Source organism: Aquarana catesbeiana, linkage group LG02, assembly GCF_042186555.1.
Source record: "Aquarana catesbeiana isolate 2022-GZ linkage group LG02, ASM4218655v1, whole genome shotgun sequence".
Classification (NCBI taxonomy): domain Eukaryota; kingdom Metazoa; phylum Chordata; class Amphibia; order Anura; family Ranidae; genus Aquarana; species Aquarana catesbeiana.
The window spans coordinates 100,354,231-100,426,319 of record NC_133325.1 but is presented as its reverse complement, the minus strand read 5'-3'; positions in this window follow the sequence as shown (position 1 = coordinate 100,426,319).

Sequence of the window (72,089 nt, the reverse complement as noted above, 5' to 3'; positions counted from 1 at the left end):
TCATCTCTTTCCCCTACTCATCTCCATAACCCCTCCTTCGGGAAAATAAACAGGTATTTTTTTGAACAGATACAGTATAGCAAAAACACTTTCAATAGTAAATTTAACAGACCAAAACAGTGTAAATAATAAGAGTTCATTGTTAGTGTTTACATACAATTTAATTTAAGCACGCCCTGATACTTGTTCTAGCAATGTGTTTCCCTCAAAAAGACATCCACAGTGTCACAACATACTCCTCATTCTCTATCCTTGTGGTTTCAACTGCAGCAACATTTTTCTATGGGTTCAAACCACTGACGGCACAAACTAACACCACCCCCCCGCGTGCATGGGAGATGGGCAACAGCCATCACCCAGCACCCCTCACCCCCGCGGGAGATAGAAGGCAGATGCCTTACCTTATGGAGGCAGGGAGAAGGAGGAGCCAGGGCCGCTCTGACCAATTCTGCCAGGGAGCACACAGAGGAGTAGATTTACAAAAGACAAATAGACTGTGCACTTTGCAAAGTGCAATTGCACTCTGCAAGTGCAGTTGCTCCAAAGCTTAGTAAATGAGCAGGAGCCCTGCTGACTTCCATCATCCAATCATGTGCAAGCAAAAATACCTTTTTTTTTTTTTTCCTTGCACGTGATTGAATATGCTTTGCAAAGGGAATCTTTACCTCATTTACCAATCTCTGGAGCAACTGCACTTGCAGAGTGCAATTGCACTTTGCAAAGTGCACAATCTATTTGCCTTTAAGAAATCAACCCCAGAGAGACATGCTCCTCCCGTCCACACAGGAACAGAAAGTGTGTCCTGAGACGCGATTGGCCAGGGAGACTACTTGGCCAATAGGGGTTTCCTGATTGTTTGGGAGGAGAATAAGGGAGAAAATAGCAAATTTTAATTTGCTATTGTCACACAAGTGGGTGTGCTCGAGGCCCACCCTTTTTTGAAGCCTATTAGAGGCTCTTATCATATGCTTAAAAAAATAAAAACTCCCATTGGAATCCATGCATCCGGCGCCCCGCATGTAGATTAGGAGGCCGGATGCATGGATGGGGGGGCGACACCCCTGCACCCCTAATGGATGGGCTGCCACTGGTTCAAACCACATTCCTTTATCACCCATATTTAGTAACCTTGGAAATCTGTAAATTCAATCAAGTAGCTTGTTTCATAGGCTTATTTTATACATCAATGAAAGAAACAATTTCATCTGTACCGAAGAGGTATTTTATAGAGGAAGTAAACTTCCTGTACTGACTTTTACCTATAGGTAAGCCTATAATAAGGCTTACCTATAGGTAGTGTAAATATTTCCTAAACGTGCTCCGTTCAGGAGATATTTACACTACATGCAGCCAGTGACATCACGGGCGCACGCACTCTGAAGGATGGCCACCTGTGCCATTCCTTATGAGTCCTGCGCCGTAAAAAAGGCGGCTCCCACACATATGCACGGGAGTGGCGTCATCGCGGCTCTGGCCAATCACAGAGCCGGAGCTCACGAACCTGGAAGCAAGATGAGTGAAAATGGAAGCGGCTGCAGCACTGACATTGCGGCGCTGGAACAGCTTTGTTTTAAGGTAAGTTTCACATAATGTGCTAGTTTGCGATGCATACTAGCACATTATGACTTTACCTTGCAGGAAGAAAAAACATCCAGACAACCGCTTTAAATGATGTATTTCATAATTCATAAGAATAGTAAGAATGTTATGCCAATATATTTTCCCCTACTTAAAAATTAAAACACAGAAAGACAAAATGATTTATTGTTTCTCATTGTTTGGACATAAGGACAAGTTCTGGGATGAGTATTCAGGAAATTGTTGTTCCATTGTATGGGGAATTATAACATGGTCATTTTTCTTTACGTTGCTGGATGTCATTTCCATGGGTAAATGAAAAGGAATGCAGCGCTCTCACCAAGGGAGTCTCCTGAGTATAGAAGTCCACAATAGGGTGCTCAGATTGTTAGGCAACAGTCAAAATAGGAAAAGCCGGCAACTCCATGTCCATATCCAAATGTAAACGTTTATTGGTACAGGTAAAAAGATACAAGGGTTGACGCATTTCGGCACACTGCCTTGGTCACAGCAACATGGGTATAAAAAAACAAAGGCAAAGCTGTGCACAGTTTAAAGTCAAAGATCAGTTTTTAACAAGGAGTGTAGTAACTTGATAATTTATTAATGCCTTATGAAGCTCTCATAGAAGATTGCTATTAATAAACCTTACAGTATCATTAAACCCAGACTGTGAAAATCTCCCATTACAGTTATATAACAGAGTGTGCATACTCACAAAGCCACTAAAGCATTCATTTTGCATATAGTGAAATATTCAGGGTTGATCCTGGTGTTCACTGTCCCTCCTATATTCTCTGCATCCCCATTGCAGCCTGAGATTGCATAGACCAGCTGCTGTCATCTACTGAGCATGCTCCAGTTTCAATTCCCTTTTAAGCTCATTATTTCCTCCTTTTTCTTATCTATGCAGCCCATGTGACTATAGATTCACACATGTCAGCATAAACACAGTGGTAAATGATACTCCCTTAACTCCTTACTCCTCCATGTCTTCCTACTGCTAAACACTATGGGGGCAGGATATAGTGTGCTGATTGATTACATTCAGAAAGAAATTCACAAAAAAAAATTTAGTTTAACCACTTGCCGCCCGCCATATAACAAAATGACGGCGGCAAAGTGGTTTCATTATCCTGACCGGACGTCATATGACGTGATCAGGATAATGAGCTGCTGCGCGTCCCCGAGGGCACGCATCGCAATGACCGTAGTTGTTGTGTGTCAGTCTGACACCCCGCAACACCAATCTAGGTAAAGAGTCTCTGACGGAGACTCTTTACCACGTGATCAGCTGTGTCCAATCACGGCTGATCGTGATGTAAATAGGAAGAGACGATGATCGGCTTTTCCTCAGTCGCGTCTGATAGACGCGAGTAGAGGAGAGCCGATCGGCTGCTCTCCTGACAGGGGGGGTCTGTGCTGATTGTTTATCAGCACAGCCCCCCTCGGATCCCGCCCAGGACCACCAGGGAAGCCGCCCAGGACCACCAGGATGGCCACCACACTGGACCACCAGATATGCCCCCTAGACCCCCAGGGAAATACCAATATGTGCCCAGGCAGCTGCCAATCAGTGCCCACTCCAATGCCTACCACTGCCAGTGCCACCAGGGATGCCTATCAGTGCCTCATATCAGTGCCGCTTATCAGTGCCACGTATCAGTGCCCAGCAGTGCCGCCTATCAGGGCCCAGCAGTGCCGCCTATCAGTGCCGCCTATCAGTGCCACCCTACCAGTGCCCAGCAGTGCTGCCTTTCAGTGCCCATCAGTGTCGCCTATCAGTGCCCATCAGTGCCAACCAGTGCCACCCATGAGTGCCCATCAGTGCCGCCTATCAATGCCCATCAGTGCTGCATATCAGTGCCACCCATCAGTGCCGCCTACCAGTGCCCATCAGTGCCACATATCAGTGACCATCGTCAGTGCCCGCTCATTGGTGCCACCTCATCGGTGCCGCCATATCAGTACCTGTCAGTGCCGCCTTATCAGTGCCCATCAGTGAAAGAGAAAACTTACTTATTTGCAAATTTTTTTAACAGAAACAAAAGAAAAACTTTTATTTTTTTTCTAAATTTTCGGTCTTTTTTTATTTGTTTAGCAAAAAATAAAAACCGCAGAGGTGATCAAATACCACCAAAAAAAAGTTCTATTTGTGGGAACAAAATGATAAAAATTTAGTTTGGGTACAGTGTTGTCATTCATTCATCGCGCAATTGTCATTCAAACTGCGACAGCACTGAAAGCTGAAAATTGGTCTGGGCAGTAAGTGCCCTGTATTGAAGTGGTTAAATATGAATCAGTATTAAATATATCAAATGTAATTTCTAATATTTGTAGAGTAAAAAATGAGTCTTGGATCCAGATGCCATCTGAACAAAATGAAAGCTAGTGTCAATCATCTTTGACTCCACTTCAACCTACATCATATTAATACACAAAAATACACATTTGATGTTCAATAAAGACTTATAGGGAGCTGTTGACATTTAGAATTTAATTTGAAATGCTCAGGCTGTGCAGACACAGACTCACGCTGTAGAGAGCATACATCAGTAGACTAATAGAAGCCCCTCCTAGGGATCTTTCCCTGCAGATGACAAAGAACAGGGAAAGATTATGGGACCATATAACAACGCTGCAAGAGTTAGAGTACTTACATGATGTATTTTTTAAAAATACAGTGGCATGATATATATGATTTAGGTAAATGAATTATGGCAATTAACACTTCTCTGCTTAGTATCAATTTAACCTTCCAGCTCAAGCTAATCAACTCAAGCTAATCTCCAAACATTCTAACTTCTTTACAGCCCCCCTTTAGTGTAACCCACAGATGTAAATACCTTCAGTCCTGCTCCTGAGATACCCTAAAAATACCTTCAGCCCTGCCATGCAGCCATTGCTTGAAAATAGTCCCAGCCAGCCCATGTCTGCATATATTCTTATGGTTTGTCTATACAAACCATAAATCTTGAATGGCTTTTTCAAGAGTATGGACTAAGCAATAAGAATGAATTAGGGCCTAATCTTAACTTATTTAGCGAAAAGGTTGTACAGAACCAGGCAAGGTCACACAGTGAAGATTTCAGCATGGTTGAGGGTAAGGGGGCGACTGTAAAGGGCAACTTCACTAAATGTGAACCTGCCCTATGGCTCTAGCTCAGACCTTCCCAAAGCTCACCCTGATCTCACAAATAATTTTTAAATGTTGATGCAACCACAGACATTCTATGGGAATTAAAAAAAAAAAAACTATATCTGGAAACTATGGAGTCTGGTTTAGTCTGGTACATTTTTCCAGGGCGGTCTGACATTCCAAAAACAGGTTAGCCAAGTTGCATTTAACTGGAACAGATATTTTTGACTGAGGCTCAAAATGTACATTTTTGTTTTTGTGTAAGATAAGAAAAGTAGATTGTAAGAACCACTGTGACAAAGACTATTGTAAAAATTAAAGCGTATAATGAAAGTCCTGTCCTAACGTATATTACACATGTGCACAATCCTAAACGCAACAGGGTTGATTTACTAAAACTGGAGAGTGCAAAATCTGGCACAGCTGTGCATAGAAGCCAATCAGTTTCCAAGCTGAATTGAACAAGCTGAAGGCAGAAGCTGATTAACTACCATGAAAAGCTACACCAGATTTTGCACTCATTCATTTTAGTAAATTACCCCAATGATCTTAATAATGGTTGCATAAAACAAGAGAATTGAAGCAGATCAGAGAGGGCCACTTTGGGTGGCAATGTAATACATAAGTATAGATTTCTCCTAAATCCACTCTTTCATACTGCAGTGCCCAGTAATGATATGTATGCAATCTATTATTTTGATTAAATCCTGAATGTATATTTTTTAAACTGGCATTCCACGCATTTTCTATCTGGACTTATACAGTGGTAATGAAAGAATTACAGAACATATAAACCCTATTGCATAAAACTGCATAATATTTAGGAAAACTTTCACAACTTTAAAGTATACATATTAATAGCATGGTATAAAAACGCAGCAAGACCCATAATTAAGAAAGTAGAATTTTAAATTCAACCACTGCCTGCAATGCTGAAGATCAGTCAAATCTTATCAGCAAAGGATAACTGTCTATTCCCCGTTCTTGACTTTGCATTTAAAGCTCTTCTCCACTTAATGAAAGTACAGCAATGCAAAGGCTGAAAATGAATGGAAATAGAAATGACAAGCCTTACATTAAAGACTACTGGGTCTAAATGTTTATACAAATTCCTTCTTATGAACATGTTTTTCTTGCATCAATTTGCATGCTATTAAATTAATCAAATGTTTCTTGGCTTTCAATTCTAACTTTTCAACTAATTTGAAGAAGAAAGCAAGACCTACATGGCTTCATGGATTTCACATCAACTGTCACAAAAAATGTAAAATACACCTCTAAGCGCAGCCACAGGAGACCTAGTTTTTACAAGGGATGCACTGATCTTAGCACCCGCTGTGATAAACGATGCATACAGCAGTTATAAGCAAGGGACCACTAGTGTCTCCTAGCATCAGACACATTTACTACTACATAGTTGTACAATGCACCACTCACTGTGAAGACTTAAAGTGAAATACTTAATACATACATAGAAAGCTCCAATAAACATGGTCATATGCCATTAAATAGGTAAACTAAAGTGTATCCAAAGCCAAAACATCTTTTTTTGGATGTATTCTGTCATCATGTTACCCCATTTGCCTTTTGACTGCATCCTGCTTTGATACACAAGACTGGAAGGTTTAGCTGTGGTTGGATTCCACCTGATCACTGATATACCATATCCATAACCCCATCCTCAGGCAAAATCAACAGGTAATTTTTGCACTTATTGAACAGATATAAAGATAATTGAATAGTGAATTTAACAGACCAAATGAGAGCAAACAATACGAGTTCATTGTTAGGGTTTAAATACAATTTACTTTAAGCACACCAAGACACTTGTTCTAGTAATGTGTCTCCCCCAAAAAAGACACCTATAGTGTCACAAATTACTGCTCCTCATTCTCTGTCCTCTGGGTTCAACCAGATCAACATTTTTCTATGGGTTTAAACCACATTCCTTTATCTACACAGCCAGTTTCTACCCAGTCTGTCAAAAAACCTAATTATTTAGCTGTGTTCAGGCCAAAACCAATTGCCTGATCAATAGATACATTTCAGATCCCAAGGCTCCAGTCTGTGTTAACTCATTTGGTCCTGTATTCCTACTTCTCTGGTTGGTTGCTGCCTTTGGCTTGTATTTGGCAATTCACATTTCAAAAGGCATATTATAATCCATCTCGTGCGAGGAGTCACTGTCAGTTCTGCTGGTACTCTGCTGCCACACATCTGGGTCTAGGAAGTCGACTAGGAGAGATGGACGAGAACACTTGTGGACAGCAGTGCTTGGCATGATGACATCACCAGGTGGATGGACATTTGTTCCCATTTATTTGATCCTTGGATGGACTTTGCTCATAATACTGAGAATATTACAGGACTTTTTACTCTTAAAATGATCACTACCTTGCGCCTGGTTAGTTGTCATCAGCCCTTCTAAGGGCTCTCTAATGTGCATATGGCACAGAGGATCCATGTGAAGGTGCAGTTTTAAAACCCACCACTGCTACCAAAAATGGAGAAATGCCTAAACCCATACAGAGTTTTGATAGCTCACAGGTCAACATCTAAGTGCCAGCAGGTTAACAATGATAACCACTGGGGCAGTTAACCCAACAACTAACCTTTTACATGCACAAGCAGTAGCTGCAACCATGTGTTTATTGGAAACACAGCAGCTATTGTAACAATTCTGACTTATAAGAAATATCTGTGACAATCACTGTGACATCAGACAGGAAGTTATCAAATATTAAAATATTTTACCCTTCTTCAAGGAGGCAAAGATTCTTCAATTAATGATTAGAGCATTTAGAGAATGAACTTTAAAAAAAAATTTAATGAAAAGAAAAATAGAAGAATGAAAACATATTTCCTAGATTGTAAGCTCTAAGGAGCAGGGCCCTCTGATTCCTACTGTATCAAATTGTATTGTATTTGTACTGTCTACCCTCAAGTTGTAAAGCGCTACGTAAACTGTTGGCGCTATATAAATACTGTATAATAATAATAATAATAATAATATTTCGAAACAGACAATAAATAACAACAAAATAAACAAGATTAAAAGTTAAAAGTACTTAAAAAAATTCTGGATTTTGTTTCCGGTGCTGAGTCCAGTTTGCTTCACAGTAGTCAGTAATCTGGAGTATCGTTGTCTCTTGTGCTCATTAATGACCCTCAGCATTCATGCATAGTTTTAATGGGAAATTGAAAACTGTCAGCTGACAATTGAAACAGCTTTAGAGCTTCTAGGCAGTCTTTCTCATCCTTTTTACCCCGAAGGAACCCTTGAAATAATTTTCACGTCCCCTGCTAACATTAGTCCATTGGGGGTCATTAAGAAAATACCCCATGCATTGGTGGTCAGTGGGAAGAACATCCCTATTGGTGTGGTGGTTAGAATGCCACCCTTACATACAGCTTTAGAGATAATTGGTTTCATGCTACTGGCTCTGCTAAGCAGTGATGGACCTGGATCTATGTAGGCATTATTAAATGGAAGGTCAATTAGCCACAGCTCAAAGAGCCCCTAGCAATCTCTGGAGAAACCCTAGGGTGCCCAGATCCCTTGCTGCTCTCAAGGGTGTGCACTGCTGAAGTGTTTGATTATGCACTCTTTTAATGTCACTTTTCTAATTATATCAATATTTCCAGATGCCATGTTTTACTGTCCAAGAGCCAACAATTTATTGCAAAAAATAAAAATCAGGATTTGATAGACATCAGACATGGGGGTTATTTACTAAAGGAAAATCCACTTTGCACTGAAAGTGCACTTGGAAGTAAAGTCGCTGTAGATCCAAGGGGGACATGTAAGGAAAATAAAAAACAGCATTTTAGCTTGCACATGATTGGATGATAAAATCAGCTGAAGGGTCTGGTATAGATTTTGAGGGGGACCCCACGCCATTTTTTAAAAAAATTTTGACTGGGTTCCCCCTTAATATCCATACCAGACCTGAAGGGCCTGGTATGAAATTTAGGGGGACCCCCCACGTCATTTTTTTTTTTAAATTTTGGTTTGGGGTTCCCCTGTGGGGAATTCCCATGGCGTTTTTGGCAATGAACTTGTAAAAGCCCCCCACTGTCTATCCTGAATCCTCATCTCCTGTGCCCTGCAGCTGCTGCAGCAAACGGGAGGGGGTGAAGAAGAGCCGTCAGTGCTGCGGGGGCACACAGGGGAATTAGAAAATTAGAATGGGGGTGAAAATTAGAATGGTGAGGGGAAGAGGGCACTGGGTGTAGACAATGTGATTTGATTTTCCTGTAGCACTGCCAGAGGGAAGAGGAGGAGAAGCCAGCTGCACTTAGGGGGATCGGAGCCGGGGGATTAGTGAAGCCCAAAGCCGGAACAAGTTCTGGCTCTGGGATTTAGCCTGGATGTGCTGGATGCTGGGATTTCAATGAAATTTTGGGATGGTCCTGCCCATTCTGGAACAGTTAGGAGGTATGCAGTACCCAGCAGGTAAAGATAAGTTACTGAAAAGTAAGATGTGACTCATTGGACTAGAGCTTTAAACTCCCTGGTGTTCTCTCTGGAGCCGCAAATTAACACACAGATCTGAAGCCAGACATAATCCAATAATGTAAGCAATGCTACTGCGGGTTGAATGAAGTCCATCACCTGTAACTGTGCATGATGACAGCACTGCAGCTCAGTTCAGGAGAGAGGAACAGAGGACCGGAGGCCACTAGAGTGTGTGTGCAGCAGTGGAGCATGGATCCAAAGTCAGATTTACTGTAGAGAACCAGGGAGCCGCGGCTGTGGGCTTGTATAGTGTGCAGACCGGGAGAGAGAGCAGGAGAGGTGCGGGGAGCGGCAGTGGAAGAGAGGCTGACAGAGTAAAGAGAAGTGACCGCCGTCCAAGTGCAGGTGGAGTAGCAGGATTTACTCACAGCTCATGGGTGCCCTCCATCAACCTGGTTTAACTGGCAGTACTGCACGTGGAATCTCCTTCCCGGGCGGGAGACTGTTGACGGCAGGAAGCCGGAGTTGGGAGGCAGAGCTGGGAGGTCCTGTTCATCCTTGTGTCTGTGCCTGCAAAGCACGTCATCAGTTGCTAGGATGCCGGCGGTCATAGTAACCGATGAGAGAAGGAAAATTTGAAGGGGGGGTAGACGGAGGCGGGGAGCGCACTGAGAGCATTTATTGCATCCAGTTAGAATACGCCCACTGAGTTGACCTAGTTGTCTGAACTTATGCCGGGATCTGCGGGACAGCCTTGAAATCTCGGGACAGTCCCGTGGAATCCGGGGCGGTTGGGAGGTATGGCAATAGGTGTCCCAAGTAATTGCAGCCAATCTGCTAGCAGTACACCACCATCTGATTTTAGCAAGCATATTTACCTGCCCCAGTTGCTAAACCGTAAAAAGGAATTTGGTCCCAGTCATCCACATGCTCAGCGTCTAAATGCTAGCTTGGCCAAATTGCTAGCACTGCAACTGCTGCCTTTTCAGCTGGTAGACTCTGGTCCCTTTCGTGAATTTGTGGAATGTGCTGTACCTCAGTGGCAGGTTCCAAAACACCATTTTTTTATGGAAGGCCATTCTGGCTCTCTACCGGCATGTGGAAGGCAATGTTTTGGCCTCGTTGGACAGGGTGGTCAGCAGTAAGGTGCATTATACCGCTGACTCATGGTCCAGCAGGCACACTGGGTAACTCTGCCGGCAGCTGGGAAGGATGCAGGACAGGGTTCAGTATTGTTGGAGTGGTGATTCTGCCACAGCTCTCTCCTCCACCCCCTCATCTTCTTCTTCCTCTATGGCCTCTTCTGCAGATTTGTCCTCTGAACCAGCGGTGCTCCGTAAGCATTCAAGGGGCTACGCAAGCGACAGGTAAAAAAGATGCCAAGATGCCAAACATCAGGCAAAAAGATGCCATGCAGTGCTTGAGTTGGTCTGCTTAGGGGACAGGAGCCACACTGGGGCAGAGATTCTGTCAGCTCTGCAGGGGGCAGGTTTAGAGGTGGTTGACGCCACACCAGCTTCAGCCAGGAATGGTTGTATGTGACAATGGCACCAACCTTCTTGCCCTCCAACAGGGACACTTGACCCATGTTCCATGTTTGGCACACGTCTTGAATTTGGTGGTGCAGCGGTTCTTGAGCATGTACCCAGGCTTACAGGATCTCCTGAGGCAGGCCATAAAAGTCTGTGGTCATTTCCGCCGGTCATACAATGCCAGTGCTCAGCTGGCAGACATTCAAAGGGAATGTCTGCCCACCAACTGCCTCATTTGTGACATGCCCACCAGGTGGAACTCAACGTTGGCAATGCTGCAGGGGCTGCACACGCAGCAGTGGGTCATCAATGAGTACCTGTGCGAGTATGGCACCAGGACAGGGTCAGGGGACTTTGGCTTCTTTTTGCCGTGCCAGTGGCTACTGATCAAGGATGCATGCACTGTCCTGTCACCATTTGAGGAGGCCACAGGGATGGTGAGCAGCGACAATGCATGCATCAGTGACACTGTCCCTCTAGTCTTCCTGTTGGAGGACACGCTTCGTGGAATAATGGACAGGGCACTTGAGGCAGAACAGCGGGAGGAAGAGGAGGACTTCATTACCTCTTAAGGACCCCTTTATCCAGATAGCATTCCTGCAGGCCCGCCAAACACACAGGAAGAAGAGGAGGAGGATTGTGCCCATGGACATGAAGGATAACACTCAGCAGAAGTCTTCAAGGAATGGTTGGGGAAACCCAAGGAGTTGTACATGGCTGGGAGGAGGTTGTCACGGATCATGTGATCCTTATTGACCCAGAGGACTCAGAATCAAATGCCTCTGCAAACTTACGCTGCATGGCCTCCCTGATTCTGCAAAGCCTGTGAAAGGACCCTAGGATTCATGGTATTAAGGAGAGGGATCATTACTGGCTGGCAACCCTTCTTGATCCACCTTACAAGGGTAAGGTTGCTGAACTCATCCTGCCTTCGCAGAGGGAGCAGAGGATGAAACATCTTCAGGAGGCCTTGAAGAAAGTTTTGTGCAATGCATTTCCAGACCCTGGGAGGTTACAATTTCCTAGTGCTGGACAACGTGTTGCTGAGGCTTCGTTCAGTCAGAGGAAGAGCGGTGGAGAAGGTGGCCAGCTGACCGAACTATTTTTCAGTCCTCAGCGCCAAGGTCTGATCGGGTCAAGCAACCATCGCCAGCGTCTGCATTACATGGTGCAGGAATATCTAGGAGCAAGAGCAGACTTGGAGACCTTTCCAGCAGAGCATCCACTGGGTTACTGGGTCTTAACCACTTCAGCCCCGGAAGGATTTACCCCCTTCCTGACCAGAGCACTTTTTACAATTTGGCACTGCGTTGCTTTGGCAATTGCGTGATCATGCAATGCTGTACCCAAACAAAATTTACGTTCTTTTGTTCCCACAAATAGAGCTTTCTTTTGATGCTATTTAATCACCTCTGCGGTTTTTATTTTTTGCGCTATAAATGGAAAAAGACCAAAAATTTTGAAAAAAAAACAATATTTTCTACTTTTTGTTATAAAAAAATACAATAAACTAAATTTTAGTCATAAATTTAGTCCAAAATGTATCCAGCAACATGTCTTTGGTAAAAAAAAATGTCAATAAGTGTACATTTATTGGTTTGCGCAAAAGTTATAGCGTCTACAAACTAGGGTACATTTTCTGGAATTTACACAGCTTTTAGTTTATGGCTGGTGCTAAAATGGCAGGGCAGTACAAACCCCCCCAAATGACCCCATTTTGGAAAGTAGACACCCCAAGGAAATTGCTGAGAGGCATGTTGATTAATTTTTTCTGTCCCAAGTGATTGAATAATGACAAAAAAAAAAAATTACAAAAAGTTGTCACTAAATGATATATTGCTCTCACTGGCCATGGGCATATGTGGAATTTCACCCCAAAATACATTTAGCTGCTTCTCCTGAGTATGTGGATACCACGTGTGTGGGACTTTTCGGGAGCCTAGCTGCGTGCGGGGCCCAGAAAACCAAGCACCGCCTTCAGGATTTCTAAGGGCGTAAATTTTGGATTTCACTCCTCACTACCTAACACAGTTTCCAAGGCCATAAAATGCCAAGATGGCACAAACCCCCCAAATGACCCCATTTTGGAAAGTAGATACCCCAAGCTATTTGCTGAGAGGCATGGTGAGTATTTTGCAGCTCTCATTTGTTTTTGAAAATGAAGAAAGAAAAGAAAAATGTATTTTTTTTCTTTTTTCAATTTTCAAAACTTTGTGACAAAATGTGAGGTCTGCAAAATACTCACCATACCTCTCAGCAAATAGCTTGGGGTGTTTACTTTCCAAAATTGGGTCATTTGGGGGGGGTTGTGCCATCTGGGCATTCCATGGTTTCCGAAACTGTGACAGGCAGTGAGGAGAGAAATAAAAAATTTACACCCTTAGAAACCCTGAAGGCGGTGCTTGGTTTTTGGGGTCCCGTATGCGGTTAAGCTCCCAAAAAGTCTCACACATGTAGTATCCCCGTACTCAGGAGAAGCAACAGAATGTATTTTGGGGTGTAATTTCACATATTCCCATGGCATGTTTGAGCAATATATCATTTAGTGACAACTTTGTGCAAAAAAAAAAAAAATTGTCTTTTTCCCGCAACTTGTGTCACAATATAAAATATTCCAAGGACTCGACATGCCTCTTAGCAAATATCTTGGGGTGTCTACTTTCCGAAATGGGGTCATTTGGGGGGGTTTTGGAATTTTATTCACAACATTTAGAAGCTTATGTCACACATCACCCACTCTTCTAACCACTTGAAGACAAAGCCCATTTTTTTGCAAGAAAATTACTTTGAAAATTACTTTGAACCCCCAAACATTATATATTTTTTTAAAGCAAAGGCCCTACAGATTAAAATTGTTTCATTTTTTTTTTCACACAGTATTTGTGCAGCGATTTTTCAAACGCATTTTTTGGGGAAAAACACGATTTTTTTAATTTTAATGCACTAAAACACACTATATTGCCCAAATGTTTGATGAAATAAAAAAGATGATCTTAGGCCGAGTACATGGATACCAAACATGACATACTTTAAAAATGCGCACAAACGTGCAGTGGCGACAAACTACATACAATTTTAAAAGCTTTTAAATGCCTTTTTATTGTTATATCAGGGAATGTAAATATCCCCTATGATAGCAATAGGTAGTGACAGGTACTCTTTTTTGAAAAAAATGGGGTCTGTTAGACCCTATATCTCTCCTCTGCCCTCAAAGCATCTGACCACACCAAGATAAGTGTGATAAAATACTTTCCCAATTTCCCAATTGTGCTGTTTACATCCGGCGAAATCTAAGTCATGAAATGCTCGTAACTTCCGGTTTCTTAGGCCATAGAGATGATTGGAGCCATTCTGATCTCTGATCAGCTCTATGGTCAACTGGCAGAATCACCAGCTGCATTCTTAGGTTCCCTGTTGGGACAGGAGAGCCAGAGAAAAACATGGAAGACGGTGGGAGGGCGGGGGACATTCCCTCCCACTGCTTGTAAAAGCAGTCTAGAGGCTAATTAGCCACTAGGATTGCTTTTACATGAAAGCCGACCGCTGGCTGAAAAGAATGATACCAAGATGATACCTAAACCTGCAGGCATCATTCTGGTATAACCACGCAAAGTCCAGCAACATACCAGTACGTTGCTGGTCCTTGTGGGGCATATATTGTAATCTTTTTTTTTCATGCAGCCTGTGGGCTGAACAAAAAAGAGAGATTGATTGGTGGGTATGCCCACCATTAGAATACCTCCCTTCATCCACCCACTTCTAATGATGGGCATACATGCACCATTTATATATGCCGAAGCATGGGGGCAACCGCCCCAAAAGTTAGGAGCAAATCGTTCCTCCGCCCCTGCTGCCCCCATGCTTCGGCATGTATCACCTCCGCTGGAGTCACGGCTTTACATATCGTGGGAGCAAACGCTGTTGCTGTCAAGTTAAATAAATCCGCGCTGCAGCTGAATGGCGTACCTGAAAACAAAAAAAATGGTTAACAATAAAACACAGTAAAGTATAAAAAATTGCATACCTGTAAAGCAAACATGATAAAACATAATAACAATAAAACATTGCAGAATAGAATACAGTAAAAAAGAGCAGAACAATAGAGAGAGAATAGAGAGAGAGAGAACAATAAAACGACAACTATTTTTGTTTTTTATTTCATATATTTTTTGGTGTTTTTTTTTTTTTTGTTACACTTTTTTTTATAACTGTAACTTTTATAACTGTAACCGGTTCCAGCTTCGGGTCTCTCAAAATGCGATGGCATCTTGGGAGACCCTGTGAAAGTGTGCCTAGTCTGTGCAATGCTGTACCCTACGCTAATACTCAACTAGTGTATGGTAGCGTTCAAAACATTCACCAATGCAAAGACCAGGATTGTCAGGGACAATAATAGCGGGTGTCACGCCTATATCCGCGCTTGCTGCAGACACAACATCTTTTTTGGGGGGGGTTCGTTGGGTAGGGGTACTCGGGAGGACATAAAGAAAATGCTTCTCATGCAGCCGACTGCATTTGGTTGGGGATGTGAATGGAGGAAGTCTGGGTGCTGCAGAAGTGGTAGGTTCCCAATAAGAATTGGCGAATGCAGCAGGAAGGGCATTATGGGCACGAAGGGCCTGTGTTTGTCTTCTTCATGGTGGCAGCGGGACACTACTTGTGCTTGCCACCTCACCAGCTTGAACTGCACTTATGGGACTCGCCACGTCACCAAGTGTTACTGCAGTGCTGGTTTGACTATGACCGGGGTGTAATAGGCCGCTGGTGCTTGCCAGTTCACCAAAACGCTACCAAAAAAAATGTTAGCGATTGCAGGGATCAGGCCTGACTCTGCGAACGCTGCAGTTATGCGTTTAGTGTTTTGTAAGTGACAGTGATCGATCGATACTGCACTTGGGTGGGCTGGGCTGGGCCGGGCAGAGGGGCAAAATGCAGGTGCTAACAGGTATCTGGGCTGATCCCACTAACACTGCGTTTTTGGGAACCCTAAACTGCTGGGGACGCTAGTACAGATCTGATCGGATAAGATATTGATTCGTTCAGATACTATACCACTAAGGGAGGTGTACGGTGCATGCGTGGGTGTTAGTGGTACTGGCGCTAACCTGACACTGCCTGGGGCGACGCAGAGCCTATCTGACCCTAAAACCTAACTTATATCACCGCCGGGCGATCAGGGGGCTAAACCTTTATTAGGTCCTGACACTATAAAAAATAAACTAACTAACCAGCATCACCCGTACCAGTTATACGGTGATCACTGGTGAAAGGGTTAACTAGGGGGCAATCAAGGGGTTAAAACCTTTATTAGGTAGTATATGGGGGTCCCTGACGCTATAAAAAGCTGATGGCGAACCTATATATTTACCTCCCTAACTAGCATCACCAGTGACACTAATACAGCGATCAGAAAAACGATCGCTTAGTGACACTGGCGACGGGGGGTGATCAAGGGGTTAAAATTTTATTAGGGGGGTTAGGGGGGTACCCTAGACCTAAAGGGGGCTAACCCTAACTGCCCTACCACACTAACTGTCACAAAATGACACCAATGCAGTAATCACAAAAAAAAGAATCTCATTCGTGGGGAGCGATCATGAGGGGGTGGCCACGAATGAGTGGTCTCCCCCTCAGCCTTTACGCTCCCCTAACGAAGCCGCCCGCGGGAGGCAGATCACGTACCAGGTACGTGATTTTGCCTGCCTGCGCCATTCTGCCGCAGTATATCTGCGTTAGGCGGTCGGCAAGTGGTTAAGGATGGACCACTGGCCAGAACTTGCTCAATATGCAATTGAGCTACTGGCCTGTCCTGCATCCAGTGTTCTTTCTGAATGCACAGTCAGTGCTGCTGGAGGGTTTGTAACGGATCATACAGTGCGCCTGTCCACAGACTCCGTTGATAGGCTCACATTCATAAAAATGAATCAGTCTTGGATCAGCAGCTATCAAGCACCTGATGTTGATGTAACTGCTTGAATTTTCTATGGATGTGGGATCTCTTGAAGACTGCCTATGCTGTCCTCAATATTGATGATGTTAGCTTCCAACAATATTTTTGGTTTAGGGCACCACCACTACCACCCAAGGCCCAATTTTTCTGCCCCTGTTTAAAAGGGGCATGTAATTACAATTTTTGATATAATATTTCAATGCAGGGCCTGTTCTTGCGCCCAACAAGAGTTTCTGTGACGGTTTACAGTATTGTGGCACCACCACCACTGCCACCCAAGGCCTCATTTTTCTGCCCCTGTTTAACAAAGGCATGTAATTACATTTTTTGTTATAATATTTCAACGCAGGGCCATTCCTGCGCCCAACAAGAGTAACTGTGAGGGCTTACAGTGTTGTGGCACCACCACCCAAGGCCCAATTTTTCTGCCCCTGTTTAACAGGGGCATATAATTATAATTTTTGTTATAGTATTTCACAGCAGGGCCCGTTCCTGCACTCACCAAGAGTAACTGTGAGGGCCTACAGTGGTCTGGTTCCACCAACACCTAAGGCCCAATTTTATGCAGAGTATATAGGGCAGGCCGTATAGTATATATACTGCTGTTCAAAGTATATAGTGCCTGGGGGCCGGGGGGACCCCCATGCCATTTAAAAAAAAAAATTGGGTGCCCCTTAATATCCATACCAGACCCAACGGGCCTGGTAATGGACTGGGGGGGGGGACCCATGACGTTTTTTTCAATGATTTTCATCTATATTGCTGGGACCTGACAATACATTACAGCCACGGGTAGTTTTAAATAACATTTTTTCCTTTAGAAATGTCATTTTGCTGTGGTATTGTTCTAAAAATGCGCTACTTTACAAGCATACTAAGACACCCCCCCAGGCATGATATTTACAGGAATATTTCATTTTTATTGTTTCGCTTTACGCATTATTAAAATCACTGCTCCCGAAAAAACGTCCATTTTTTAAACTTTTTTTTGCATTGATACATGTCCCCTGAGGCAGGACCTGGGTCCCCAAACACTTTTATGCCAATAACTTGCAAAAAGCCTTTAAAATTAGCACTTTGATTTTTCACGTTTGTGTCCCATAGACTTTAATGGTGTTCGCGCGTTCGAAGAAATGTTTTGCCTGTTTGCATGTTCTGCTACGAACAGAACTGGGGGGTGTTCGGCTCATCCCTAGTTGTGATTTATGATGGCCTGCTTTGTATCTAGAGCTGACTGTTCAATCTGATAATTGTGTTGCTGACTTATGCAATTTGGAGAAATGAGGGTGGACTGTGTTTATTTTGGCTCCCCATTCTCCTTAGTTTTGAGTCATTTGGACCTCAATAATGTCACCTTACACTATACATTACTGTCCGTGACAGCATAAAGTATAGAGGGGTTACAACTTCTTTTCTATATCTTATTTTCTAAACACTGCTCTATATATGCATCAGTAAGGTAGTGAGGAAACTTTATAACATCTTTTATTTAAGAAAAAAATATATATATTGACCTGAGGAAGAAGAAATGGTAAAAACCCAGATTGGGATATTTATGCAATGCTAGTTTTATAATTTGTATATGTGTTTATAATATATTGCCAGTATAGTCAAAAATGCCTCTTGAGAGTATTTAAAAGGAATGTAGGAATAGAGGGGCTGACTTCCATATGAACACCATTTCTACATAAACTGAAAAGGAGTGTAAGAGCTGCAAGGTTTTGCTATCCATGGAAGGAACTTGGAGAAAGGTAAACATATACTTTGTTAACAAACTTCCAACAACAAAACCGTATAAACGATAATGTAGTGTGGGACAAGGTAGCAATAAGAAGGGAATTGTTTTGCAAGGAATATTAATCATCATGAATCAATGAAATTGCTGTAAACTGCAATATTTAAAGCAGACCTTCATCTAGAAAAATGTACTTTATCCCTTGTTCCTGTTTTTTGGGGGGATTTTTTTAGCTTTTTTTGGGTTTCACTCCACTCTGCCCCTCTGTCTCCATTCTCGTCCAGGCAAGAATGACATCAGCCATGCCATTGGAGCATAAGCTGAGGCTTCAAGCAGCGCTGGAGGGAGCACCTGGCACCAAATCATCAGGTGGTCAAGTGCAAGATCCAGGAAGAGACAGCCTGCTCCCAATTATGCAAAAGAGAAGATGGGGGATTGGGACCAGGCATGGGGCAAGAGTGCGGGTCTAGAAGAACAACATTGGCAAAATCTGGCAACCCTGGGTTTACCATTTTTTACCTCCTGGTTTTGATGAGTCTCTCCTCGAACCCTGAACCAGCACCTATTATTAAAGCTCAGACCTGCGTTGTCCGGGAGCTGATGTCAGCCTCCTCTTTCTCTTCCTCTTCCTTCTCTCTTTTCCACATTCTTTCTTTTTTTTTTTTTTTTTTGATTTATTGTTGTAATTTCATGTCTCATCCCACTGGAACACGATGTCTCATCCCAATGGAAAACAATATAGTAAGACATTATTTCACTATATGCATTGTTCACCAGTGCTGGCCACAACCAGTTCTTTCAGTTACTGATTTCAATGTAACTGTTTTTCTTTTGTTGTAAGCTTGAAACATCTAGTGCCTCTATTTTTTTGTTATGTAACCTGCATACGCATTGTGCAAGATCCGCACTGACGATTTTATTGGAGTACTCCATTATGGAGGAAACTCTATGTTCTTTGTTATAACTTTAATAAAACGATTGTAAAGAAGAACAACATTGGATTCACTGAGTATGTAAGTTTGATAATTGTGGCTAACCCAGCACAGAAGGTAAGAGAGAGTTGAAAAAAAAGTTACCACGTGGGGGGTGAATTTCCTCCTTAATATCATCTGTACAAATTGTCTTTTTGGGGAGGACATCATTTACCTATAGTGCACACTTTCTTTCTATGCGTTTCATTTACTAACATTTCCCCATGGGATTTCATATATGAATTCCATTATCAGCGTGGCTATGCAGCAGCTTATTTGAGGATGATGTATGCTAACGTAGTGCGATTGGGGTCATTACCCTTAACTTAACATTGTTCCATCATTTGTTGGTAGGCAATAAATCAATAGGCTTCCAGGTATATAAATGGAGCATGGTGTGTTCTATATTTAGAGTGTTACAATATTGGTTGAGTAAACCAAACCTTCTCACACTTGCGGCATTTAGCTTCCCTAATATTGCTTATTATCAGCACTTTATACAAATGATTTCTAATAGTTAAATTAGGTCTATATAGTGTCTGCTACTTTTGATATCTCTCTCATTGCACTAATAGGATTCTCTCCATAAAGGTTCATTGTAGTCACGATTTACTTTAGATGTTGATTTAGTTGCACCAATAAAGACACATGCCCATAGAGTTCCACCAATAGAAAAAAAATAATTAAAAAACAGCATTCACAAATCCCTAAACCCATAGTTGATCCAGAGGAATGCAACAAACCTTATAAAGCATGGTCATATTTGCTCCAACATGGAAAAAAATTCCTTCCTCTTCCCCTAGGCAATCGGATATTCCCTGAATCAACAGTCTACATTGTTATTACCTATACAAATTCTATGCATTTAGAAATACATCCAGCCCTTTTAATTCAAGCTACAGTCTAGGCTAGAGTTCGGTCCTGTGGAAGTTTATTTTTAACATTTTTACTGCTCTTACCAGAACATGGTGCAGGAAACCTGTGTTCTGTGCAAGCTTCCAGCACCGCGTTCACCGCGTTCAAAACGCACTGTACTGTGATCTGCAGCAGATGTCAATGCAATGCTATGCTATGCAGATGTCAATGCAACACCCCAAACCCAGGTCGCAAACACACTGCGTTTGCAGGCACCGGGCCGCATGGTACAGAAGTACCATGCAATCCAGTTGCTATGCATTTTGTAAAGTACTGCATGCACTACTTGTGTTGTGGTCTGCTGTGATTGCATCCCATTCAAATTAATGGGCTGAAATTGCACTGCACCCGGATCGCATGCGAATCGCACAGGAACACATAGCGTGTTCCTGTGCAATTCACGGTGTTAAACCAGCCCTTATTGAAGAAGAAGCCTTTCTGTATGTGTGGAGGTTAAACCTTTTTTTCTTTCAGGCACAATTGCACTTCTCACTCTATCCTCCAGGTCTAAAAATTCCTGCAAAATCGCTTTTTGCAAAATGAACATGGATTTTGTGTTTGCCATATGGCTTGAACCCAGGTTGCAACCAGTGGGGACTTCCAAGACTACAGTAATAATATTTGATAAATACAAACAAGACATGGTTTTATGGGTTAGGGTTTGTGTTTCAATAAATTATGAGATAAATGCCATATGGTTATTATTAAAGTGGCAACCATTCTTTGTTGGAGATTTTTTTGTATGGGGCTTCAAAAATATTTGGTATCACCATCAGAATTAAGAAGAAGAAATGGTGATATCACTGTCAAACTGAAATGTGTTCTAAGGGTTCTTGCACTTGGCACTGTTGAATGAACATAAAGTATTCCTGGCAGAAAAAAAACATGAGGATAGGCTGTATAGCACATGAGCATATTTGCACATACGCGTACACATGTTTAAAAATCCTTTTAACTTTTTTTAAACAAGGGAGTGTGGAATACATGTGTCTATGCATGTACTACTGACCATCAATGCAGATTTTTTTTTTTACTGATCTATATGCAGCTCAAGCTTGCACTCCTGTGTGAACAGGCCCATTAAAAACAACAGGCTGCATTTAGATCAGTAAAAAAGAATGCCTAAAAACATGACGTTTGTTAGGCATTGGGTAAAACCAAAATATACTCTCTTATAAGAAGATAGTATTAACAGCGCTGTTAATACTATCTTCTTATAAGAGAGTATATTTTGATTTTACCCGTGTATTTCCTTTTTATAACAGCAGCTTATATTTTATATTTATGTATATATAGCGGATTCATTTCCATTCTTTTCTTGTTATCCTTTGAGTGCTAGGACTGGAGTTGTTTATCAACCCTGGTATTTGTCTATCTGTTTGTTAGGCATCCATGTGCCACAACCCAATATCAGTTTAAAAACTCTTGGTAGCTTCAGTCTGCAGCAGTTACAATGGCAGTTATCACATTGCTAATCTGTTGTTGCTGCCAGTGAAGCAGTAACAGTTAAATGTTCTGTAATGTTGAAGATGTTTGATCTATTTTATCCTAAATCCAGTGATCTGGTACATGAAAAGATGTACCTCCATCCCTAAAACTGTAATCCAAAAAACATTGTAAATGTCCATGGGTGTTTGCCCTTGGTCATTTACAATGTTTTTTGGATTTGATCTCTCATCCATCCATCATCTCATCTCTTATTCAAGCCACTTCTTCAGTTCTACTGAGTGTCAATCAGAATGGAATGTGTCAAGGCAGATTATTAATTGTCAAAGAACATGATGGGAGTTGTGAAAGTTTGTGAAACCACCTTGTCCTAACACATAATCAAATTACCTTTATGCTATTAAGTCAGGGACAGGTATCTGTTAAAGTGTCATAATGGCTGTTATCTGTCATACCAATGTATCTTATACATTACTGTAGGTTGCCATTGCCCAACTCCCACAACTGATGCTAGATATCAGGGTATAGCACAACTCTGCAGCATCACAGGCTGAAACTTGACTGTACTGAAATTAAAACTTTGTATGAATTGGATAATGGCAACCTGCAGCACCTGAAGAAAGCCTTGTTTGTGGTACGCATTACTTATTATAACCAGTTCCCTTTAACCATTAACCAAGAACTTGAATCAATGTAACAATGCATGTACTATACCCATGGACGCTCAAAATCACTGTAGTGTGCACCCCTAATACAGTGATCTCCACTAGCTTCCAGGCCTCAAGCCAATCAGCTGTCCTGCTGCACTATGAACAGAGGAGGTCAACTGTTGAGTACCATTAGGAGAATGCTTTGCATTTTCCAAATGGATGCAAAGCATTCAGTGCCATCTTAAGAGCATTATAGGCCCCCGGGCAATACAGTGCACTGGGGCCCTGTCTGCACAATCACGCATGAGAGTAAAAATGTAAATTATCAATAAGGCTATATTTATTGGTACTTCCAACATAATCAGTGCTTAAACATTAACACAACATTTGGACAATATAACACGAGCTTTGCTCTAAAGGTTTTTTTCACCAACACATAAAGTTTCTTTTTCCTCACCTTTCTTACACTTCCTCGAACTAGTGGCAACTCTAAGATTGATATATAAGGGGGGACACATAAAATATTACAGTGAAAACTTGGGGGGGGGGGGGCGGGCACTAATAACTTTCACCACTAAATCATACAACTAAAAAAATAAATATATATAAATGTACACTCTGGTGCTGCTGGTGCTGCCTGGTGGGTATTAATGCTGGCATGGATACTGCTGGTGCTGGTGGGTATTAATGCTGGTGTGGGTACTGCTGGTGCTGGTGGGTACAGTGCAGACCCCCCCTACAATACAGAGCCCCCTCTACAACATTGACCCCCTCCTACAGTGCAGACCCCCCTACAGTGCAGACCCCCCTACAGTGCAGACCCCCCCTACAGTGCAGACCCCCACTACAATACAGATCCCCTCTATAATACAGACCCCCCTACAGTGCAGACCCCCCCACAGTACAGACCCCCCTACAGTGCAGACCCCCCTTACAATACAGATCAGACCCCCCTCTACAATACAGACCCCCCTACAGTGCAGACCCCCCTACAGTGCAGACCTGCCCTACAGTGCAGACCCCCCCCTACAATACAGACCCCCCCTTCAGACCCATAATGTAACTCAGTCCTCAGATGATCAGGCAGGACATGCGCAGCACTGGTCGGGTCCCCTCCCCATGTGTAAACATAAAGGAGGAGGGGGAGGCGGCTTCACCTCTGCTCGGCTGTGTGAGACAGTCGAGCAGAGACTGATCGCGGCCATGAGAGAAGGGGATTTTTGCGGCCGGGTCCCGGGTGTGCCGATGGGTGTCATTCGGGTGCAGCTCGCACCCTCCCCTCCTGCAAAGCCACTGCAGCTCGCCTCAGGCTCTCTGTGTGCCTGTCACCGCCCGCTATCTCCTCTAGTCCGTGCTGCTGCCTTAACCCGTCTGCTATCTCCGCTAGTCCACTTAAGCCGCGTAGGGGGGGCGCCAGCCTGACACCCCCCAGTGGGTAGCACCCGAATGATGACATCTGAATGATGCTTGGCTGGGGTCGCTGGGCAGATGGGGCCCCCAGGCAAATGGGGCCCCCCGGGCAGCTGCCCAGCGTGCCCATGCGAAAAGACGGCCCGGAAAGCATTCTCTAATTGAACGAGGTGGAGAGCATGAGGTCACTACCCCAACTCTCTGCCTCTTCCAGTCAGAGGGTGCTTTGTATTCATTGAGAAAATGCAAAACTAACTTTGAATGTCGTTCATACCAAACAGACGAATACAGCAGGGCAGCGGCTCAACACAGGGCCTGGAAGATAGTGGAGATCACTGTAGTAGGTGGGTCTACTGTAGTGATTTCCAGTTTCTAGAGCAGTGATTTCCACACTGTGACCCAGGGGCCAGATGTGACCCTTTGCTTGCACTTACTTGGCCCTTGAGGCACTATTCCTCCCACTGGCACCAATGATGGGGCACCATTCCTCCCAATAATACCAATGATGGGGCACTATTCCTGCCACTGTTATCAACTATGGGGCATTATTCTTCCCACAAAAACCAATGATGGGGCATTACTCTCTCCCATTGACGCCAGAACATTTTTTACTCCCAATGGCCACAGTCTGGCTTCCCTGAAATCTGAAGGACATTAAACTGGTCATTTGTTTAAAAAGTTTGGAGAATCCCTCTCTAGAGGGATTCCAGAGGTAAGGTATACACATAGTTATTTGGTCCAAGTTGGAATAACGTAACCATGTAAAAATTTGCATACCTAGAATTGTGCTTTACATTTTTTACACAACAGATTCTAAGATGTTAATCATAATTACATAATCTGGTTTCATATCACATTAATAATAAATGTAGACAATAAAATACATAGAGTTAAGCTGGCCATAGACAGATCGAAATGCAACCAGTTGAGCAGGAACCAGACTAGTTTTGATCCATCTATGGGCAGGCTGGTTGTACTAAAGTTGATACATAGGTCAACTTCAGTAAAACCAGCCTGTCAGGTTTTTTTCGCCCGATCACTGACAGTGGTTATAGCTGCCAGTGGTCATTGTATTCTGCTGGTGGGGAAGGCTCCCCACGCTCCCCATCGGCAAAACACAATAGCATTGCAGGAAGGATTCCCCCATCACCATTGACTGTGTTTATGGGGTAATCAAGCAATTTTCTTTCCTTCAACCTACTGATGAAGGAAAGAACATTGCATAATGTATGGCCTGCCTTAGCATATCATCATATCTACCGCAAACAAATTAATTCAGGTTAGCATTATTTAATCAAGGGAGTATTAACAAAATTCAGAGAATAAAGGTTTTTTTTTTTGTTTTTTAAGTAGGTCTAGGCAGACTTTTATGACCTGAAACCCGTTGAGATGTATGTGAACTCAGAGAGCAGGTCACCACGGCAACCAGAATAAATGAAGATTCACATTACCATAAACCCTTTGAGCAATTACATCTACAATTCGTACTGTAGAATTAATACATTTTGTTTAAGGAGGAAAAACAAAGCTACAGTTACCACCAAAATCTTTTTTTCTCTAACGCTGAGACATTTTACTGAACATCAAAGGGAATACTTAAAATGCAAAAAAAAAAAAATCCTCGAAGTTTGTAATAAAGTATAAAACAGAAGTACACCAATCTTAGGATTTATTTCTGGGAAAGAAGGAACATTTCATAGAGTTTATGTAAAATTGATGGTGCCAAGCCAAGATAAATGTGCATTTTTGCTGGTCCCTGGGCATTTTATTTACTAATAATATCACAATATATTAAGGGGCGTAACATTGTGCAGAACATAAAAGATGCCGTTGTGGACATTTGATGTTATAGAAAGCTAAATATAGATCCTTGTACCTCTCACATACTCTTTAATTTATTCCTATAGATAGAACCTTTGACATTTTCCAAATGCTGGCTGGAGTAAAGGGTCAGACCCAGAATAAACTGATTTCTTTTGATATTGTGTATAGATCCTGGAGGATATGAGCTCCTAATTAAATGCCATGGTTGATAAGAAGGAGATCCTCTATTTTTCTGCAGAAGGATCTCTTCATGTTCCATGGTGTTATTTGAAGGGTTGTATTTGCTTTAGTATCATTTCTATGATTTCTTGTGACAAAAATATTTTTAATTAGCATCATACTTCCGAGACCCTAAGATAGTCAACCATTTATATATTCTTTTGACTGGTATGGATGCTTTTTTATAGTAACCTTGGGCTAAATTCTGTTTTGTCAGTGAAATAGATCCAACATTTATTTTAAATGTTTCATTTTTCTTTGTGCCTCATTTACACCACAACCCTAGAGTCATAGGTGTACGCAGGGAGTGTGCTGGGTGTGCCTGGGCACACATGAATTACCTTGTGTAGCACCCTCTGTGTCACACCCTTCCCTTCCCTCTTCTCCTCTCCCGACAGCTGCTGCGGGGATATGCAAGAATGGAGAGTGGGGGAAAGGGCTGGTAAATATGTAATTTACCAGCCCCTTCATTTTCTGAATAAAAATAGTGAGTGATCAGTACCGATCGTTCCTTTGTCCATAGCTGAAGCATAGTAAACTGTGTTTGTGAAGGAACAGGAAGCTGCTTAGCACAGAGCACTATCCATTCATTCACTGTCCAGTGCAGCTGAGGCTGCAGAGAAAGAGACGGGGGAATCTTTGTCCTCAATCTCTTTCTCTGTCTCAAAAGTGAGCCATCAGGCGTCTGTTTAGACCCTGATATTTCAACAAAGTCCCCCAACAGGGCTCCTAAAAAAATAGTAAAAAAATAATAATTCTCAGATGTGGTGGTTGCATTCGTTTTCTTCTTCTTTTTTTTTTTTGGCTTCCTTTCCTTTATTTTTACCTGGTTATCTGTCAGATAAGTCCACAATTTTTCAACATAATAGGCTGTCTTGCAGATGTAACAGTTAGAGGATTGAGACAAACCTGCAGCCGGAAGCGCTGATCGACTGGAAATTTTACAGCAGTCAATCTACTGATCGAATTCTGTTAAACCACAGAGCTCTTACATGGATCAAAATACCTGTTGAACCAGTCCATTTTGACCCATATATGGCCAGCTTTACCCTCCAACACTGTGACAGCCATCACTAGCACTTTTATCTTCCCCGATCTTTTTCAAGGTCAGGAGTCTTTAGTCGTCTTGATTAGCCAGGAAGGACATAACTCCTGCACATGCTCACAGAAGTTAAATTATCTTGGTACGTACCCTTACATATGCCAGGATTGTACATTGAGCTGCACATGCGCAAATTTCAGTGTACAGTTGGTAAAAACTGTTAGCAGGCCATGGGAATGATTTTATGGCAGAGACACACAGAGTCTCTTATAACATAAACATCTATCTGCTAGCTGTTTGCCATTTTTAGTTCTGCTTTTACAATATATGTGCAGCGCAACTGTCAGATGAGGTTGTTGTGAAAAAAGACGGACTTCATTGGCTCCCGCTGCTGTCAATCACAGCCAGTGAGCCAATGAGGAGGGAGAGGAGGCAAGGCCAAGCCATGGCTCTGTGTGTGAATAGACATGCAGAGCCCCAGCTCATAAACTAGCCTGCTAGGGCCCCCCATTGCAAGCTGCTTGCTGTGAGGGCAGGAGGGAGGGGCCAAGAGCGCCGGCAAGGGACCCAAGAAAAGGAGGATAGGGTATGCTCTTGCAAAGCCACTGCACAGAGCAGGTAAATATAACATGCTTTACTATCACTTTAAGCTGGATATGTATGGATCGAACTTAGGCCAGTTCGGCAGGGGCGTTATTCTTTTCTTCCACTTTAACATCCATCAAAGCCTTTCCAAAGTTGGAGGAAATGAAATTCTTATGCCGCGTACACAAGGTCGGACTTTTCAGCTACAAAAGTCCGACAGCCCGTCCAACAGACTTTCGACTGACTTTTGGCGGACTTTCAACAGACTTTCTAACGACCGGACTTGCCTACACACGATCACACCAAAGTCCGATGGATTTGTATGTGATGACTTACACCGGACTAAAATAAGAAAGTTGATAGCCAGTAGCCAATAGCTGCCCTAGCGTGGGTTTTTGTCCGTCGGACTAGCATACAGACGAGCGGATTTCTGGGTCCGGCGGAGTTACGACGTAAAGATTTGAAGCAAGTTCCAAATCTAAAGTCCGTCAGATTTGCAACTGGAAAAGTCCGCTGAAGGTCCGGTGAAGCCCACACACGATCGGATTGTCCACTGGATTTGGTCCATCGGCGTCCGTCGGACAAGTCCGGTCGAAAAGTCTGACCGTGTGTAAGCGGCATTAAACCCCGTACACACAATCGGACTTTCCAACGGGAAATGTTCGATGACAGGCTGTTGTCAGTAAATCCGACCGTGTGTATGCTCCATAGGACAATTGTTGTCGGACTTTCTGACAAGAAATGATGGATAGCAGGTTTTCAAATTTTCCGCGGACAAATGTGTGTTGTCAGATTTTCCGAGCGTGTGTACACAAGTCCATCGGACAAAAGTCCAAAGTACAAACACGCATGCTCGGAAGCAAGGACGAGCCAGAAGCGGTCGGTCTTTTAAACTAGCGGTTGTAATAGAGAATTAACATTTGTGACGTGGCAAATTATGAAATCTCGAAATGCAGGGCACAATTCTCTTCTTCTTTAATGGGATAATAATGAAGATGCTTTGCTGGTGATACTGATGGAGTTATTGCAAACACATTTTCAAAGGCTTTTTTTTACTAGTGATATCAAGAATAATATTATTATGCTTTTTTTTTTTTTTTTTCTTTTTTTTTTTTGGGCAAGTTACCACAACACCATTATCTCGTAGTTTTTAAGATCAAAGATACAGCTATGTTGGTGTCCCTTGTCAATTTTACATTGTATTTTTTTAAATGTAACTGCCTACTCCCAAGCTGTCATTTGAAGTAAAACACATAGCCAAGTATTATTCTCCACAATTTTTTTATTGTGCATTAAAAAAAGAAAACAAATAAAATTAGACATGCTATCTGCCAATAGAACCAAAAAGTGCATTCTATGCATCCAAAAATATAGAAAATATAACAAATCAAATCATTATTCAACCAAAAAAATAATGTCAAAGAAATAACTCCAAGGCCAATAATAAATAACATGTTATCTCCTCCGATTCCGCAACATGTCTGGCTGACAAAAGGCCGTTCAGAAACGAACTAAAAAGCACGAAATGAAAAGCGTGAACTGAAAAGCGCTAAATGAAAAACGCGAAAAGAAAAGCGCGAATCAACAGTCACCAAAATTCTACTAACACGAAATTAGCAGAAGGAGCCCAAAGGGTGGCGCTAAAGAGCTGAAAAACCACGTAGTACGTCACTACGCCCGTAATTGTTGGCCAACATTTGTGTGACCGCATGTATGCAAGACAAGTTTGAGCCAACGCCCTTCGGACAAAATTCCACGGTTTTGTTGGAGGAAAGTCCGATCGTGTGTACGAGGCATTACGCTGCTCAACCTGATATTTCCCAATCCCAACACATTACAATGCAGCAAGAGAACATGTAAAAACACCTGTGTACACATACGATCACAAATGGAGATGATCTTACCCTCTTTACTGTTATATGCCCAAGGCTATCATTGCTTTAATAATCTATCACAGATCAAACACATTTACAAAGACTCTATTTTCTTCCTTTTTTTTTTAACATTCTCTAACTGTAGTGCTGAAAAAATCTCACTTTAATATCTATTGATTTACTTGTCAGAAGATTCCTGCTGGCTATGTGCTCTGTAGGTCTTTGGAGACAAACAGCACACTTGTAAGTCCTTTACAGTTCATATCAGAAAACCTATCAATATAAGTATAAGCCCTTTCACAAGCCATGTATCAATGAGAATAAAAACATTCACAGCATTCAGGTTCATCACAATAAGGTTCATCTTTCCTGCTGAAATAAATTCCAATATTTATTTAAGGTTTATACTTTGTGAGCTGTGAACACAAAAATTTTTTAAAAAGCAGTCACGTGACCAGAGATCAATTTCAGCCAGACAATAACTGACTCCGATGAGAGGATTTATGAAGGTGAAAAGGGCAAAGACGACCGATTACACATCCCGGCAATCTATTTCGTTCCCTAATTGCTTTATGACTTGACCATTACAATTGTGTTATTCCTTCATGGCAATCTCATACTACTGTGAATGTGCAATATATTATATCATTATCCAGATCTGTTCTCCCACAGCAGATATTAGCATGACAAATTGTCAATAACTTTATATTCCTTTTGTTCTTTGATCTTGATTTTTACTCTCACATTTTTTAGTTTTATCAGCTTGAGTCCACAGACAATTAGGGTAAATTGAAATTTGCTGACACATGTCAGTCATTGCTTCTCCAGAAATCTGAATTTCATTTAGATACCATAGACTTTAGATACCATAATACTTAGATACTTAGAGACTTTAGATACCATAATAAACAAAATGTACATTTATTCCCAAAAAGAACTGTGAATTATTTATTCCATAGTAAAAATACAATTATTTTTTACATTGAAAACAAACAGTAAAGGGTCCATGTATCAAAAATTTCTTTGTGCGGATGTGACAAAAAATCCGAAACATCTAAAATGAAAACCCATATTTTCTATAATATATGTAGTTCCTATACCATCAGCGCCACCTAGTGGTCTTAATGTGTTTTTTTCTGATTGACATATTTATAGAGAAAAAATGCACTACAGCCACTAGGTGGTCCTGACAATATAGGAACCAAAATATTTGAGAAAATACAGCGATTTTTATTCTAAATGTGTGGTTGTTTGTCACTTCCGCACAATTAACATTTTAGCCTTAAGTGATGCTCAGAAGCATAACATATAACACAGCAGCTTATGCTCTCAATCATAGCTGCCACAGCCTGCTTGGGTCTCCACTGAAGATTGTGAACCAATCAGATTGGTTCTTTTACACGTGAACACTATGTTAGCTAGTAACAGAATTTACATCCAGACTGCTCTGCCCTACCACTGGATCAAGTAACTCAATACTCTCCCTAAACTTTAAGTAGGTTGTACTCATATATAAGTCCTAGATTTCTTTTTGATGAAGTCTGTTTCAATAACGACTGTCATAAGCTATACATGGATGAAATAACAAAACCTTGCAATCAACAGGGTTGGAACCCTTCTTGCAAACAGAGTTGTTGAATCACCTTGCCGTCAACCAGCGATGGCTGGTGTTTTTTTTGGGGGCGTGGAAAATAACCCCCCAGTGCACCTCAACCCACCCGCATTGTTGGCCGGTCCACCGGCACTTACCCCGATTGTTGGGCACATTGGGGATCATCGAGCACATCGAGGATCATCGGGCAGGGGGACAGGGTGTGGCAGGCATCTTGCAGCAGTTTCCGTGTCCTCTTCCCTTCTGAGATCATGGCAGGTTCCACCGTGGGGCTCCTCCTAGGCGTCCAATAGGATCGCCTAACCTTTCAGCCAATCGGGAAATGGGTAACAGACCAGTGCTTCCTGATTGGCAGAGAGGCAATTTAGTGTTAGAAAAGCAAATATTAATTTGCTTTTCTAACACATCTGGGTGGACTCCGAGTGCAATGCTCTGCACTCGGAGTCCACCCTATTTTGAAGCCTATTAGAGCCTATGTCTCTAAACAGGGGCTAAAAAAACACCCCCACCGCTGTAATTCAGGTGCCCGGCATCCAAAAAGGGTCCAGACACCTGAATAGGGGTTGGCGGCCATGGATAGATTCATGCAATGCATGAATCTATTCATTAACCATATAGGGAGGTGGCGAGGATAGACGGGGCTGCCCATGTGCGCCCTTAATGCACGGGCCGCCCCTGTCTTCTACTGCAGCCACTGAAGTTTAAAGTGATGTCCAGATTTACTGTCACAACCTCAGCCACATACAGTATACAGAGCTGTGTTCTGATTGTGAAATGAGACCTTCTTGTCTTACACCCTGAAGAAAATAGAGTCAGGCTGATCTACATTCAGCTAGTCATAGGCAGGCTTGTATTCTATCAATGTATACAAAGGTTCTTCTGATTGCATTGGTCAGAGATTGTGACATCATCAGCCTCTCTGACTCAGAGAGGCTCAGCCAATCAGAGGAAGGCTCAGCCAATCAGAGGAAGACTCAGCCAATCAGAGGAAGACTCAGCCAATCAGAGGAAGACTCAGCCAATCAGAGGAAGCTTTTATTCATTGATAAAATACAAAGTTGTCTATGAATGGATAAGTGCTGCTCAGCTCAACTCTACTGCCCCGTACACACGGTCGGATTTTCCGATGGAAAATGTCCGATCGGAGCGTGTTGTCGGAAATTCCGACCGTGTGTGGGCTCCATCGGACATTTTCCATCGGATTTTCCGACACACAAAGTTTGAGAGCAGGATATAAAATTTTCCGACAACAAAATCCGTTGTCGGAAATTCCGATCGTGTGTACACAAATCCGACGGACAAAGTGCCACGCATGCTCAGAATAAATAAAGAGATGAAAGCTATTGGCCACTGCCCCATTTATAGTCCCGACGTACGTGTTTTACGTCACCGCGTTCAGAACGATCGGATTTACCGACAACTTTGTGTGACCGTGTGTATGCAAGACAAGTTTGAGCCAACATCCGTCGGAAAAAATCCTAGGATTTTGTTGTCGGAATGTCCGAACAAAGTCCGACCGTGTGTACGGGGCATACTTTGTCCTGGGTGGGAGATAAGAAGGTCACGTCTCACACCCAGACCACAGTGCTGTATACTGTGTACATCTAAGGCTATATAGTGAAGTTTGCGCCATTCCACAAGTGTGAGAAATTTTAAAGTGTGACATGCTAGGTGTCTATTTACTCGGTGTCACATCACATTATACAAAAAAATCAGGCTAACTTTAGTGATTTTTTAAATATTTTTATTCATGAAACAGTTTTTTTTTCGTTTGAAAAATTGCTGCGCAAATACTATGTGACATAAAAAGTTGCAACAAACACCATTTTATTTCCTAGGGTGTCTACTAAAACATATATATAATGTTTGGGGGTTCTGACTAAATTTCTAGCAAAAAAATATGATTTTTACATGTAGGAGAGAAGTGTCAGAATTGGCCTGGGTGGCAAGTGGTTAATTGCCATAAGTAAGTAATATACAAATAATTATTATATATTGTTTTAATGTAATTTACTATATTTTCAAAAACTGGACTCAAGCAGGTGGCTTAACGGACGAATTACTGAAGTTTAGAGTTATAACTTCAAACCAGTAATTTCACAGTAAATAGATAAATAATACATTATTATGTTATAGCATATAGCATAATAATATAATATTTAGTTTGATTAAAAAAGTACCTTTTCAGCAGCAGCTGCAGATTCTCCCTCTTAACTATGTGAGAAAAACATGGGATTATGGGTAAACCTTATACCCATAAACCCATGTTTTTTCATTGTAGTTAAGAGGGCTGTGCTGGAAGGGAGCATGTGTCAAAAGACACATGCCCCCTTCTATGACACTGCAGTGAGAGGAGAGCCTCCACTGCAGCAGTTTTATTGGACAGCTTGGACCAATGGTGTTTTACCATTTGTCCAAGGCTCCAAGCTGTGCATTGAGCTCAGTGCCTCTGACAAGAAGTCATCCTTTCAATCTGCTGCAAACAGAGTGTTTCAACTTGTATTTAAACTGGCCACACTGTATGTAGCTTCTGACAGGCTGCGCAAGGAGCCCCGTATCTCCAGAACCATAGGTGCTAGGAGCACTTATGTCGCACCGCAGGTCGCCGAGCTACAATTGGTTTTTTTTTATGTTCATGAAGGTGAGGCTCTGCCTCTCCTGCCTCCCCTGACTGCACGTCCCTGCCTGGGAGACACTTTCACTGTCACTGCCATAGGAGAGACTGTTACATAATACAGAGCAACTGGTGTTCAACTGCCCTCCATCCACTAGGGGGCAAGCTGAGGACACAAACTGCTGCAGACTTTTGAGAGGAAATGTAGAGGATTGTAGGGAATGAAGTTAAAAAAAGACTCAGCCATTACTACAGGTCCATTCTAAGCTACAATTCCCATAGAGAGAATTTGAGAAGGAGGGGTTGGAGCATTTTCCCCAGTTTGACAGAGAGAGGAAGGGATCTCTTTTTGCAGGAAGACCGGGGCTATACCAGACCTGCTGTACTTAGGGAGAAGAAGGGGGGGGCGATTTCTGCCTGATAGCAGTGGAGGTGGCAAGCAGACAGTGACACCTGAGAACAGTGGAGACAGAGTAGCTGCTATTCCAGAGCGCTGGAGTGAGTTCTGGACTTTGAGGAGCCTGCTGTTCTGATAAAGAGCCGGACACCGAGAACACCGACAGAGAGAGAGAGACTTCTTTGCCTAGTGGGTAAAAGGACTCCTGCTTACACAGGACTGATGATCAGCCATGGGCCAACCCTACACTACAACCTCACAGCACAGGGACAGAACTGCCTGCTAGAAACATTAAGGTTGAGTCACTAAAACTGGAGAGTGCAAAATCTGGTGCAGCTTTGCATAGAAACCAATCAGCTTCCAGGTTTTATTGTCAAAGCGTAATTAAACAAGTATAAGTTAGAAGCTAACAGGCTATTATGCACAGCTGCACCAGATTTTGCACTCTCCAGGTTTAATAAATCAACAGCTTTCAATGAGACACTACCCCGAGCACTCCAACCCTCAGGTTTTGGACCCCAACAAGCAGGCCAGCATAAGGTCTAGAGCAGTGTACTACTGAATGCTGACTTTGGCTGTTACTTTGGTAAACACCTATAAGCCGATCTCCTTAGTCAGGGTTACTCAGTGCAGTTCCCAAAAAGAGGTGTACTTTTTAATATTCACTGCGTTGCAGCCTATTACCTATATCGCTTAAATATTGCAGTAACATTATTTTCTGCCATTTGATTGTTGCAGTTCATGCCTTTAATTGTTTAAACACTGTTGTATATTTTTCTAACTGTGAACCATTGTAGTATAATCTATTTTCTGTTAATTCACTACTGCACAGTCCTTTATCACATTTATCTGGTTACAATATACTTTGCTACTACTTAAAGAGTTTTGTGTCGTTTATACACTAATTATATGCTCAGGTATCCACAATTAATATTCTCAGCCCAGCAAGGTGTTTCATAGAATGCAGAGCTGTTCACAGAGTTGTGGGCACAGGAACAGAGGACCCGACACTTCACATGGCTCCTTCAGGGGTAAGTGCTACATCCTGTAACTGCAATTTGCAACATGTACTCTTGATAAGTGCATGCAATACTATGTTAGGTCCTTTGCCATTTATCTACTGCACCGCATGATCCTCACTATATGCTTATTGGTCTGTCTCTGTGGTGGAACAGTCTGCATGAGTGGTATCACTCCTGCACAAAGTGGACCATACTGACAAATATACAAAGGCCAGTGCAAGAAAAGAAAGATGTACTGGGGGTCACTCTACCAAATTGGAATTGCCTCGTGCATGGAGGTTACGTTTTCACAGTTTCACTTTACCTTCAAACACATTTCAGATAACCTGAAAAAACATTTAAACATTTAAATGACACAGATAGAGCTATGCACTTACATCTATTCCCCTTTTGCTTGGGACATAGGCTCTCCCGCTTTGGTGTTTCTGTTGGCAGCTGTTGGCTGCTGCTTTCTTGCAAATATGGTCTGCATATAGGCGTGTGCTAGGTGTGCCTGGGTACACCCTAATCACCCACTCCCCCCCCCTGCAGCGCTTCCGGTTTCACTCCTGTTCTCTCCTGCCAGGGAATGTTTCAAGATGGAGAGCGGGAGAAGGGGCCAGTAAATATGTAATTTACCATCCACTTAATTTTTCTGAATGAACACAGTGAGTGATCAGTACTGATCGCTTCTGTGTCCATTCATAACTGATTTACTGATTGACATCATCCTCTGTCCCACTGACACCTCAACTGCTCTACTGACTGACACCATTCACTGTCCTACTGACACCAACTTCTGTCCTACTGCCACTGTTCACTGCCCTACTGACACTATCCATATTTTAATACATTTTAAGATATTTATTTACATTTATTTATAAGAGTCTGTGTGTGTATATATACTCTATATATATATATATATATATATATATATATATATATATATATATATATATATATATATATATATATATGTACTTGTACACACACACACACGCGTGTTTGCAATAGGCTGTGCACACCTATGGGTCTGCATACTGTATGTGGAATGTGCTGCATCCAACAGTTCAACATAGATCAGTTGTGTTTGTGACACATCTTTGACCATCTTTGGGTACAGCAATACTAAAAGTCACAGCAAGCTCTGTTCTCCCAACCATCTCAGGGACAGACACAGGGTGGGCCAGAACATTAGAGAGTTGCTGTACAGACAGGATTTCCTGTTTAACAAATTAAATATTCATTTATTTAAATTTCGCTCAGCCATCAGTCTTTTATACCTTTGCAAGCTTAAATGCGCGTAAGCAAGTTTAGGCGTGATCAGGCACGTAGGGTGTAGATTACGCTAAAATACTCCACACTGTATGCAGGATTTATGTGCCTGAACATTACTCTAAAATACAACTGTACAGTATCTCACAAAAGTGAGTACATCCCTCACATTTTTGTAAATATTTTATTATATCTTTTCATGTGACAACACTGAAGAAATGACACTTTGCTACAATGTGTGTAGTGAGTGTATAGCTTGTATAACAGTGTAAATTTGCTGTCCCCTCAAAATAAGTCAACACACAGCCATTAATGTCTAAACCGATGGCAACAAAGGTGAGTACACCCCTAAGTGAAAATGTCCAAATTGGGCCCAAAGTGTCAATATTTTGTGTGGCCACCATTATTTTCCAGCACTGCCTTAAAGTGAAGTTCCACCCAAAAATGGAACTTCCACTTTTTGGATTCCCCCCCCCTCCGGTGTCACATTTGGCACCTTTCAGGTGGGAGGAGGGAGCAGATACCTGTCTAATACAGGTATTTGCTCCCACTTCCTGGCATAGATCACCGCGGCGCTTGCGGTGACCTACGCCACTTCCGGCACCTACACTGTCCTCCCCCACTGTATTCCCGGAGACACACAGGTCCCAGGACACAGCAGGGACCAGAGAGGACGCGCATCGCGACTCGTGCATGTGCAGTAGGGAACCAAGAAGTGAAGCCGCACGGCTTCACTTCCTTATTCCCTTACCGAGGATGGCGGCGGCAGCAGCCGAGAGCCGAAGGACGGATCGGCTTCGGCTGCCGACATCGCGGGCTCCCAGGACAGGTAATTGTCCATATATTAAAAGTCAGCAGCTGCAGTATTTGTAGCTGCTGGCTTTTAATATGTTTTTTTCGGCGCACCTCTGCTTTAACTCTCTTGGGCATGGAGTTCACCAGAGATTCACAGGTTGCAACTGGAGTCCTCTTCTACTCCTCCATGACAACATCACAGAGCTGGTGGATGTTAGAGACCTTGCGCTCCTCCACCTTCCATTTGAGGATGCCCCACAGATGCTCAATAGGGTTTAGGTCTGGAGACATGCTTGGCCAGTCCATCACCTTTACCCCCAGCTTCTTTAGCAAGGCAGTGGTTGGAGGTGTGTTTGGGGTTGTTATCATGTTGGAATACTGCCCAGTCTCTGAAAGGAGGGGATCATGCTCTGCTTCAGTAGGTCACAGTACATGTTGGCATTCATAGTTCCCTCAATGAACTGTAGCTCCCCAGTGCCGGCAGCACTCATGCAGCCCCAGACCATGACACTCCCACCTTCATGCTTGACTGTAGGCAAGACACACTTGTCTTTGTAATCCTGACCTGGTTACCGCTACACATGCTTAACACCATCTGAACTAAATAAGTTTATCTTGGTCTCATCAGACCACAGGACATGGTTCCAGTAATCTATGTCCTTAGTCTGCTTGTCTTCAGCAAACTGTTTGCGGCCCTTCTTGTGCATCATCTTTAGAAGAGGCTTCCCATGCAGATCAATTTGATGCAGCGTGCGGCGTATGGTCTAAGCACTGATGGGCTGACCCCCCACCCCTTCAACCTCTGCAACAATGCTGGCAGCACTCATACGTCTATTTCCTAAAAACTACCTCTGGATATGACGCTGAGCATGTGCACTCAACTTCTTTGGTCGACCATGGCGAGGCCTGTTCTGAGGAGTACATGTACTATTAAATCGCTGTATGGTCTTGGCCACCGTGCTGCAGCTCAGTTTCAGGGTCTTGGCAATCTTTTTATAGCCTAGGCCATTTTTATGTAGAGCAACAATTCTTTTTTTCAGATCCTCAGAGAGTTCTTTGCCTTGAGGTGTCATGTTAAACTTCCAGTGACCAGTATGAGAGAGTGAGAGCGATAACACCAAATTTAAAACACCTGCTCCCCCATTCACACCTGAGACCTTGTAACACTAACGAGTCACATGACACCAGGGAGGGAAAATGGCTAATTGGGCCCAATTTGGACATTTTCACTTACTCTCTTTTGTTGCCAGTTTTTTAGACATTAATGGTTGTGTGTGGAGGGGACAGCAAATTTACACTGTTATACAAGCTGTACACTCACTACTTTACATTGTAGCAAAGTGTCATTTCTTCAGTGTTGTCACATGAAAAGATAAAATAAAATATTTACAAAAATGTGAGGGGTGTACTCACTTTTTTTGAGATACTGTAAATATGATATAGTGCATATGCACATTAGATAAGCTAAAACTAGTTTCAGAGACGTTAAAAACAAAAAAAATTCATTAATTGTTCTTGCATAGCAAGACCACTTACTGTTATCTCACATATATATTATTATTCTTATTATAGCCAAGTTTACCACCCTAACTCCTCCCACAGTTTTTACACATACATGTTTTTGCGGCGAAATTGGTCCCATAGGAATGAATGGCAAATTGTTCAAAACTAGAGTGGGAGGTGACAAAAGCTGACAACCCCATGATCATACCACCCTAACTCCTCCCACAGCTTTTAAACTACATAGACAGTAATATACCGAAACGTGCGGATTGTTCCCGATTGGTGTGCTATTACTTTGTGGAACGTTTCACCGAATGGTTCACGAAATATCGTCTTTTCTGTGGCGAAATTGGTCCCATAGGAATGAATGGGGAAATGTTCAATGTAATTTAATTGGTGTGCTATTACCTTGTGGAACTTTGTGAAAAGCTGAAAAATACCAGTGTGAATCCGGCCTCAATGTCATTTAATTGGTGTGCTATTACTTTGTGGAACTTTTCACCGAATGGTTCACGAAATATCGTCGTTTTTGCAGCGAAATTGGTCCCATAGGAATGAATGGCGAAATGTTCAAAACTAGAGTGGGAGGTGACAAAAGCTGACAACCCCATGATCAGCCAAAACCTTATGACCACCCCATGATCAGCCAAAACATTATGACCGCCCCATGAAAAAAAAATTTATTTTTGAAAAAAAAAAAAATCATTTTTGAAAAAAAAAAATCATTTTTGAAAAGAAAAAATCATTTTTGAAAAAAAAAATCATTTTTGAAAAAAAAAATCATTTTTGAAAACAAAAACAAAATCATTTTTGGAAAAAATGTTCAGCTCTTTCAGCTAATGATGGGACTTCAACTGTTTTACTACTATTTATACTTTTTAAAATATTAATCTTTTTAACACTTTTCACAGTTACTCAAGCCACTGCACCCAGTTACTCCGCCCACTCCAGTTGTAGAGGCAAGAACACTTTTCACAATTTCCCCAGAAATTGTAGCTTTTCTAGTTTTAAATAGACTTTTTGTGTGCCCATGTGAATATAGCCTTAATCACATCTGAAAGTAGCTTTCCTTATTCTAAACTCTAGATTTTGCTAATTCAATGTATTGTTTATTCAATCTGAATCTATTACATTGAATAAATAATGGTATTGCCAGAATCTATAAGAGCAAGTCCCACTGGTAGCTTTGATAAAGATTTAATAAAGAACTGTAATTAAACCTGTTCTCCAGGCTACATTGGTACAAAAGTACATTGGCAATATAGTTAATGCTTTAAAGTAGATTGCCAGTTTCTGTGAATGCTTTTAACTAAACTAATATAAATTGATATGCATATACTGCTGCCAACTATTCTAACCTCTATGGCAGGGAAACTCAATCCATTTTAATGTTTTTAACTTTGAGATAAATCATATTGATATAAAACATGTACAGATAAAAAGAAACCAGGAACAATCTTTAATTTTTGGTCCTGTAATACAGTGGCCCCCAACCTTTTTGTCACCGGGGACCGGCTGCGTGGAAGAAAATTGTGCCAAGGACCGGGGGGGGGGGGGGGGGGGGGGATGCTCACGATTTTTGGCGGGCAATGGCCGGTGTTAGCGCTTCAATCATCTCGGCACCATGCTTGATATGGTGTCAGGGTGATTGAAGCGCATTATTTCTATTATTACATTGTAGTATTAAATGAAATAGTTCAACTCACCATAATGTAGAATCAGTGGGAGCACTGAGTGTGTCACCTGCCACCGTCGCCTGCTATGTGGATAGTCACTTGCCACGCTGCCTGTCACCAGATGCGGAATGTCACTTGCCACATCGCCTGCCACGCTTACTGCCACAAGATGTGGATTGTCACTTGTCACGTTGCCTGTCACCAGATGCGGAGTGAGTGGAGCACCCCTTGTGGTATGTCAGGCAGACAGCTGAGGGGGTGAACTACAAGTCCCAGCACACCTCACCTGTACTCCCACACACAGCTCACCTGTCACAGATGACGTCATATGTCATATCTCATATCTGTGGGATCGCCCCTCTGGATGTAGCAGGGTGTCTCCCTCCTCATGCTGCAGCCGGTCTCACCTGTTAGAGTCACAGGACTCCTCCGGCTGTCACTCTCTGGCTCCACCCTTCTGCCATTCCTGATTAGCTGTCTGGGGGGGGCAGGCAATCTGCACAGCTGAACTAGGAATCTAAGTTTTCACACAGTGAGGAGCCGCATGAGAGCGTTGTTGCGGGGTGGGCAGTATGAGATGATGTCATCTCTCTGCTCCCCGCCGCACCTCTAACACTGAGACAGAGCACTGGCTTTGAGGGTGGAAGAGCGGTGATGCAGGGGGTGGAGAGAGACGATATTATCTCTACTTGCCCGCCCGCTCGGTTCTTCCATCCACCCAGCGCTCTCATGCCGGCGCCCGCACCCGCGGCCCGGCTGCAGAAGCGCCACGCCCCGGTAGTGGGCCGGGGACCGGGGGTTGACAACCCCTGCTGTAATAGACAGAGACCAATGCTGCTCTCATTTTTCAATTGTCCAATATAACTGTCCTAAATGTAGACTTCTTTATATACTGTATTTATTGGCGTATAACACTCACTTTTTCACCATGAAAATCGGGTGCAAATAGCGTGTGCGTGTTATACGCCAATACTTCAATTTTAGCTGCATCGGAGGGGACGGGGGGGGGGGCGGGACGAATGCCGTCAGATTACATACAGTGAGAATCTCCTGTTTACTTGCCGGCCTCTGTAATAGGAAGTCCCGTCTCCTGGGCCGCCATTGGACCACTGTTCTGTCTATCATAGGAGATTCTCACTGTATGTAATCTGTCGGTGCTTGTCCCGCCCCCCTCCCTGTCCCCTCTAGGCTGCAGATGGGCATCGATCAGGCTGCATCAATGGCAATGGTGAGGCTGCTGCATTAAAGGCAATGGTGAGGCTGCTGCATTGATGGCAATGGTGAGGCTGCTGCATTGAAGGCAATGGTGAGGCTGCTGCACTGATGGCAATGGTGAGGCTGCTGCATTGATGGCAATGGTGAGGCTGCTGCATTGATGGCAATGGTGAGGCTGCTGCATTGATGGTAACGGTGAGGCTGCTGCATTGATGGCAATGGTGAGGCTGCTGCATTGATGGTAATGGTGAGGCTGCTGCATTGATGGCAATGGCGAGGCTGCTGCATTGATGGCAATGGTGAGGCTGCATTGATGTGGACTGATGAGGCTGCATTGATGGCACTTGTGAGGCTGCAGATGGGCATTGATCAGGCTGCATTGATGGCAATGGTGAGGCTGCAGATGGGCACTGACCCTTATTTTGCTTCAAAGTTCCTTATTTAAAATTTAAGTTTTTTTCCTGACAGTTCCCTCTTAAAATGAATGTGCGTGTTATACGCTTGTGCGTGTTATACGCTTGTGCGTATTATACGCCGATAAATACGGTAATTCTGTCCTCAAGCAGTATGCATACACCTTTTGTTTTAACCTCAGTGTTTTAGTTCTTAAATGGAATTTCTGAACTATCCAGGAAAGGAAAACGTTTGAACTAAGAATGATACTTCTTTTTGACACGAAAAATAATGGCCTGAATTTAGATATTGGTTTCCTTACACATTATGCTAAAGTTTTACAACCCCCTCTGTGACCAGTATCCCCCCCCCCTCGATTCTATAGCTCTCCCTCTGTCTTATCTCTGTCTTATCTCACTAACTCTGCTGCTATCTTTATTACCATTGATTTGTATATGTTTGTTTTTCTCTTTTTTTTTTTCTTTAACATTCTGCTTAAAAATTTGGGAATCAGTACTGCTTGGACCTTGAAGAAGGGGACATACCCCCCAAAGCTTGTCCTGAAAAATTGTATGTTAGTGCAAATAAAAAAAGTATCACGGACAGTACTCAATTTTTCTCTGTCACAATTGCACTAATACGGCTACAATCAAATCAAGCATACACCTTTTAGAACTCATGGCACGTATGGGTAAAAGTATAACTAAAGGCAAAACTTTTTTTTATCTTAGATTTCGATAGAGTGATGAGAGATCGCCAATTTTATCAGAGACTGAAAATGAGCATGCCACTAGAACAGGAAGTGAAGAGAAATCTTCCAATGGGACACTTATTCAGATGACAGCATCTAGGAGGGGATTAATCTTACATTAGAAAGATATACTCTCACTTTCTCAACAGTGGTTTTAGGTCTTCCCTACTCTGTCCAAAAAAAAAAATGTTTTGGCTTTAGATATACTTTAATTTTCCTTATCATTGTAACAAATTTAATCAGACCCTAAGCCTTTAGGCTCCATTTACACCTGAGTGATCTAAAGCGACTGCAGCAGTTGCTCATTTTTTTTTTTTTATATTTTTTTTTTATTTTTTACTTTTTCATTTAAATGGACATCCCTCCACTCCAAAAACACTCAAAAAGAAGCTCATGTAACAAATCTTGGTACAGAGCCAGGAGCATTTGTGGTCAAGATTTTTTCCACAACTGTACTGCGATTTGTCACTCGACAATTGCAGCACATTTGGAGTGCTGTGATTTTGCTGCAATTCTGGAATCGCAGGCAGAATCACAGCAATTCCACCTGCGATCCAGACCTCCCAAGTGTGAATGGAGCCTTAGGGTTGGAGCTCTAGGTGATACAGGAGAGCAGGTACTCTGTACTACCAATACGGATGACACTGGGAGCTAGAGCATGATATTTGACATGGAATCTAAGAGCCAGCATGTGTTCACCAGAGGCCCCTAGTGGTGGGGATGGATTTAGCTGCAGTCTGGCTTCAGATCATGACCCCTAGGGCCTCCCAGCTCACGCTCATGGTAGAGACAGGGAGGTAGAGAGGAAGCAACAGACTGCGACAACAAAGGATAGTCAGGAGATAGCCAAAGATCAGGGCAACAAGCAGGTAAGGATAGTCAGGAGATAGCCAAAGGTCGGGGTAACAAGCAGGTCAAGAACAAGTCAAGATCGGTAACTGGAATCAGATGTAGAAGACACAGCAAGTCGCACACGAAAGCCAAACACACAATATTGATCAGCAGAGCTGGCTTGCAGTGCACAGGTTATAATAGAGTTCCCTGATAGGGGCTGGGGTGGAGCCATGCTTTGAGGAGAGATTACTTAAGCAGTCAGGTGAGAGTGGCTGACCTCATAAGCAGAACACATGGAGAGTTAAGCTGACAGACAAACATTACTGCATATCCATGACAGTCTGACTGGTTCAGATCAGGAGACATACAGTATAAGACTTGGCCACTGAATCACTTTCACCCTGTTCTTCTTCAGAAATGCAAGGTGTGTGTTTTGGATCATTGTCATATTGGAAAAATGCACGACGACCAAGGGCACGGAGTGAAACACTGCTCTTTCAATATAGAGCAGTACATCTGTGAATTCATGATACCATCAATGAAGACACCAGCAGCACTCATGCAGGCCCCACAGAAGGACACTACCACCACCATGTTTCACTGTAGGCACCATGCATTTTCCTTTGTATTCCTCACCTTTGCGACGCCATACAGTTTTGAAGCCATCAGTTGCAAAAACGTTTATCTTGGTATCATCACTCCAGAATACAGAGTCCCAGTGTCATGGATCTGCCACCTAGGGGTTAAAATAGTGCAGACTGATTTCAGTGATTGGCAACAGGCTGCCTTATTTAAACACCTCAGCAGCACTGTGTCTTTGCTTTCTGATCTGCAGCTCATACGTGTTCCCGTGACTTCCTGTTCCTGTGATCCGATCTGTTTCCTGTGTTTGACCCGGCTTGTTTGTCTACGATTGATCTCTGTTATCCTGACCCCGGCCTGCCTTGTAACCACGCTCCACTCTACACTGCTTGATATCCTGTTGCTGAACTTTGCCTGTATCCTGACCATTCTCTGCCTGTCATCTATATCTACATCTGATCGTCTGTTACCAAACCCGGCTTGTCTGACTACATATTCAGTGTCTCCCCAGCCCTGCACCTACCAGCCTGCTTCCTGTTTCCTGCTGAACCATCTGAACTGACAAGACCAAAGATGAACCAGGCACCCATATACCGCCAGGCTCTTGCGGCCACTGTTGCAACACCGGTGGCCCTTGAGCCGGGGTTGTACGAGAAAGCCTTTCCACTGTACATCAGGCTCATCCGGCAGGTACGTAACACCCAGTAGTCTTCTTCTTTTTCAGCATGGGTCCTAGCAAATTCTAGTTGGACCTTTTTGTGCATGAGCTTTAGGAGAGGCTTCCTTCGTGGACGACACCTATGCACGCCATTCTTCTGCAGTGTGGGCCGTATTGTGTCTCAAGAATTATTCACCCCAGTTTGGCTTTCTACTTCTTTAGCTAACTGCAGTAAACTTGCATGACGATTTTCTTGAACCCTTCTCATCAGAAGATGCTCCTGTCGAGGTGTTAACTTCTGTGGATGGCCTGGAAGTCTCTGTTAGATGGTTGCAGTTCCATCTTTGTTAAATGTTTTGTCACTTTTGCTACAGTATCCTGACTGATAAGTAAAGCTTTAATAATCTTCTTGTAGCCTTCACCTTTCTTGTGTAAAGAAATTATTTTCTTTCTCAGGCCTTGTGACATTTCTCTTCCATGTGGTGCCATTGTCGACAGCATGAAACCAGAAGGGGTTTTCTTTGTTAAGTAACGCCCTTTTATAATCAACTGTCTGCTGGACACCTGTGGTTGAATTCTTGTTAATTAGGATTTTGTTGTCTAAAATTTAGCTTTGCTCCTAAGACTTTCATTGGGGTGTATTTATTTTTGCAACATGGTCTTGAATGAATTTGTTGGAAAAAAATACTGTTTAGTGTGTGCAAATTAATAAATCTTGGTTGCAATCAATGGCCCGCATTTGTGGGAGTATTTTGTAATATAGTGTCCCATAGAAAATGTTGATTCTGAAAGGAAAGTAAAGGTTCTCTGACAAATCTGTTGGGGTGTGCTTATATATATATATATATATATATATATATATATATATATATATATATATACAGGGGGCTGCACATACAGGGGGTTCTTCCAAAGAAGTGGAGTTCTGAAATAAGTGGCACTTCTGCTCTTACAGCATCCATCTGAACATTTTCTTCTCTCTTCACAGGTAATCTGCGTTTATATTCCCATGTCCTGCAAACTGAAAATTGACTGACCGCTGTCTCAACTACATCTGTAGCCATGCTCACATTATTTCAATGTTTATTTAGCCATTAAGTCTTACCTAAATTATGGGTTTCCTTATCTTTACAATTTTGGCCTTTTAGTCCCCTTGCAGTTTGATTGTGGTGTGAAAGTTATGCCCTGCTTGCTGTGTTCCTAATATCCCCTCCTAATTGATTAATTGCCAGATTCCATCCACACCCAACACAGTATATAACAAGGCCTTCTTTACGGGGGAACATACAGGGGGCTGCACATACAGGGGGTTCTTCCAAAGAAGGGGGGTTCTAAAAATAAGTGGCACTTCTGCTCTTGCACTTCAGCGATTTGCACAAAGCTAACCATAGCAGATTGCAGGTGATCTCATTTTCATATTATCCCACCTTCTCTGAAACATGCTCTCTTTACCTCTCCTCCTCTTCACAATTGCGCTCCTCAAGCTCTCTTTTCTACATCCCTCTGCTCCACCACACAATTTGTACATTTTACCCTCACTTCTCCCCTCCCCCTATTACTGCACTCATCACCTCTTTCTAACTCTAAGCCCACTTGCTAACATACCCCCCAGGATACTAAAGCATGTCCCATCATACAAATCATATTCTCATATTACCTCTCTCACTCTTCTGCTTCTCCTAATTGCTGGAGATATTTCCCCAAACCCTGGGCCTCCCTTATTTAACTGTGCCCAACACCCATCACCATCACCATCACCCTACACCCTCTGGCAGTAGTCGCAATCTACACAATTTAGTCTCCATTCCTCTTCTTCCCAACGCCAGCCTCCCTCTCTCCTGCGCCCTCTGGAACGCCCGCTCTGTCTGCAACAAACTCACTGCTGTTCATGACCTCTTTGTCACTAATTCCTTTAATCTACTTGCTCTCACCGAAACCCGGCTCCACGAATATGACACCCCTTCTCCTGCTTCCCTCTCCCAGGGTGGCCTTCACTGGACTCACTCCCCTAGGCCTAATGGACGCAAGGGAGGTGGAGTGGGATTCCTCCTATCCCCCCAGAGCACCTTCCAGGTTATTCACCCTCCTCCCTCTTTTTCCCTCTCATCATTCGAAGTCCACTGTATATGTCTATTCTCTCCTACTTCCCTAAGAATTGCTGTGATCTACCGGCCCCCTGGACCATTATCGACTTTCCTTGATGAGTTTTCTGCCTGGCTACCCTACTTTCTCTCTTCGGATATTCCCACAATCCTTCTCGGTGATTTCAACATCCCCACTAATACAAACACTCCTGCTACTTCTAAACTTCTTAGTCTAACCTCCTCATTTGACCTGAAGCAATGGGTACAGGCTTCTACTCACTCTGATGGCAACACCCTTGACCTTGTATTCTCCTACCTATGCACTCCATGCAACTTCTCAAACAATCCTTTTCCTCTCTCCGACCACCACCTTATTAGTTTCTCTCTCCCCCTGTCTTCCACCACCTTTCTCTCCAATCGCCTAACCATCACCCGTAGAAACTTTCGCAACTTCAACTCCTGTCTCCTCTATTCTGCTACTGACCACCTCTATGACAAAATCTCTCCCCTGTCCTGCCCCAACCAAGCCATGTCCATCTACAATAAATCTCTGTCCTCCACCCTGGACAAGCTCGCTCCCCTCACTACACGCAGAATCAGGCGACGACCCCTACAACCCTGGCAAACAGATGACACTAAAATTCTCAAAAAACGTAGTCGCGCTCTTGAGCGTCTGTGGCACAAGACTAAGTCTCTCAAAGACTTCAACCAATACAAATCTGCCCTCCAAATATACTATTCTTTCCTCCACACTGCCAAGCAAACCTATCTTACAACTCTTATTAACACTTTCTCATCCAATCCCCGTAAACTCTTCTCTACCTTCAACTCTCTACTTTGTCCTCCACCGCCTCCAACCACTGACTTACTCACTGCCCAGGAAATCGCTAATCACTTCAAAAACAAGATTGATACAATCCGTGATGAAATCTCCATTCTACAGGTATCTCCCCCAGCTAAGACCCCATGTCAGCAGGTACAACTGACACTCCCCCTATTCAAATCTACTACTACAGATGAAGTTGCTAAACTCCTTTCTATCGCCCACCTAACCACCTGTCCCCTGGACCCTATTCCCTCTCAAATGCTACGGTCACCCTCTGACCCCATCCTACACTCTCTAACCCACATCTTCAATCTCTCCCTCACCTCTGGCATCTTCCCCAAAGCTCTAAAACATGCACTGGTCACCCCCATACTCAAAAAGCCGTCCTTGGACCCTACCAATCTTAACAACCTACGCCCAATCTCCTTGCTCCCCTTTTCCTCTAAATTCTCCTTGAACGCCTGGTTTACAACCAACTGAGTGACCACCTCATTAAAAACAACCTTTTTGATTCCCTTTCAATCTGGATTTCGCCCTCAACACTCCACAGAAACTGCTCTTTTAAAACTCACAAATGACCTACTAACTGCAAAAACCAACGGACACTATTCTGTACTCCTACTTCTGGATCTTTCAGCTGCCTTTGACACGGCTGACCACCCCCTCCTCCTCAAAAAACTTCACTCCCTCGGTCTCCGTGACTGTGCTCTTCAGTGGCTCTCATCCTACCTATCCCAACGCACCTTCAGTGTCACTTACAATTCTACTTCCTCCACTCCTCTTCCCTTCTCTGTCGGGGTCCCCCAAGGTTCTGTTCTTGGACCTCTCTTATTTTCAATCTACACCTCTTCCCTGGGTCAACTGATAGCCTCTCACGGCTTTCAATATCATTTCTATGCTGATGACACACAAATCTATCTCTCCACCCCTCAACTCACTCCATCAGTCTCCTCACGCATCACTAACTTACTAACCGACATATCTGTATGGATGTCACACCACTTCCTCAAACTCAACTTGTCCAAAACCGAGCTTATAATATTTCCTCCCCCACGTTCCTCTTCCCCCGACTTCTCTGTCAAGAGCAATGGCAAAACCATCCACCCGTCCCCACATGTCAGGGTACTAGGTGTTATCCTGGACTCTGAACTCTCCTTTCAGCCCCACATCCAATCACTTTCCAAAGCTTGCCGCCTCAACCTCCGCAACATCTCTAAACTACGTCCCTTTCTAACCAATGAAACCACAAAGCTCCTGATTCACTCCCTGGTTATCTCTCGCCTTGACTACTGCAACTCACTCCTCATTGGCTTACCTTTAAATAGACTATCCCCCCCTTCAGTCCATCATGAATGCTGCTGCCAGACTCATCCACCTTACAAACCGCTCAGTGTCTGCTACCCCTCTCTGCCAATCCCTCCATTGGCTACCACTCGCCCAACGAATTAAATTCAAAATACTAACAATAAGTTACAAAGCCATCCACAACTCTGCCCCCAGCTACATCACTAACCTAGTCTCAAAATACCAACCTAATCGCCATCTCCGTTCCTCCCAAGACCTCCTGCTCTCTAGCTCCCTCATCACCTCCTCCCATATCCGCCTCCAGGACTTCTCCCGAGCCTCGCCCATCCTCTGGAATTCCCTACCCCAATCTGTCAGACTGTCTCCAACTTTATTCACTTTTAGGCGATCCCTGAAAACTTTCCTCTTCAGAGAAGCCTATCCTGCCTCCATCTAACAACTGCACTATTTTCTCCATTAGCTCATCCCCCACAGCTATTACCCTTTGTATAACTTGACCCTCCCTCCTAGATTGTAAGCTCTAACGAGCAGGGCCCTCTGATTCCTCCTGTATTGAATTGTATTGTACTTGTACTGTCTGCCCTAATGTTGTAAAGCGCTGCGTAAACTGTCGGCGCTACATAAATCCTGTATAATAATAATAATAATAATATATATATATATATATATATATATATATATATATATATATATATATATATATATATATACTGAGCACTGTAAATCCTGCAATATAATAATAATAATAACCAATTAGATATTTGCTTGCAGTTTGTAGCCTCTTCTATAAAAAAAAAAAAACATCTGCAGTATGAATATCTACTGACTGCATTACACTTTCTCATTTTTTGAGCATTAAGTTCAGACCCCAAAACAAAGAAAGTAATCATACATCATGAGATTGTTGAATATACAATTTTTTGCTTTGTAGACATGTGTACCTGTGCCGCCTCTTTCATCAGAGAGACAATATAATATAAAATATTATAGAGGCTCTATTGAGTATTTCAAAGCTAAGTATCCTCTCTCATGGATCTGTATAATTGTATTCCCTTCCATTTTCATCAATTCCATTTTGATCAGTCATAACAATTGTCGAATATGATGATGTTTTGGTTGGAGGTCATATAAAGAAGAATTTATTACAGATACTGAAGGGAGAGAGTTCACATGGCTCATCCATAACCATCTCAGAAAATGTGAACTCGAGGGCTGCCTTTAATATTGTGCTGGATTAGAGAACCATTAAAATGTTTCTCGGAGTGCACAAGAGCACAAGAAGACTGTAAGCGATCATTAGAATAGATAATAATCTTTCTTTGTACACAGCTGCTTACCCTGCTTTGTGTCAGTTGCGTGTCACTGGATCTGTGATTGCCATCTCCTTCCTTCATTACTAATTATTTGCTGGCATATCAGGCGCTTTTGTATAGCACACATGCTAACACCACTTACATGAACTAATGAACTTTGCAGAAATTAGATTTCGGCATGATGACATTCAATAAGCTACAAGGACAAGCTTTTTGGTTTCCAGGTGTGAACAAGAGACTAAATATAATGAATGTTTCCCAGCTTCAGAGATCTATATATAGTACCTGGTTTTCGTACTTTTGGTGAATGTAGCAGCTGTGATGCTATAATGGGCTGGATGCATGAAAGGCTGGAAAGCTGCACAGTATTCCCACTTATAATTATCACTTAAAGCTGAGTTCATGGCACATACAAAAACACCAATTAATGTAGTTATGTATTAATTAAAAAAATCATTTTTAAATGCAGCTAATGTAAATGTCTGTATTTGTGCCAACAACTGCATCTTATAAACCAAAACTAGTGTAGTGCAACCAATATAAACAATGAAACAATAAAACAATAAAAAAAAGTCCAAATAATGTGAAAAATACACCGTAGGTCTATTTTGACGATATGTCACTTCCGGTCTACGAGTAGGGTGGAAGTGATTACATCGTAGACATAGAGCAAGAAAGAAGAGGAAATTATTATGGTGACAAAGATTTCGAATTCACCAACAGAAAATCCCCTCAGCCGAGTGCACAGGTGTTCACACTTGTAGAAAGATTGTTGATATGGTAGATGCCTATATAATACTCTAATTGCTGACGGCCCCCCTCCTGCTGAAGAAGCTTATCAGCGAGCGTAACGCTTACAGGTGTGCGGTGCCGCCATTCAGGATGTTATTTTCCGTTTAATATCAACATGGAGAGTTGATATGCATGTTTTTCACATATCTATGTGAGTATTTTTAATCCCTGTGTGTAGTTTTAATAAATATTTGTAGCAGAGAGCACTATGGTTTGCCTTTGTCATTTTATGGTCACACATGATTGACTGAGATCCGAGGAAGAGGTCAATGCTGTCCAGGGACATCAGGAGGAGGATTTATTTTTCCTGTGGCTTCCTGAGAGACATAAACATCAGGGGTGTGTGGTCATTATCTGGAGGTAAGCAGGCATTCCAGCTAGAGGTGGTGGTCACTGAAGTCATATGAATTAACAATTCTATGAGCTGTCACCTAGAGTTGCACTACGGTGGATTTTTCACATTGTTTGGACTTCTATTATTGTTTTATTGTTTCATTGCTTATGTAGCAGTACCCCCCTGAGGGCTGCTGATTGACTCTATACCCCACTGGCTACCCCGACTCAGCAAATCCTCTCTTACCTCTGACACCTTGGGTTCCATTCTGTAATGGGAGGTTATCAATGAGAAACTCACACAATGTCACTGAACCACTCAGAAAGTTTACTAGAGTAAATAATAAACACAATGAACAATGTGATTAAACACAAACAATAAATGACAGTTGATAACAATCAGTATAAATATGAAAACTGTGGATTCAATAATCACCATAGGGAGTATAAGCAGACAGGTGTACAATGGGACAAATGTTCAATATACTCCAAAACCTATATTAAACACCTTCCCACTGAAGCCTCAATACACACACCAAGTTGCAGAATAATGCTACTTAAATTCAACAATGCAATATTTAACCTGTACTCAAGGGCTCCCCCTAGGTTGTAATTCAATGTTCAAACTACTAGAACCGCAATGCTTTGCAGAAGATGATAAAAGTTCCTTGACTCCAGCATATCACTAGCAAGAGAATGGCGCTCTCAATCGCCCCCAAAAATTGAGGAAGTAATTTCCAGAGTGAATGCCCACTACACAATGGAAAAAATGCTAGTGTATAAGGAAAGAAGAGCCCCGACCTTCCATAAAAACTGGGATGTCTGGAAATCCTCTCATTATGCTCCCTCTCACTTGTGAATTGTGTTTTATGATATTTAGGCTAAGCAACCAGGCATATAGTGGTAAAAGTATTTAAATAATTAGATAAATAAATAAGTAAATCAATAAATAATTAACAATACTAGAAGTAGTCACACCAAAAGATCCATGACAGATTTTATTAATTTGTGACTACACTAAAAAGTATGTGTTTTCTGTTATTACTGTAACAAGAAAGTATCAATGTTTGAAGTTCCTAGGATAGTTATCTACAAAGTAAGAATTAAGCATATACTGTATGTCTTTACTAGTGACCCTCATTAAGGTCACTAGAGGGCTACCCTGCTCAAGACCATTAGAGGTTCCTGCTCACAGTTTGTACCCAGACGGGGTGACAGGTCCTACCTCCTGATGAGGTCGTAAGCTACGTGGATATGGGTAGCTCAGTTGGAAATATCTCTTTGTAGAAATATGTCTGTCATTCAACACTCACCCTGTTTACATGATTTGTTGTAAACAATGCTTCGTATTTTATGTATAAACTGCAACTTTACAATACAAATCTATGGTTAAAAAAAAAAAAAAAAGTTCCCTGACTCCAGATATCTTCAGCTAGCCTGTAGTTTAAACTGCAGTATTTGTAATCCAACAGGGCAAATGAGAGAAAGCAAACTGTAGAATAAATGGTACGTTGATAACTGGTTAACTGAAGAAATATGGCACTTGTAACTTCCTCCTTATGTGTGAGTGTTAAACAGTACTGACCTTACAGCACAGGGAATAACAAACCCCAGAGTTCAGCTGTATGTTGCCTATGAATAAGTAGAATCACTTCTGTGGAACTACAAGTCTCACCAGCAGTCTGTAAGTAACTCACTCAGCAAACAGTGCACTTTACTGAAATGGGGAGGTGCCCTCTCACCACCGATCTGCCAGCTTGTGTTTTCCGGGTACTCCTAGATTTGTCAGTAGCGCCCGATCACCTGGTTTCAAGTCCTGAATCTTTACTCTTGAGTCAAAGTTCCGCTTATTTCGAGACTCTCTAGTAGAAGCATGTTCCATGGCTTTCTCATAGGCTTGTCGCAGGTTCTTCCACAGTCTATTCACGTATCCCTTGTGTGATGTTAAAGGGGTATCATCAAGGGAGGTGCCAGGTCAGCAGGAAGTCAAGTTTCTCTCCCAAACATAAGACGGTAAGGAGAATAACCAGTGGCATCACTCTTGGTGCAATTATAGGCATGCACTAGTGCTGCTATGTGATTCCCCCAATGCTGTTTCTTGTCTGGGAACAAAGTTCCCAACATGTTTAATAAAGTCCTATTGAATCGTTCAGGTTGAGGGTCACCTTGAGGGTGATATGGTGTAGTACAAGACTTCTTGATACCCAGTAAGGCACACAACTGGTGGACTAGACGACTCTCAAAGTCTCTCCTTTGGTCTAAATGAATTTGCACAGGTAGTCCATAGTACACAAAACACTTTTCCACAAGCACCTTGGCCGCAGTGCTAGCCTTCTGATCCTTAGTAGGGTAAGCCTGTGCATAGCGAATGAAGTGATCAGTCACAACCAAGATACTGTTTCTTCCACCTGTATCGGGTTCCAGACACAGAAAGTCAATGCAAACCAAATCTAACGGCTCCTGACTTTGCAAGTGGCCCATTGGGGTGGCCCTAACTGGCAGGGTTTTCTGCTGGATGCAAGTTAGACAAGAATGACAGTAACTCTCTAATTCTCCTCTCAAATTGGGCCAATAGAATCTATCTCTAATCAATTGAAAGGTTATGTCTGTTCCCAGGTGGCCATGTCCATCATGTAATGACACTAGAACAGTAGAACAATGTTTTTCCAGGAGAAACAGCTGCCACCTTTCCTCCTTGTCTCCAGCTGGGCAACGCCTGTACAGTACTCCATCTCTGATTTGCAACCGATCGCATTCTCGATGCATGATCTTTGCTCCCTTTATGTGGCTCTTCAGCAACAGCCCAGGATCCTGCTTGTTTAAGGCCTGTAACACCAAATGACCCAATGGGTCCTGCTCTTGATCCCTCTTCAAATCTCTCTTGGACAGTTGGGGTAGGCCTTCTCCTCTTACTTGTGTCAATCCACAGTAACGCCTTGGTATCCCAGATGGATGGACTCCCAGGTATTCGGCAGCCACTCCTCCTTTCATCTTCTGGTCTAGGCCCCAACACATGGCCCACACTCCTTCTTCTGTCACATAAGCCCTTTCCTTTAATTCCTCTTCTCTTCTATGAGGCCTGTGAGATAAGGCATCCGCACCCCAGTTCCCAACTCCAAGTCGGTACTTCAGGCTGAACCGAAATCCTGCCAAAGCTGATAAACACCTGTGCCCTGTGGCATCCAGTTTTGCTGTGGTCAGAATGTAAGTTAAGGGATTGTTGTCCGTCTTGACATCGAACTCAGCTCCATACAAATAGTCTCTTAACTTATCCACCACGATCCACTTGATTGCCAAAAATTCCAGTTTGTGTACAGGGTAGTTCTTCTCTGATGGGGTGAGACTTCTACTCACTTAGGCCACTGGTCTCAATCCCCCTTTCTGTTCCTGATACAGCACTCCTCCGAGACCCACTACTAGCATCTACATATAGCTCATAAGGCAGGCTAGGATCAGCATAGGCCAAAACTGGAGCCTCTGTGAGACTTTTCTTCAATTGCCAAAATGCTCTTTTACATAGAGGAGTCCATTGACTCTGGACAGACTCTCCTTTCTTGCGAGCGCCACTCTTCTTAAGTTTCACTCCTTCTTCTCCCTCTCCCGTGACCGCTTGCAATAATTCATTAAGAGACCTGGCAATCTTAGCGAAGTTGGCCACAAATCTTCGGCAGTAGGAGCAGAAACCTAGAAAAGAGCTCAACTCGGTTACAGTTCTTGGTCTAGGCCAGGTAGTGACAGCCTCCAACTTCTGAGGATCTGTGGTGACTCCTCCTGCAGAAACCACATGACCCAAGTAGGTAACGGAAGTTCTGTAAAACTGGCATTTCTCTAGTGACAGCTTCAGTTCTTCCTCATGAAGACGAGAGAATACCTTTTCCAATAGGGCCTCATGCTCTTCTAGAGTCTTCCCGAACATATTGACATCATCCAAGTACACCAGGACTTCTACAAGATTCATGTCTCCTACCGTTCTTTCCATCAGGCGTTGAAAGGTAGCAGGAGCCCCCGACAGGCCCTGGGGCATCCGACTAAACTTGTAGAATCCCAATGGGCATATGAATGCCGTCTTCTCCTGGTCTTCAGGGTGCATGGTAATCTAGTAATACCCGCTATTCAAATCAAGCACACTAAACCACTTAGCTCCAGTAAGACACTGCAGAGCATCTTCAATCCGAGGTGTGGTGTACTGGTCTGGGATGGTGCACCGATTCAGGGTTTGATAGTCAATACACATGCGCAATGACCCATTCTTCTTCCTTACTACTACTATGGGAGATGCAAAAGGACTCCGAGATTCCTGAATGACTCCTGACCTTTTCAACTCTGCCAGCTGCTCTCTTAAGTCTTCCAGGTCACTTAGAGGTATTCTCCTGCCCCGTTCTTGGAAGGGTTTGTCTTCCTGAAGGCGAATTCTGTGTTTGGCACTTTTTGCACATCCTACATCGAAATCATCTTTGGAAAACAGCTTCTCCCATCTCATCAGCAGGGTCTTCATCCTGCTCTGCCAAACAGAAGACAGGACCTTTGCACATCGCTGGAACTCTGCCTGTAACTGTCGGCCATTCTTCAAGTCCTTAACTGCTTCAGGCATAACAGGGGTGGCAGCACTCACCTGCCCCACCAACATACTCCCAAGGTGATAGGCTGATCAGACACATTCTTCAGGTGTATGGGCACTTTCCTTCCTGTTCTGTGCAGATCTCGGGTAGGAACCAGCTCAGGGACCATTTCCAATCCAGCTGCTCTGGCCTGCTCATCTGTTTCCAACACCACAAATGGGCCTGGTTGATCCCAAGTTAGCTTGATGGTGGCTTGCACATAAGCAACCTCACCCGGCTGTAGTACCCTCTCTTTAGTCTCCAACTTCCACAACCGCCCCACTCCTCCTTTCATGGCCTTCTTCTCTCTTGCCACTCGCCAGGGCCCCCTCTGACTCTACGGGGAAGCCATAGGGATGTCCCCATGCGTCAGAGGGGGGTGGAGTCACCTGGCGACGACACCACGTGGCCCGACCCACAGTTTTAAAAGACCTGTCACCTACGAGGACATGTCATATGGCGTGTGCCTCCCATGGAGGCAGATCTTTTTTATTTTTTTTCAGTCCATCGGCGGAGGTGAATGGACTACGTGGGACAGTTTTATTTTTTTATTTTTATTGTTAGCGCTTTGAATTGGGACAGTCTGACAAACTTACCTAGGGGTGTGCTGGTAGGACCTAACTGTGGTCCTAGAGGATGGTAAAGCATTGACCCTCTGTGCCTGGCTCCCTGACCCCGGTGCCGGGTTACTTGACCGTCGGTATGGCCCAGGTGATTGAACCACTCTTCCTTTCTGTGGCCTCTTTCTGGCCCCTCTCTTCCTTTGCTTCCTGGAGCTCTGTTTCTCATTGGGGTTCTCAGTTGGCTCCCTCACTGAGACCCCCTGGAGTTTTCTGCCGGTTGATTTTTCAGTAATGTCCTTAATATTTTCACTAACTCCTCCAATAGTTCAGCATTCACTTGCTTTTGTGGGCACTGGGCCTTGAAGTGTCTTGGATCACCACACTTGTAGCACTTCCAAATGCCCATCCGTTCAACCTGATGTTTGGCCTGTGCTTCCATCACTTGTAACAATACTTGCTGTACCTGTTCTTGAACTTGAGCTCCACCCTCTGGCGACTTGACAAGAGTGACTTTTGGAGTGGATTGCACTATAGGAATCTTAGTGTGCTCCCCCCACTCAGATTCCTCATCCCACTCTTCCACGCTACCATTGACCTGAACTAATTGTGCAGCGATCTTCTCGTTCTTCTGAAGTGCCCTTGCTGCGAGTCAAGCCTCCTGATTCTTCTCATCCAGAATGGCCTCCTCTTCTCTCACCAACCTCATCAACTCTGGGTAAGAAGGGGCCTCTCTGGTGCCTTTCAAGAGCAATCGGAGCACGATGGAATGGTTCGGCCTAGCTCCTACGGTCCGATTCAACTGGACTTCGTCTGCCTCTCGGGGGTTGACACCTTTTTTTAAGATGATGTGGTGCAGGATTTGGTCTATTCGGACGATATATTCTGACAACTTCTCTCCTCTCAACTGGTGGGTATGCTCAAACTTGTACATCAGATCGGATAGCTTCTCCACCCTTCCGTAAATGGCATAGAGGGCCTCGATATAGTCCCTGGCCTCACAATCCGGTTTCCCCCTCTTTAAGCTCCTAATGACATCCACTGCTGGGTTAAAAAGGCTCTCGCTGATTCGCTGTCTTTCCACTGATCCTGACACATTCCATTCCTCTATGGCTTGCATGGCCTGATCCATCCAGCTATCAAATTCTTCTTCTCCATCTGGTCTAGGGACACAACCTGAGAAGGTCGGTAGCTTTCGATATCCCTCATTGGCGGATGTTTTGTGACTCTGTATCAGACTGTCGACTAGGCGATTCACGTCCAGATAGAATGATGCAGGAGGCATCCTGGTTCCTGGGCTTTCCACTGTTGCACTGGTGGTATTTGGATTACCAACAGTTGGACTGCCTGTAACAGGGCTCCATGGTGGTGACCCAGGGGACTTCTCACCCGCCCCCTCCGGCAACTGTACTGGGATCACACGGCCATCCAGGCCTTCTGCTAGACTAACCACTCCTTTTTGGAACTCTACCGGGATGTCCTCTTTCCACTCTAGAAGGGCATAGGTGCAATCTTCCTCCAAGTCATGTTTCAAGTCCAAGAGGTTGGACCCTTGTTCTGGGACAGCCTTTCTCATCAACTGCCGTACCTCTTTATTGAACCACAGGACTCCTGGTAGCCTCAGAACTGTGGTTTTCTCCAACTGGCTCCCATACTCCTGGCTCCATTCGGTGGCCGTAACTGAGTCATGACTTCTTCTACTCTAGGCTCATCAACTGATCTGCTTGGGCACCCCAGATGGGATATCTCAGTGGGACCTCCAAATGTAGCGGTATCCCCGTGAGGGCTGCTGATTGACTCTATACCCCACTGGCTACCCAGAATCTGCAGATCCTCTCTTACCTCTGACACCTTGGGTTTCATTCTGTAATGGGAGGTTATCAATGGGAAACTCACACAATGTCACTGAACCACTCAGAAAGTTTACTAGAGTAAATATTAAACACGATGAACAATGTGATTAAACACAAACAATAAATGACAGTTCATAACAATCAGTATACATATGAAAACTGTGGATTCAATAATCACTGTAGGGAGTATGTGTAGACAGGTGTACAATAGGACAAATGTTCAATATACTCCAAAACCTATATTAAACACCTTCCCACTGAAGCCTCAATACGCACACCAAGTTGCAGAATAATGCTACTTAAATTCAACAATGCAATATTTAACCTGTACTCAAGGGCTCCCCCTAGGTTGTAATTCAATGTTCAAACTACAAAATAGAACCGTGATGCTTTGCAGAAGATGATAAAAGTTCCTTGACTCCAGATATCTTCAGCTATCCTGTAGTTTAAACTGCAGTATTTGTAATCCAACAGGGCAAATGAGAGAAAGCAAACTGTAGAATAAATAATACGTTGATAACTGGTTAACTGAAGAAATATGGCACTTGTAACTTCCTCCTTATCTGTGAGTGTAATACAGTACTGACCTTACAGCACAGGAAATAACAAACCCTAGAGTTCCGCTGTATGTTGCCTATGAATAAGTAGAATCATTTCTGTGAAACTACAAGTCTCACCAGCAGTCTGTAAGTAACTCACTCAGCAAACAGTGCACTTTACTAAAATGGGCAGGTGCCCTCTCACCACAATAGACTCAGAGGAACTTCCAGATGTCTTGGACTCGCAAACCAAAACTGCTTGCTAAGCTGGGAGGGCTGTACTCTGAAGCACCTCAGAGGCTGGCAATCCCGCTCCACGATGTAAAGGCCGCAGTCTCCTGGTCACACACACAGACCTCCTGCTGGCAGGTATTGAATGGCGTCCAGAGAGGCTGAAAGATGGCCGCGCTGTTCCTTTTATTGCTGCTCACAGCATGCAGTGCTGTGCACTTTGCATTGTTTGTATTGTAGTTCAGGGCTGATCCAGCTAAAAGAGTCACTTCCTCCTCCAAACTACATCTCCCACAATGCTTTGCAGCGCTGCTTCTCAGGAATTAAAAGAAAGTCCTAACAGCATTAAAAGGACACTAGAGGGAGCCAAACTCATTTGCAACCATAACAACTGTAGTACCTTATATTAGCAAACCCTTGGCTACATTTATATTGGTTGTGCTACACTAGTTTTGATTTATTAGTATTGAATGTGAATACACTCTGGGAGGTGTTGGCAGCAACCAAGTGTAGGCTATTGACAATGGATTGGTTTAATATTGTGTTGCACTGATTCATGTGCTTAGTTTGAATATTGCGCTGATTATATTTTCTTTCACAACATCTGCATCTTGTAATCACCTTGTATATCAGTATTTGGAATAGGGGAGGGAGGGGCAGCACTCTGAATCAGGCTTTGCTGAATGCATAGCTCCCAACTGTACCTGATTTCAAGGGACTGTCCCTGATTTGCAACTAGGTCCCTTTGTCCTTCATTCCTCCCTCAATTTGGTCTAATCTATATAGTTGTTTAAAAAGTGCACTATTTATCTTTCAAAAAGTGTTTTCCAGTGCTAAATCATTCATCCAATTTCTAAATTGCTGCATTTGTAAACTTCAAAAGCCAGTATAAAGGAATAATAGTGTTAAAAAAAAGCATGTGTGGGTGTACCCAATAATTTTTTTTTGTATAATTCTCCTTTTAAGGGGCATAGTAGGGTGTGTGTCCTATGTCTACATACTTATGCTAATTGGTGTCCCTCATTCCTATCTCAAAAAGTTAGGAGGTATGTGAATGTGCTCACAGTACACATACACACAGGATAGAGCACAGGAGGCCAGGGATAACCTCATCTGTCTGCTTATGCATCTTCAGCCAATCTACAGGGTAGGGGTGTGGTTTAGGCCACGGGGATTCACTGTTGCAGCAGAGGTAAAGGATCTGACTATGCTCTCTAGCACGGGAGTCAGGATAACAAGAATGGCTGCAAAGAATTTCAAATCCTTTGGCAGGTAAAACAGTTCTTAAAGTGATACTAAAGTCTCTTTTTTTTGTTAAAAATAACAAACATGTTATACTTACCTGCTCTGTGCAATGGTTTTGCACAGAGCAGCTCAGACCCTCCACTTCTCGGGTCCCTCTTCAGCGCTCCTGGCCCCTCCCTCCTTTTGAGTGCCCCCACAGCAAGCAGCTTGCTATGGGAGTACCTGAGCCGAGCCCCAGCTCCCTGTGTCCATTCAGAGACTGAGCCCCAGCTCAGCCCCCTCTCTCTCTCCTCATTGCCTCACTGACTTTGATTGACAGCAGCTGGAGCCAATGGCGCTTTGCTGCTGTCTCAGCCAATGAGGAGGGAGAGTCCCGAGCAACATCACTGAATCAAGATGGGCTCAGGTAAGTATTAGGGAGTTGAGGGGGGCTTGTTATCTTAAGGCATAGAATGCCTTAAGATAAAAAAAAAACCTTGTGCCTTTACAATTGCTTTAAGTTTGTATGTTAGTGATGTATTTAGCGATGTGTCTGAGAGCCTCAGCTTTCCAGGGACTCTCCCTCCTCATTGGCTGAGAAAGCAACGGGAGCCATTGGCTTCCACTGCTGTCAATCACAGTCAGTGAACCAATGAGGATAGAGAGGGGATGGGGCTGAGCCGTGACTCTGTGTGTGAATGCACACACAGAGCCACAGCTCTGGAACAAACTTACTTGGGTGCCCCCATTGCAAGCTGCTTGCTCTGGGGACACTCAGCAGGAGAGAGCGGCCAGGAGTGCTAACGAGGGACCCTAGAGGAGGAGGATCAGAGCGGCTCTGTGCAAAAGCCTTTAATATCACTTTAAAACCCCTGCAAGTTAAATTTTGGCTGTTTCTCCTTGGAAGGATTTCTCTTAACATCCTGCACCTGAGATTCAACAGGAGGTGAAAGAGAATCCCTACAAAATGAGAATTCCCACCACTGAAATAGGTCTTCCCTTTGGAACATTTAAAGCCTAAGTCTAGGTTTCAGTTAACTTTAAATAAATCATTTGGACCAGGCTGGTCCAAACAAGCTATTTCCTTCAAAAAGCAAATGCTTCTTTAGCAAATGCTACATACAGTATATAGCTCTGTATTCTTGTTTCAGTATGGGTACTTTTTGTCCCATTCCCAGAACAAAGTCGACTTTGGCTGAGCGATGCTCATCCATTTGCCTCTCCACCTCAGGCAATTACAGGAAGCCTTGTATTCAGGAATGGACCTGGGTCTGTGTATTGTACCCCTGACACACTGACTGCAGGTAGTGCTATGAAGGCTTCATTGCAAAAAAAAGTAGAGACCAATGTCACTGCATTTACTGCCTTTTTTGCAAAAAGTTGAATTAAGCCTTTGAAGTGACATTAAAGGTCTTTAATGGTTTAAAAAGGTTTAAAAAAAAATAACAAACATGTTATATTTACCTGCTCTGTGCAGTGGTTTTGACCCCAATAGCAAGGTCCTTGCTCTCGGGGTATTGGTGCATGCTCGCTCTCAAGCCCCACTCTATGAGACCATAAGACACATAGATGGAAATTTACTAAAACTGGAGAGTGCAAAATCTGGTGCACATGTGCATGGTAGCCAATCAGCTTCTAACTTTAGCTTGTTCAATTAAGCTTTGACAATAAAATGTGGAAGCAGACTGGTTTATATGCAGAGCTGCACCAGATTTTGCACTCTCCGGTTTTAGTAAATCACCCCCCATAGCTCCCCCTCCCTCCACACAACCCCCCCCCCCCCCCCAATCTCTCCCCTTTGGCTCACTGGATGTGATTAACAGTAACAGGAGTCAATGGCTCCCTCTGCTGTCTCAGCCAATAAGGTATGAGAGACCCGGGTGAAGCTCAGCTTTCATGCACATCACTGGATCGACCTTGAGCCTTTAAAAACACTTTAAGCTTTAGCAGTGGCTCGTAGCTTTCACAATGTATAGCCTATTTTAAAAACGGAACTTAAATTCCCATCTTTTTTTCTATGCAGTGTTGTAATTTATTCATATACTCACCTGGACAAATGAATCCAGCGTTGCACTGTTGCGAACCACCTCACCCCTGCCACATGCTGGGTCCTGCACCCCCTCTTCCTGGTTCAGACAGCAGCCCCCAATGACTCCTGCAGCTCTGCTCTCTGGCTGCTCTTTGTCTCTGCTCTTGCAGTCTCCTGGGATATGTGATAGAAATATCCAGGGACACGTAATTCTTGCCTAGGTGAGAATAGCATCTGGGATGGAGCCAGATTTTGAAAAAGAAAAATTTAAATGTAAGCAAACAAATGGAAAAAAATCCAGCAATTATACTTTGGAGAGGGTGAGCGTTGTAACAAGAAACTTGTAACCAGAATCTTACCAATTTTAGAATGAAGGTCCACTTTAGGACAGTACCGAGCTGTCAGATCATAAAAGTGTACAATATCTTTTGTTTGTTAAGGGTAACTCCACTTTCGTAGTATATTAAAAATATTAGAAATGTTAAAAATAGAATAAAACCAATGAGAAATGTTATTACATCTGCCTCACCCTTTGAACCTCTACCCATGCCGCTTTCCAGTTATATATGTAGTATTTATTGAATAACATTTCCCATTATTTTTATTCTATTTTTAACATTTTTAATATTTTTAATATAATTTACATATTGTATATTATATCATATCTATTGTTCCTTGGGAATTGTTTCCTCCATAACGTTCCTATAAGCATTTCCATGCTATTATGGTTTATTTATTTATTTGTTTTTTAATGTACCTTCTAATGTATTGTATTCATTCAGGTTTAATTCCCTTTTCTGGTGCTTAGTCTCTATGTTAATCTTCGTTCCGGAGTGTTGGACCGCATTGCACTTGTCAGAGAACGATTACAAACGCTCGTTCCCGTGCGCCAGCCAGACGTGCGGCACGAATATGTGAACCCCGGACCAGGCACGCACGTTAGTACTCTCATACGAACAAGTGCACGTCGGCGTGGGCATGTCCGCAAGCCAAGGAATCACAGCACAGGGCGCCCTATTTAAAGGATCAGCATACTAGTATCAGTGCTGGATTGTCTCAGCTAGTTCCTGTATCCTTGATTGCTGTTTGATTGAACCTTGATCCTGAAACCTTGACCTTCCTGACTACTCTTTTGGATTATCCCTGCAACTCTGTTTACTTCTGCTTCCTGTACTGAACCCGGCTTGAACTTCTGACCACGGCTCTGTCTTCCGATCTTGTACCTCTCTGCCAGCCCATTGCCAACCTCCGCTAGCCCCTGACTACGAACCTGCCTATCGATTGTGCCAGCACGTTGCCGACTCCTGCTTGTTCCTGACCTTGCAAGTTCTCCTGTTGGACTTTCCTGAACCTATCCAGGATCAACATCTCACCAGCATCTCTAGGCTCCGGTGTTCCTGATCCTGCCAACAGGCACCTGCACCTTTCCGTTGCCCTAGCAGCCCTGTCTCCACCTCCAGGGGTGTTAGGACCGGAACCGTGCAAGAGGCCACCCTCGTCATTTCAGACTCCACAGTAAGGTACGTGACAGCACTCCACCACCGCTGTCTTATACCAGAGTGACTTCCTGGTTTTGTCGTTGGAACGTGGATGTAGTTTCCGGCTGCGTTCCAGCGCTGCATTCCTTTGGTTAGACGTGATGACGCACTTGCGCTGCTTACGTGGGCCGTTGCGGTCTCCGTGAGCCAATAGCAGGACCCTTGCAGGTGCGCATGCGCTGTAACATCAATGGCATCTCGAGGTCCCTGTAAGCGCAGAATGACGTGAGGGTTATCACCCCCACGTCACACACTACTAGATGACCAATGAAATGCAATCATGAGGTATGCAAGTGCTAAGCTTATCACATGGATGACGATTTATTATATTGAGCTGTTTGTCGGGTGATTATGCCCACCCCAATTAAACTTAATTGTTTTTCTTGTGTGTGTATATATATGGCGTGTTGTGGTCAGTAAAACCACGCCTCTGAAGACATCCGTTTGTGATGAAACATGTCAGGCAGGTTGACACCAGCACGCTGAATGCTGCAGCCAATTGCTTTAGTCTGATGCATGCATTCCTGATTTTTAACTGTAAGTTACTACAATAAATCTGTTTAATTGTCATTACGGGCTTCACTATTGGTCGCTTATTTTTTCTTCATTGAGCATTGCTGATCGTTTTACTGAGAGCCTGCATTTTGATGTGAGTCCCTGGAGAAGTTTATTGAGTGAGATTATTATCTGGACACTGTTGTTCCAAACCTTAAGGGTGTATGGTGGAGGCCGATATGTTGGGTGAGCCATGGATTAAATTACATGCCTAGCTTTTTTTGCCTTCTGGTAAGCAGATTACTTTACCATGTGGTGCTGAGTGCTTTCACATCTATGCTATTGAAATATCGGAAATTGCAAATGAATACTTTACTAGATTATTGAGTTAACAAGGGAAAGAAAATGTACAATGTCGGTTTTCCTCAAATTGCAACTTCACTATAAACAGAATTACAGAGATATACAAGGAAATACCAATAACAGTTAACCTGGCGGTAGGAACCAACAGATCTCAAGGGAGGCCTATGACCCCAGGTAAAAGAGGGGGTAGAAAAGGCTATTTGTCTGTTAGCTTCCTCTAAGCGCTGATGCCACGGGCGTAAAGAAATAACAAAATACAAAATGTACAACTTAAGTGAGAGTTCCCATTTAAGGTAAACAGATGTTGTGGGCTGATTTCTTTGTTTGTGGGGGGGGGGGGTCCATGAAGTGAAGGTACCCAGAATCAGCTAGCTATAAAGGGGCCCAAGATGTTTCTGTGCAATGGTGACCAGCAAAGGTGAATAACATAAGCAAAGTGTTTTCCAGCAGAGGCCCTTTAACCACTTGCTGACCCCAGCCGAAACGTGTCTGCATTTTGTATTTCCTACGTATGCAAATAAATGGATATCTTTATGGATTGGAGTTGCCGACAATTTTTCTACTCACTTGCTGACCACACTATAGCCAAATGACGTTTACAGCTCAGCCAGCTAGTTCTGGGATTCTGTCATATGATGGCGTCCCGTGATCACGCCCATCACACGCTCGCTGCGAGGCACAGGCGGCGCACTGTAATTGCAGTGTCCGGAGGACACTGCTGAACACAGGTTGAGGTAAAGAGCCAATTTGCAGATGTAAACAGAAGCCGGTTATTGGCACTCCTTTCCTCATGCTGACAGCACGAGGAGAGGAGGAGAGAGCCGATAACCGGCTTCTCTAAAAGGGATATGCCCTGTACACACGGTCGGATTTTCCAACGAAAAATGTGCGATCGGAGCTTGTTGTCGGAAATTCCGACCGTGTGTGGGCTCCATCGGACTTTTTCCATCGGATTTTCCCACACACAAAGTTTGAGAGCAGGCTATAAAATTTTCCGACAACAAAATCCGATCGCGTCAATTCCGACCGTGTGTGGACAATTCCAATGCACAAAGTGCCATGCATGCTCAGAAGAAATTCCGAGACAGAACTGCTCAGTCTGGTAAAATTAGTGTTTGGAATGGATATAGCACTTTTGTCACGGTGCAATGTTTGAAATTGTTAAATCCAGCACACTCTCTTCTTCTTTATAATGCTAAAAGAATGAAGTAGTTTTGCTGCTCAATATTCACACAGACATCTCACAAACGTATTTCTTTATTACTTATCGTGATTTCATCAATATAATATTTTGATTTGTCACATCTGATGAAAAAATTGTCAATGTTTTATGTTTTGGTTTGTATTTTTTTCAAGCCTGATTTTTTTTTTTTTTTTTTTACCAGAATATTTTTGGGTGTGTTTTGTGTGTCAAGTTACCACAACACCATTATTATCTTGCATTATTTAATCTCAAGGAGATTGTTTGGTGTTGGTGTCTCTTGTTAATTTCACATTGTATTTTAGAAATGTACTTGCCTCCTCACAAACAAACTGTCCTTTTTTAAGGAAAACACACATAGGCAAGTATAATTGAAACAAAAATTCCTTTATTAAGGGCTCATAACCAAACAAAGAGTGAGGCAATGCTGGAGAAACAGCAGAAATTGGGGAAGACTTTGACCCCCAGGGCAGACATCAATTATTTTACTGCAAAACTGGTGGCCTGAGGAGTCCATATCTAAGGGAGTACAGTCTGGTCCAGAAGTCCAAGAGAATCGTGAACAGCAGCAGATGACATGTATGTTCCCAAGCTGTGGTCATACAAGAGCCTGCATCTTTTGCCAGACCAGACTGAACCCAGGTCATCACTCTCTGGTCTTCCTTACACGCTTCCTTCCCTGCTGTGTTGGAGGTGTGGCAGGAGGAGGAGTAGGACCTGGAGAAGGAGGAGGAGAAGAAGGAGGAGGAGGACCTGGAGGAGGAGGAGGAGGACCATGGGTGAGCTGACAAATGTGGCTTTCGCATGTGAGTTGGCCCCTCAACCCCTTCTGCAGAGCTTCTAAAATGACACACTCAAATAAGAAGTGTTGGCCCTCCTCCATTTGCAGCATTTTGCAGGCTGTTATGGCAGCAAAACCCTCTTCCACACTGTGGGGTGTTCTGAGGGCCTCGGTAGCCTTCCATAGGCCAATTGCTGCCTCCTCCAGGTTACTCCACTTCCTGCCACTTTGTCTTTGAAGGCGGAGGGGAGGGACCTGGGTATCGGGCAGCCTGCTTGGCCCGACCACCTCCTGGCTGAGACTTCCCTGTGTATGAAAAAGGGACATCCTTTTAGTTTTTGGTCAATCACAATCAGAAATTAGTACTCCAAACTAACATAGATTTAACATCATTAATTTGACAACCAGAAATATTTAGAAGAATGCTATACCTGGCTCAAGCTGGGCTCCTCCACATGTTGCTGCCTGGAAGGCCCAGGTTGGACGTCAGAAGCCTCAGCTGGGGGGGAAGGAAGCATTGAAGGAAGACTAGAGAGTGCTGGCCTGGGTTCAGTCTGACCTGCCAGAAAATGCAGCCTGTCATAGTACCACAGCCTGGGGAGATAAATGTCATCTGCTCCTCCTGATCTCTGGGAATCCTGGACCTTCTTGTGCTCCCTTAGATAAGTGCTCCTCATGCCACCAATTAGGATCTTCAAATTGGTGTTGTCTGCCGTGGGGATCACCGGTTTCACAATTTCCAGCAAATTATCCAGCACTGCCTTCCTCTTTGTTTGGTTCTTATAATCAGGGTGGTTTACCTGCCACAGACAGGGCAGCTCCCTGAACATATCTATGAATATGCAGATAAACTCCTGATTCCTCAAGATATCCATTTTCTCTGCAAGACACAACACAAGACAAACTCTAATGTCAGGCTAAAGTCTCCTAATCTTGTCCCAATATAGGCCTCAATCTAGAAGCAGTACAGGCCCAATTTTAAATCTTACCTTCGTTATCAGGATCGGCGCCTCCGATACTCCTTACTCCGCTCACAGATCGTACGTACTACGCATGTGTGTTACGCTTTATATACACTGCGCATGCCTGAAACTCTGCCCGCCCCTGACGTTCTTTCTAGTCTATTCCCTGCCCCTTCTCGTTCGGTGCAGTGGGGGTAGAGCACATGGCGGAAACACAGCAGATGCGTGCTAATTACAGCAACGAGGAGGAGGAAAGCCTGGAGCCAGAAACGTCCCGATCCCAGAGGAGACGATTTAAGGCCTCAAATATGTCCTTTGGGGAGATGTTGGAGATGGTCGACATCCTGAAGAGGACCGACTATGACGGGAAGTATGGACCTTACCCCAACTCCAATGTCAGAAAGGTCAAGATCATGGCGAAAGTTGTGAAGAGTCTGCAGAAGAATTTTGGTGTTTCGACGATCCAAGGATCAACTCAGGAAGTGGTGGTTGGTCCTCAAATTAAGGGAGCACGATCAGTATAGAAGGATCAGGAGAGTGCTGCAAAAAAGTAAGTAGTTGTCCTGTGTTCCTATTCTTTATTGTTCTAACGTTCGTGCTGCTCCATGTGCTTTTCTTTACTGTTGTACAGTTTAAAATGGCAACTTTCATGTTCATGGGCACATTATTCGTTCGTATGAAACATTGTTTGTTCGGCATAGAAAACACCATGTTTTGGACATATGCATTTGAATACATTTTTGCTAGCCTACTCCTCTTCAAATAATTTTGTTGTCTAGATGGGTTGTTAACTAGAATGAAATGCAAACTAGATTCTGTGTAAGGAGAGGACACTCAGCAGCTGTTTACACATCTGGACGCAGGAGCACTAGTGTGGGACACCAGAACACCCTTTTTATTACAGGTTTATTACAGGTGCTCCTGTCAGAGAAGCTCCTGAAATAGATCCAGTCCCGGGCGCCCTGGGGTGCACGCCGGCGCGCATTGGTGCGCGCTCGTGCTTGCCGTTGTGCGGGCGTGCGGGGGTGCGCACGGCGTTTGGTGCCAATCACCCTATTTAAACTGCTGGAGCACTTTGCTCGGTGCTGTCCGATCTGCAGCTCCCAGTACCTGTGCTTCCTGTTTGAACGTTTGATCTCCTTGATACCCGGCTTGTCTATTGGATTACTCTCTGCCTGCACCTGACCCCGGCCTGCCTTTGACCTTGAATCTGCCTGCTCCCTTGTACTACGCTGCCCGCCTGTTGCCAACCCTGCCTGTGACCTGGACTCTGAACCCGCCTGCTCCTCTGTACCATGCTGACTGCCTGCTGCCAACTGTGCCTGTGACCGGACCTGCCTATCATGCTCCTGCTCTGCATCTGCTGCCTGTGCTCCAGCTCACCAGGGACTTCCAGTCTGCTTGCACCAGGATCCTGGGCCTTATTTCTGCAAGCCACCCGCCAGGCTCTCATACCACTCTGTGCTCCCGTACCTTCTGTTTATACTATCAGGGGCCGGGAACCAGATACGTAAGGGAGACCTTCCCCTGCTGTATCAGGCTCGTCAGTCAGGTACGTGAAAGTCTGACAGCTCCAGTGTATACTATAGGGGTGTCTCCATCTGTGAAGCTTGTACAAAACAGGTAAGTATTCAAGCTTGACAAAGTAAAAAAATATTTCTTCATCTTGGAACTCTGCCAAAAGAGACAATTTTACCCCACTTCCAAGCAATGTTTCATATTCCTATTTCTGTCATAAAATATCTGTGTGCTAAGTATAGCTATTTTTTATTTACATAGGGGAGAAAAGACTCGGAGGACACCACTCATCAGATGAGACAACGGACCCCCCACCTCATGAGGAAGTGGAAATCCACCAAAGCCAACAGGAGGAGGAGGAGGGAGACGTGGTGGAAATTGTCACCACAACAGGTGAGTGTCTGTGACCACAGGCTCAGGTAAGAGATGGATGCCGGCATATTTATAATACATGGTGGGTTTTTTTTCTATATTTTTAGGCAATCGTGATGTTGATGAAGGACATTTCACCAGTGAGAGTGCCCAGATCCTGATCGGGGAGATCATGGGGTGTAATAGGGGCTTGGAAAACATCCAGAAAAACATCAATGATGTTAAAAACAAACTGAAGAACATCATTGATGTTTTAGGGAGGGTTTAAAACCCCTCGAAATCCCTAATGTAGTTGGCTTTTTTCCTACAAAAATTGTTGCACCTTTTTTTACATAGCGTGGAAAAGCCACATTTTGAAGATGCACACAGTGTGTCAACATGTGCTATCTGCCATCACGGGAGATCAATGTAGGCGTTTTGGGGGTGCAACCCCTTCCTCAATAATAAAGTAGCTGAGAGGAAGGGGTTGCACCCCCAAAACACGTCCCTTGATCCCCCGTGATGGCAGCTAGCACATGTTAACATTCAGCAATTTGTGTGCATCTTCAAAATTTGGCTTTTCCAGGGGTGACTTCACCCCATCTGAACGCAATATCAAACACAGTTTATAAATACTCATGTCTGATATTGCCTTCAATTTCTAACAAAGTTGAACTTTGTAAGTTCCAGATTTGTGTATTTCTTGTTGTCTTAAAAGGACATTTCTACTTTTATTAATGTGACCCCAAAAATTGTTATACAACAAACATGTTGGTTTGTTTTAAAAACCTTTGATAAATGCACATGTGATTGTGCTTGTATTAAAAAGATTGATAATCAAGAATGTGGATTCTTCTTTCAATGCTCCCAAAAAATAAAATTGTAAAATTGTTGGTTTCTGTGACAAAGGGGGTTATTTCCTAAGGGCAAATCCACTTTGCATTACAACTGCCGTTTCAGTGCAGTCTCAAGTGCACTTGTAGTGCAAAGTGTCTTTGCCTTTAGTAAATAACACCCAACAGTGCTTTCTAATGTTACACAATCACTCCATTTTCACAACTTCCCAAATGTATGTCAGGGTCAGCTAAAAGAAAGACAAGCAGTAAATGTCAGCAAATATTTTAGTTGTTCAAATTTTTTTTTATTTAAAAAATGTCTCAGACATTGTCTGGCATATTGATGGCCCCCTACCCGCAAAGTATTCAAGGTATCTTAGACGGACCTCGTGGGCACTCGGGGGGGAAAAGCCAGGACGGCCAGCTTCAAGCGCCGTCAGGGTTGGTTCATTTACTTGAATTCCGGATTCAGGCCCAACTGAGCCAGCATAGTTCACAGAATTCCTCCGTAAAAAGTTGTGGAGAACACAGCACGCCAGGATGATATGATTGAGTTTATACTCCGCCATGTGTATGGGTGTAAAAAATAGGCGGAACCGGCTGGCCATTATTTTAAACGTGTTCTCCACCACTCTTCTGGCTCTGGGCAGCCGGTAATTAAAAACCCTCTGGTCCGGGGTGAGGGTCCTCATAGGGAATGGCTGCATAAAGATGGTCCCCCAGCGCAGACAAATGGGTGTCCTTCCACATTGTCTTCTGGAGGTGGCAAGTCCAAGCTGCCATTCTGGAGACACCTGTAGAACTCCGTCTGGGTGATGAATCCACCATCTGACATCCGGCCATTCTTCCCCACGTCCACATACAGGAACTCGTAAGTAGCCGACACCACCGCCAACATCACAATACTATAGAATCCCTTGTAGTTGTAATAGTATGACCCCGAGTTGGGTGGTGGGACAGTGTGGACATGTTTCCCATCAATTGCACCTCCGCAGTTAGGAAAGTCCCACCGCTGGGCAAAGTGGGAGGCCACAGTCTGCCATTCCTGTGGGTTGGAAGGAAACTGTGGAGTCAAACAAGAAAATAAAATTAATCATTTTTCACATAAACATGGAAAGCAGATTAGACACAAACATTCTTGCCCAACATCAGTATAACATTTATTTTAAGGAGTATTTAAAGACAAAGGTATAAGGTCCACCTATCAGATCCCCCCCCCTCATGGGCCATTTTGTGAATTTATGGGGGGGGGGGATGTTTTGGACAGGTAACCCTCTCCACTTCACTGAGAGATGAATGCCTAAATAATGTGTATTACTTTGGCCAGTCCCTCCTTACTTACACTATTGGCAGCCTACTGGACAGGTAAGAAGTGTCATAATACAACTATATAAATACACACTGTACACATTTGAGCACATTTTTACATTCTGCTATTACCTATCAAGATAATAATAGGATCCAAAAACTTGAAACAGTACCATTTGAAAGTATACAGGCAGGCCCTTGCACTACATGCTTTGGGGAATTCATCCATAAATCTGACCACAAAAGAGGTGGGTATAGTGTGTATGGGTTTGGCAAAGTCAGCAGAGGATTGGTATCAGCTGAGTTAGCAGTTGGGGGAAGGGAGGGTTCCAAATGATTTTGTGACCCCCCCCAAAAAAACTTCTGCCACTCTGCCAGCATTTAAAGCACACATCACAATTTTACACATTTTAA